Here is a 60,948-nt window from a genome sequence, read left to right on the forward strand (position 1 = left end):
GTAACTACACTTCAGCCTCTGACTGGTTGCAGGCCAACTAATTGGACTGATTGTGGGCCACTACTTCATTTACATAGGGTGCACACCAAGTGGCCAATGGGAAACCTCTAAAGGGTATTTAAACCCCGGGACATTTTTTAATGGGGCTCTTGAGCCTCTATGTTGAGCCCGAAAGTGGAGGCCCAGCTTCTGAGCCCTTTCACCGTAATGGCAATGGGCCCTCCTAGACTGAGGCCATCAGCTGCAGCCTCGGCACAGCTTAGTCCTTTGGGAGGAGGTGTTTACTGGGGTTGGGGTTCCTGCTCTCCCCTTGCCCTGAGATGGACCCCTTGAGCTTCGTGTGCTCAGGGGAGAAGATTGATGCTCCACTTTCGGGGACAGGAACATCAGGCCTTTGAGACCACTGGCTCCCAACCCAGACCCTTGGCCTTTCCTGGGGTACAGGGCTGCTGCGCCATCCATTGCTCAGTGGCAAAGCCAGGCCTTTGGAGGCCCCAGCTGGGGAGCAAGTCAGAGGAGCTAGTGAGGCGGAAAGGAGGGGAGGCAAGAACTGTCCAGGAGGCCTTGGCTTCATGCTCATTAACCAGCACCACAGGTGCTATGAATGGAGCCTGGTGACCAGGGGGTGTTTATAGGCTGTTGCAAATGGTTATTTTATGGCTGGGGGTGCAGGCAGGAAATTGGGGTTTTATGGCTGACTAAACATAAATAGCAATTAAGCTCAGTTAGAGACTCCACTGCCCTCCATAGGCCCAAAGCACTAAACAAATATTAGGTAAGAAAGTCATCCATTTCACCTGCCTCCCAGAGATGTGCCTCCATCACACGCTCTGACCTAAGTCCCTTCCTAATGGCAGGAGTGGCAAGGCCTAAGTTAGGTTCATTTGGTTTTGTTAGTTTTTGCTTTCCAAGGAAATGAGGATTTAGTGATTCTTTTGCTCAGGAAAAAAAGATGAGGAAAGCTATGCCCCATTAAAGGGGTTAAATAAAAGAATGGATCATTACATTATCCATTGCTTAAATTTTATAGGTATATGGGAAGGGATTTATTAGGGGAATTGGCTCATATGATTCTGGAGACTGAGAAGACCCACGACAGGCCACTTGCAAGCTGGAGAACCAGGGAAGGGAGAAAGGTGGTTCTGTCCAAGTCCAAAGGCCTCAGAACCAGGGACACCAATGGATGTGGGGCCAGAGTCAGGCAGTTGCTGGAATTTGCTGATGTGGACCTTCCCTTTCTCAAAATTGCAGAAATGCTGAGACTGGGACATAGCATTTTCTAGGGCAGGGGATGATCATCTTAAAAAATGAGATGCAAGGGAATTGCATTATTGGCCCTGAAATAACAATTATTTTGTTGTCAACAGACTCTCAAAGAATTTACTCTAAGTGCTTTGCAGCCCCCACCAAAACGACTCAAAATTGCTGATGGCAAACTATCTTGGCTGAGGACTCCCAGATACCTGTGGTCCAGAGGGTTCCCATGGTCTCTGCCTCCAAGAGACATTGAGGGGAGTATCCACCCTTGACGGCCGCTGGCCGAGTTTTCTGATTGCTTTCCTGGAATGGTACGACTGGTGTGTACTGCATGATCCTGCAATCCACCATCCAGCCCCCAGAGAGGCCCTGCATCCTGGATCTCACCCAGCCTTGGGACCCTCTCTCCAAGGTTCAGTGATTCTTCAGGGAGGGAATCAGGTCCGCAGCCAAACCCTGTGCTCACCCAGCTCCACAGATGTCTCTGCCTTCGGAGAATCTTAATTATCACTCATTCATGTCAATCACTCATTCATTCAGCAAGTATTTCTTGAGGACCAAGCACTCTGCTGTGGTCTGGGGACACAGCAATGAACAAAAGAAAAGCGGACACTGCTCTCATGGAGCTTCTTTTCTAACCAGAGTAGACTGTCTTAACCTTGGCACTATTGACATGTGGGGCTGAATGATTCTTTGCTGCTTTGAAGACGCTGTCTTGTGCACTGTAGAATGTTTAGCAGCGTCTCTGTCCTTTGCCAACTAGATGCCAGTGATAACTCTCCCTCTCTTAGTTGTGGCAATCAAAATTGTTTCCAGATGTTGCCAAATGTCCCCTGGAAAGCAACATTATCCTTAGGTGAGAACCTCTGAACTGGGAGACACACGCATGCATGCACACACCCCTTAACGTGCAGTTAACAGGGAGCTCACCAAAGGGAGTGCCTTGGACAAGCTCTGGGCTCCTGTGTTTGCCATCAGGACCCCACTTAACTAGGGCTAATATTATTTGGTTGCCAGGCAAGTTAGATGACCTAACTTATTCCTTATAACATAGCTATTCCCTTCTGCCCCCCTCCCATAGTACAGATGAGGAAACTGAGACTTAAAAGAAATCCAGCAACGTGCCATGGCTATTAAGTGGAGTGGCTGGCATTAGAACCCAGGCAGTCTGAAGCCAGAGTCAGCCCTATTAGCAACAATGTGTGCTGTAACTCTGTAGGTGTGTTTGCCTCTCCTGTGCCTCCAGACTGCCAATCAAGAAGCTGAAATGAGATGCTTGATCTGGAAGCACGGAGAGCTATCTAGAGGGATATGCAATTTACAGCTGAGCATCTCAAACAGGGGTGCTGGGCCTGCAATAGGAACCTGAGAAACAAACCTAGGACCAATTTTTGTTTTTCCTCCTTGTGTGACTTCAAACACTTTATTTCAGGGCTGATAAAATCTATGGTAGAGGCGGGGCGCAGTGGCTCACGCCTGTAATCCCAGCACTTTGGGAGGCTGAGGCGGGTGGATCACGAAGTCAAGAGATCAAGACCATCCTGGCCAACATGGTGAAACCCCGTCTCTATTAAAAATACAAAAATTAGAATTAGAAGGACTATTAAATAATGACAAGTGCTAAGGGTTTGAAAAAGTAAGGTGATGGGGAATAGGGAGTGATGGGACAATGGGTGGAGAGCTGGTAATTTTACATAAAGGGCAAAGAAGGCCTCATAGGGAGGTCTGGGAGTCAGCCAGCCATGGTGGCTCGTGCCTGTAATCCCAGCAGTTTGGGAGGCCAAGGTGGGTGGATCACCTGAGGTCAGGAGTTCAAGGGCAACCTGGCCAATATGGTGAAACCCTGTCTCTACTAAAATTACAAAATTAGCTGGGGGTGGTGGTGGGCACCTGTAATTCCAGCTACTCAGGAGGCTGAAGCAGGAGGTTTGCTTGAACCTGGGAGGCGGAGGTTGCAGTGAGCCGAGATCGAGCCACTGCACTCCAGCCTGGCGACAGAGGGAGACTCCGTTCCAAAAAAAGAAGAAAAAAAATCTATGGTGGAGTAGAATACAAAATCAGACTCATTTTGTTAAAATGCTAAAACTATAGAGACCTGCAAGAAAGTGCATGTTCACCACTATCACTTCATGCCCTCAGGCCCTTACTGGATATGGTGGGAAAGGCAGAAAAACTCTGATTAACAACAACAATAACAACGAATATTCATAGGCCCTTTCACGTGCAATGGCTGCTGTTCTAAGCACTTTGCCTGTGTTAACTCAATCCTTACAAAAGCCGTGTGGGGTTACTTAAGGCAATTAGGGGTCCCTAGAGGGGAAGTAACTTTGCTGAGGTCCCATGGGAGGTTTGTTTGCAGAGCCAGGGCTGGTTCAGACTCACCTGCACACCACATAGCCACAGAGTTCAGTGGGGGGAGTTTTTGCAGGGCAGGTATGTGTTGCTAGAAAGTTGGTTTGGGGGGAAACAAAAAGAAAACTCAAGGCCCTACTCTCCTCCTGAGGCACAGCCAAAGTATTGATGCTTCTCAGACAGTGCTCCATGGCCCATCCACACCAGCAGCACGTGGGGAGTTTGCTGAAAAACATCCATCTCCCATCTTAATTTAAAGACAAAACAAACAAATAAGCAAACAAACAAAAAATCTTTTCATTTATTTTTTAAAATAAGAAGTCTAACAGAGCCAAAGACTTTTCTCCCTGATCATGTATGTGAAAGAAGAGAGTCCAATAGTCCTGTCCTGATCTGACAGAGCATCTTACTATATATATATTTTTTATGAGACGGAGTTTTGCTCTTGTAGTCTGGGCTGGAGTGCAATGGCATGATCTCAGCTCACGGCAACCTCCTGCCTCCCGGGTTCAAGTGATTCTCCTGACTCAGCCTCCTGAGTAGCTGGGAGTACAGGTGCCTGCCACCATGCCCGACTAATTTTTGCATTTTTAGTAGAGACTGGGTTTCACCACGTTGGCCAGACTGGTCTTGAACTCCTGACCTCAGGTGATCCACCCACCTCAGTCTCCCAAAGTGCTGGGGTTACAGATGTGAGCCACCACGCCCATCCAATATTTATACTTTTTAAGAATACCAAGATGTCCTTCATAGCATTATTGCCAGGGAAACGGCTGGTCAGAATTGCAGGTTTTTCTTTGAGAGGTATTTTCACAGGACATGGCAATAATCTCTAAAGTCTTAGGAATTTTATAAGACCCTTTCATTTAGATTATTTTCCTGCAGATAGATTTATATCAACAGAAGACAGACTAAACTGGCAAAAGGGACATAAATATTGACACATTTTGGTAATGGATTGATGTGTTGATTGTCTCAAAACTTAGTGGTTTACAACAATAATGTATAATTACTTCATGATTTTGAGGATTGACTGGGCTCATCCAGGCAGTTTTCATTTGGAGTCTCTCAGACAGTTGTATTCAAATAGTGTCAGGGGTTGGTGTCATCTGAAGGCTAGAGTGGGCTGTATGTACCAGATGGCTCATTCATAAGGCAGTTAGTGGGGGCTGTTGGCTAGAAGTTCGGCTGAGGCTGTCATCTGAAGCTTCTATACATGACCTAACCGTGTGCTTGGCCTTCTCAGAACATAGAAGCTGAGTTCCTGCAATCAACAAAATGAAGAGACAACCCACAGAATGGGAGAAGATATTTGCAAACTACACATCTGACAATGGGTTAATAACCAGAATATATAAGGAGCTCAAACAACTCTGTAGGAAAAAAAAAAAAGCCTAATAATCTGATCAAATAATGGGCAAAAATTTGAATAGACATTTCAGAAATTTTTCAAAAGAAGGCATACAAATGGCATACAGGCATATGAAAAGGCACTCAACATCACTGATCATCAGAGAAATGCAAATCAAAACTACAATGGAATATCATCTCACCCCAGTTACAATGGCTTATATCCAAAAGACAGGCAATAAAAAATGCTGGTGAGGATGTGGAGAAAGGGAACACTTCTACACTGTTGATGGGGATGTAAATTGGTACAACCACTATGGAGAACAGTTTGGAGGTTTCTCAAAAAACTAAAAATTGAGCTACTATATGATCCAGCAGTCCCACTGCTGGGTATATATCCAAAAGAAAGGAAATGAATATATGGAAGAAATATCTGCACTCCTATGTTTGTTGCAGCACTATTCACAACACTAAGATTTGGAAGCAACCTAAGGATCCAGCAACAGGTGAATGGATAAAGAAAATGTGGTACATATACACAATGCAGTACTATTCAGCCATAAAAAAGATGAGATCCTGTCATTGACGACAACAACATGAATGGAACTGGAGATCGTTATGGTTAAGGGAAATAAGCCAGGCACAGAAAGACAATCATGGCATGTTTTCACTTATTTGTAAACAATTGAACTGATGGAAATAGAGTAGAAGGATGGTTACCAGAGGCTGGGAAGGGTAGTAGGGGATTGAGGAGGAGATGGGGATGGTTAATGGGTACATAAAAAATACAAAGAATGAATAAGACCTACTATTTGATAGCACAATAGGGTGAGCATAGTGAATAACAACTTAATAGTACGTAATAACTTATGGAACATAATTGGATTGTTTGTAACTCAAAGGATAAATGCTTGATGGGATGAATACCCCATTCTCCAGGATGTTCTTATTTCATATTGCATGCTTGTATTATATCAAAACATCTTATTTACCCCACAAATATATACACCTAATATTTACCCACAAAAAATAAAAATAAAAATTTAGAAAAAGAAGCTGAATTCTGAGAATGAACACCGGAGTGAGGGTGCCAGTGGAGGCAGGCAGGCAGAAGCTGAGAGGCTTCCTATGAACTAGTTTAGAAAGTTTCAGAACGTCACTTCTACCACACTCTGTTAGCCAAGCAAATCACCAAGGCCAGTTGACACTGAAGGTGAGGGAAATTGGAATCCACCCCTCCATGTAAAGGGAGTGAAGGAATTCACGGTCATCCCTGAAGACAATCAGCCACATCCCACATGTCTCTATCTCGCACAGAAACTGAGATGGATGTTCTCACAAATGATCTCAGTTTTATGCTGCATCTAATCAGATTGTTTGCAAAAATCAAAAATGAAAAGACCTTACTCTCACTGTAGCTGTCAAAGAGAGGGAATGTTGCCTTTGTTCATTCCTGAGACGCTTATGTTAATTATGAACACTTGAAAGTTTGAGGCCAAGACTTGAAACGTAGTTAGTGTTATAAGCAATAAATAAATAACTCAGTTTTATGACAGAACTGGAGCAAAGGATGAAGGTTCAGATTTTATTAATTTTCAACACTAGGCCCATGGGTGATCCCTGAATCAGCATCTCTTGAGGTGGGGCCCAGAAATCAGCATTTTGCAGACTACACCAGATACTTTTTATTCATGGTGTTGAATCGCCTCTTAATTAGAATTACTTCCAGGCCTGTTGATTAACATAAAGCATAATGATTATATGGATTACAATAAACGTCTTGTCATTTATCTAGCACTTAAGCAATCTTCAAAGTACTTTTCACTGATTATTTGATTCTGTTTTCACAATAATTCCCCAACTCCCTCTGGCGTCTGCTCCATGACACCACATTGGCCCTGGCTTTGCCTAAAAGTTCGGCAAATTCACCAATTTGATTTTGGCTGCGAGATTCCTTCTCCAACATGCTATTAAGTCTTTGTCAAAAGTCTCCCAAATTCCTCCTGCTCCATCTGGAAGCCCACCCTGATCTGAGTAAGGTAAAAGGACCTCACTTTCCCCTTGGGGCCTTCACTAACCAGCTAAGAAATAAAACCGTGAATGGCTTAGGAAGTAGCAGAGAGCCTGAAATGAAGCCTAGACGGAGAGTCAGGAGGCCTGGGAGCCAGCCCAGCAATCTCCTCTCTTGACCTTGGTGTTCCCATCTGTAAAACAAGGCTGGAGATCACCGTCGGTGGTCTCAGAGTGCTTTGGGGGTGGCTCTGACGGTCCCTAGAGGTGGACGGTGTGTACAGTGGGGAGGAGGACTCAGGGATGCAGTGATCCCAGAGGATTCTTTATCCCACCTTCTTTCCACCACAGCACCTTGTCTTTTATTCTGAATTCCCACATAAAACTATGGCAGAATTTTCAAATAACAATGAAAAGTGCTTCTCCTGGACCATAGGACCTTGAGGTTTCCTTTCAGTCCTAACCCTTCAAAATAGTGGTAATCATTTCCAATAGTCGAGTGCTAACCACATGCCAGGCACTGGGTGAAGCACATGGTGCCCATTGTATCACTTCATTCTCTCCATTTAATAGATAGCAAAACTGAGCCTCACCAAGATAAAGTGCTTTGTGAGAGGCCACCCAGCTGGTTCCTTTGTGGAACTCGAATTCACTGGAGAGTAGACTGGTCTGGCTTAACCATGACACAGGGAGACTTTCCAGCTTGCCTGCCACTAGCACAGGCTATGACACAAGCTAGAGTGGTCAGGGGCTCTGGCCATGGCTCCTCCTATTTCAGCCCTGGAGCAGTTTACACAGTGCCAGGCATTTCTGGACTCTCCTTTTGGCTCTCCCCACAAGGTATGGGGAGAAGGGGAGCAGTGGTGTGAGCTTCAAAGGGGCTGTGCGTGAAGGTGCAGTGAAGCCTCAGGGCTTGGGTTAAGGCCCACAGGGCAGGGCTGTGGGTCAGGGACAGGGCTCCTGTCTGTCCACTTGACATACATATTGAAGTGCTGTGATGTGCCAGGGCTGGAGACACACCGCTGGACAACTCAGACCCTACACCTGCCTTCCTAGGGCCTCTATTCCAGAAGAGGAACTCAGACCATCAGCAAGATAAATTAGACAGGTAAGGAGAATTAGAAGGAATATTAAATAATGCAAGTGCTAAGGGTTTGAAAAAGTAAGGCGATGGGGAATGGGGAGTGATGGGACAGTGGGTGGAGAGCTGGTAATTTTACATAAAAGGCAAAGGACACATAGGGAGAGGTAAAGGTCTGGGAGTCGGCCAGTCATGGTGGCTCATGCCTGTAATCCCAGCAGTTTGGGAAGCCAAGGTGGGTGGATCACCTGAGGTCAGGAGTTCAAGGTCAACCTGGCCAATATGGTGAAACCCTGTCTCTACTAAAAATACAAAAGTAGCTGGGGGTGGTGGTGGGCACCTGTAATCCTAGCTACTTGGGAGGCTGAGGCAGGAGGTTTGCTTGAACTCGGGAGGTGGAGCTTGCAGTGAGCCGAGATTGTGCCACCGCACTCATTCCAGCCTAGGCAATACAGCCAGACTCCATCTCAAAAAAAAAAAAAAAAAAAAAAAAAGGACTGGGAGTCAAGACCTAGGGGAGGGTTCATTTCCCCCCAACATCCTCCAGGTGGCAGCATCTTCCAATTCGTGGGGCAGTGCTGGTGGTTCCTCTTCCCCGCCATAGAATATTCTTGTTCAGTCCATCTAAAAATGCCTTAAAATGGGGGAATCCTAGAAACAAAACATGGAGAGTTTAGGGGATGTGAGTAGTATTATATTTTTTGATCTAGGCGCTGGATAAACAGATGAGTTCGCATTGTGAAAATCCACCATGCTGTGCTTATGACCTATGCACTTTTCATCTGTAGTTTATACTTCTATAAGTTCAAAATGACACACACTTTAAACATTGTATTTTAATCTAAATCATAGTTTGCATTAATTTTCCCAAATTTTGATGATTAAACTCTGTGCCAAAACGTTTTAAATTTCTAAATACATTAGTACAGACAAAATGCTCAGAGCCAAGCCTGATGAGTAGGAAGCACTTAATAAATGTTAGCACTGTTACCTCCTGTGCATACCCACCATGCCTCGTTTATAATTTCCAGACCTGCATTCTCTGCAGTGGAGGAAGAACTTGGAGACACTTTCCCGGCGATCTGATGGCAGAGTCCTTCGAGAATTTTGTGAGTTGTCCCAACCTTTTACAGATAACTTGCTCATATATATTTTAACAGCAGTTCTAAAAGCAACTTACCCTAATGGGTCTTTGCAAAGCACTCACCTTAGTTCTCACAGAACTAACTTTCCTTTATACTTCTATGTAATTAGTTTACATATCAGTTAATTAAAGTTTTAAATGAATAATGAGATCAACTGGCATAAAAAGATTCTGAGACAAACACAACTAACTGTGAGTGAGTAGACGACTCCATTGGAGGGGGAAAAAGAGCAATGAGAGAACAGGCTGTGGGCATCAGGCAGCATTCTCCAGAAGGAGTGGCGAATAGCTTGGGTCAATCTAGAAAGTTGATTGAGTGGAGGTTGGTTCAGAGAACTAATATTGTACCCTTCTCAAGTGTTGGAGTCTATAAGATTGATTCTTGTACAATTGTTATTGAGCTGGTGTATCTATCAGGTGTTGCTGGAAGTGCTTGGTAACACTGCCTTTGGGAACCAGGAATGATAATCCAAGCCATTTGTTGTGCAGCTTCCATGTGCCAGGTCCTATGTGTACAAAAATTAGCATTACGTATTTTCACAGCAATCCTGTCGAGGAGACTATCATCTCCCCATTTGTATCAACTCTTGATACATAACGCTCTCAAATTTAGTGGCTTAAAATGACTTATAATTTTAATTTAGCTCATTATTCTGTGGGTTAGCTCTTTGGCTGGGCTCAGTGGAGTGGCTTTTCTAGTTTTATCTGGATTCAGTCATGAGCTCTGATTCTGGTAATTGGCTTGCGTTGGGGTCATGGGAATAACAAGCTCACTTAATCTCTCACCCTTCTACAAGATAGACTGGGCTTCTTCACATGGTGGCTGGGCAGGATTCTATGATGGAGAATGGAATCTTCCAGGATCTCTCAAGACCTAGGCTTAGAATTTGGCACAATGTAACTTCCACCACAGTCAATTAGCCAAAACAAATCACAAGGCCAGCCCAGATTAAGAAGTGGATCAATAGACTCAACCTCTTTGCAAAGTCACATTGCAAAAGGGTATGGACACAGGAAAGGGAATAATTGCAACCACATTTCCAAATCATTTATCACCCATTTTCTCCAAATAAAGAAATGAAAGTTTAATCAGTTTAAGCTAATTTGTCCATCCTGGGACTCCCAGCTAATAAGCAATAGAGCTAGAATAACACATACCTGTGGGACTTCAATATCCACTATTTTCACTAAGCCAAGCTGCCTTATTAAGAAATTAGAGGGTCAAGAACAAATGAGATCATTTGAATTTTAAAATTAACATTAATCAAGAATCCTGTCTTATTTGTACAGCACTATGCTTTAGGCCATCCTCACAACATCCCTGTAAAGTAGAGATGATTGCCCCTATTTTACCAATAAGAAAACTAAGGCTTCAAAATATCAAGGTTACTTGCCAATGAATCACACAGCTTAGTGCACACAAAGACAAAGGATTTGAACCCATTTCTTCTTATTTCAAGTCCACTCTTCTTTCAACCACACTAGAGACTCCTAATCTGCGGGGTTCAAGGCATTATATGATCCTTGAACAATTTAGAGTTACATACCAAACCAAATTTTTTTTATTTTTTATATATATATATAAAACATTCAGACATTTTTCTGGAAAAGAAAATTGCTTTTATTATATTCGCATGAACCCCAAAAAGTTAAGCACCTCATTTCTGAAAAAAATGGGAACCTTGCTTCTGATATGGCAGGCAAAATCCTTCAGATGATGTCTTGTAATTGTTGTACACTCCGGAACCCTAGAACCAACTGGAGCCTTTAGATTAGCTTCAGAATAAATGGAAGGGAATCAAGGAGCCATGCCCATTACCACTAGAATGTGTGGCTTTATCTTGTGCTGAGATGGAATTAGGATTTGAAAGAATCCTGCATTGTTGAAAAGGCCATGCCAGGGCAGCCGTTTACCTAGTGGTTAATACAGTAACACTGTAATTTGCTCCAACACCGGAAGAGTTTCTTACTATTCAAAGACTTGGATTTCTGGATCAGAACCCCCAGTCCCTTTCTCCCCTTTCTCCTTTGTGCCTTAAGATACAGCCCAGAATTGCTCCGAGTCAGCAACAGGAGTCCTGGGAGTGGACCTCGCACCTGGGTCTGGACTGTGCTACTTACTGTCCTCACTGTTAGTGTCTCAGTTCTCCTGGGCTCTGCAAGACCCTGCTGTGGGGCTTAGAATTTCCACCCTTATCCCAGGCAAATTCCTCCTGCACATCTCACCTTTGGCAAGGGACTTGGGCTTGGGGAACACCCAGTCAGTCATGGTCCAGCTTGGAGAACCTGCAAAGTCACCAAATGAGAGAGCTAGCCGCACAGAGCTGAAAACTGGGGGCCAGAGAGGAAAAGTGACTTGCCCACATGTACCTGCCCTCTCCTTGTGCTGTCAACAACTTCAGCCTGCAATGAACTTTTCATTTCTGAAGGGAAGCACGGCCTCTCTCCCTGGGTGCCTACTATGCCTTCCTCTTTAGTCCACCAGCACCCACTTTGTCACTTTGTTCCTCCCCATTCCCTCCAACACTTTAGCCAGAGGAATTTTCTTTCTTTCTTTCTTTCTTTCTTTCTTTCTTTTTTTTTAGAGACAGGGTTTCCCCATGTTACCCAGGGTGGTACTGAACTCCTGGACTCAAGCAATCTGCCTGCCTCAGCCTCCCAAAGTGCTGGGATTATAGACGTGAGCCACTACACCTGGCTAGGAATCTTTTAAAAACACAAATCTGATTATGTCATGCTCCTCTGCCTAAAAACATGCTATGGCTTTCCACTGTGGCCTCTGAGCCCTGTTGTCTGGCCCCTATTTCTTCCTTCAGGCTCAGTCACACTCTCCTAGTTGTGTGCTGAAACTGGCTCCTCCAAGCTCACAAGAGCCAATGGGAAATATTCAGGAATTTGTTGGTAGCTGGAAATCGACCACGGTGGGGTTACTTTACACCAGAAAAATCAACAAATGCTAAAAATCCTGGTTTTTTTTTTTTTTCCTCTGGAGAGCTGATTGGTCAGTCCACCGCTGCTCCGTCCCCACTATGCTGTTCCATCACAGGACCGCTGAACATGCTGTTGTTCTGCCTGACATGCTCTCTCCTCCTTCTTTGTTGAGTTAACTCTATTCTTTGACACCTCAGTTCAATTCTCACTTCTTCCAGGAAGCCTTCTGTGATATTTCTGAACAAGTCAAGTCTCTACCCTTCACCTTTTCTTCTTAGCCTATATCACATTTGTAATTTGACAAGTGTGATGAATGATGAGCATCCGTCTTCCCCATGGGAATGTAAACTCTCCATGGCAAGAAAGACCAGGCCTGGTTTTACTCACTCTCTTTGCTGTATCACCCGGCACAGTACCTGGACGTAGAAACTCACAACATCTGCTGAATGAGTGAATAAATTAGAGAAATAAGTACTAGACAAGGCTCTGGCTTCTGTGGCAGGAGTACTTTTGATCACAAATCTCCACATTCTCCTCTGCATTTCCCAGCCGCTCTTGCTGTTATGTTTGTCCTGTTACCAAATTCTGGCCAGTGGAATGGGGTGCTCTGTGTCGTTCATTTCCAGGCATGTCCTCTAGAATGCCACAAGTAGTCCTCAAGGCTCTTTCTCTTCCCTGCATGGCTGGAAGTGAAGGAGTCACAAGACAGAAGCAGCCCGGATTCCCGAGTCACCAGTTGGAGAAGAACTACCCAAATGAGTCATCTGACCCTCATTCAATCGAGAAAAGAGGGAGATGTATACTTTTATTGAGCTAATCTCTGAGATTTTGAGTTATTTGTTACTGCAGCAGAATCTAGTTTACCCTGACCTAAAACACCATCCCGGTTGTCATTAACTCCCACCCTTTGGGCAAGTCACAATGTCTCTGAATCTCAGTTTCCTTATTGGTAAAATAAAAGGATTCCACAGGTTATATCTGAAAGACTTGCAATGTTACAATTCAGTTATTCTGCTGGTATATTTTTCTCCCTCCTGCATAGCACCATATATAGACACCACAGATGTTTGCTAAATAAGAGAACCTCCTATGTTTGAAATCCTTTTCTCCAGATAAAAGCATTTTAGTACCTTAGAAATTCAGAGTAATTACTCAGAATATTTAAACATCTAACATGTACAATATTGATCAAAATAACAATGGGACATTTCATCCAGAGGCTGGGGAGCCTTCAGAGATCTATCCCTCAGCCTCGTAGATACCTCCTAAGCATCTTGCTCTGTCTGCTGTTAGAAATGTGGCCTCAGCACTTCCAATTATTTGCGAGTCCCAGCCTCAGACTGTCTTAACTGATCCACTCTGCTGACTCTGTTAACTGCATTTCCCAATATGCATACTCTCATTTTTCAAAGGAACCTAGTGAGGCCTTTTTTAGTGGATTGTCATTAAAAGCCACTGTCTGCATATCATTAACCAAGAAGCAAACGTCATATCTTTGATGAGATGTATGAGGGTGACTGGTTGGGTAGCAAAGGTAGCCCAGAGTCCTGATGACTCAACTGGGCTTCAAATCCCCTAGGGTCTATTCTTAGCTCTGCCATAGGTTCATTGTGTGTGAAAGAGGCACAAGGCAAGCTCTTCTTCTTGGGCTGGGGTCCCTCTTCCTGTTATAAATGAAGGCTACTGCAGCTGCTGTCATCCCAGTAACCATAGTAACAATGCATCACATGACAGGTGTCTGATCCCCATCAGACATTTTCTGATATTAAGTATTCTTCATTCTTCCCCTTTAACCCCACCCCAGATCCTGTTATGAGTAGTGGCAGCCGTTTGAGCATGGGAGACCTGGAGCTGACAGCATTAATTAAACCTCTATTTCCACAAAACATTTTGCATTGCCAGGCCCCAGAGCCAAGAAAACCTCCCAGGGCAGCTCTTATGTGAGAGATTGCTAAGGCTGTCACCAGGGACTGCAGTGCTTCAGCTCTACAGTTTGCAGCAAATAGGGATCAGTAGGAAAATGTGCCTGGCATACAGCAGGCACACAATAAATACTTGTGGAAAAGTCAGTTTACTAAAATGGAGTTCATATCACAAACGGGATTCCTTCAAATCACTGGAAATTCTGCATAAGATGATCATATGAATTATTCCACAGTTACTGAGTGCCTGCTGTATGCACCCATGGGTGATGACATGGAGACTCTAAAGATGCTAGCTTGTTGAAGGAATCCCAAGTCTGTGGGGTGGCTGAGGCTCAGGGGCACATTGGGAAGCGTGTAGAGAGGAGTCTGGAGGGCTTAGCAGGGACCACATCACAAAGGGATTTGGATAAAGGTTGAGTCTCTTGGGTTTATTCTTGGAGAACCTTTGAGAGCTGTTACTCGTGTGAGTGACATGATCAGCTTTGTATTTTGGACACCTCCCTTTTGATGTCACTGAAGGCAAGAACTAGAGGGAGACTATTGTTTTGATCAAATAGTGAGTGTTCTAGAACTTCTGAACCCAGGCCTTAAGACAACTGGCAGCTTCTGTTTCATTCCTCTTAGAACCCAGCTAGCATGCTGTGAGCAGCTGCAGCACCATGGAGAGGTGACATAGAGGAGAACCAAAATGCACCAGTTGACAGCCCCATTGTGATCCCAGTGGCAGCCAGCACCTACTGCTCACCACAGGAGTTCACCATTGCACTATCTGCAATAGTGTCTGGAGAGCTGGTGTTCCAGTCCAACTGAACCCCTAGATGACTGCAGTCCCAGAAGACAACATGTTGAGCAGGAAAACCACCCAACTGAGCCCAGCCAACCCACGAAATCATGACAAGTAACAAAATAACTGGTCTAAGCCAGTAAGTCATGAGTGGGTTTTTATGCAAGTGTAGATAGCTGAAAAACTGGAGGATGGGTGGGTTCCCAGGTGGTGGTCACAGCTACAGCTCAGAAGAAAAGGTCTGGCTGGAGAGGCTATAGATTTAGGAGACATTGGCTAATAGAATGTGAAAGCTCTATTGTGGATGAAATCACCTACAACCCTTTTCACACATGCCCAGCATGCCTAGAGCACAGCCAACCCACAGCAGATATCTGCTGAGTTAAATTCAACACTCCATATAATGAAAAGCACTAAAAAGTCACGGTTTTCTTGAGGTAAGACAGTCCTTAGGCCTGGAATTCTAATTTCCCCTTGTTCTAAGCATACTTTTATGCTCACCCTCTCTGAATCAAGTGTGTACTCCGAGCTGCTGCATTTTATCTTCTTTATCCTCCTAAGACAAATCCTTTTGAGTGTGGACTTGGAATCTGCAAACATAAACCTGGGTTCAGGGTGATGATTTTTCTACCTGTGCACCTCCCTTCTGAGCCTCAGCTTCCTCATCTATATATAAAGATGAGAATACCTGCTGATTAAATTAGGTAATAAAGGTGAACTCTTGGGCAGCCCTAAGGGGATGCAGCTGTATTATCCATCTTCAGCAGGTCACAGGTACAGCCTCAACCCAGACATCCCATTGGTTCCCTCTATCTGTGGCCTGTTCCTTTTCCCTGTAAGAACCATCTCCCAGGTTGGGGAGCTGGGAAATATCCAGCTTTGTGTTTGAAAAAACTCTGGGAGGACCCAATTTTACAGCCAGCTTGGCCAGCCGCTCGGATAGAAGGGTGAGCAAGGAGCTAGTAGTCTGGGAAAGTGACTCCTAGAGTGGCAGATATGGTTGGAGCCCAGGTTTGTCCACTAACACAGTGTGACCTCCACAGGCTCCAACACATCTTGGGCCCAGTTGTCCCCTGTTGTACACAAAGCATTAAGAATGGCCTGAAACAACCCCAAGGCTCCTTCCACCTGGAAGGCTCCGGCTCCTGTAGGGGTGGGGGTTCGGTCACGTGTTGGCGAGAAGGGGGGTGCCGGTTGACGTGGCTCCGGGTCCAGCCTCCTCTGACGTCCTCGCAGCCGTCCTCCCTCCCTCCGTCCCCGCCCCTCTGGCGGCGGGAGAGCTGCTGGCTCGCCCGGATCCCGGGAGCTGCCTGGAGGCGGGCCCGGCCCGGGGAAGGTGCGCGGCGGCGGGACCCAGCCCAGCTGGGGGAGCGGGCACCATGGTGCTGTCGGTGCCTGTGATCGCGCTGGGCGCCACGCTGGGCACGGCCACCAGCATCCTCGCGCTGTGCGGGGTCACTTGCTTGTGTCGGCACATGCACCCCAAGAAGGGGCTGCTGCCGCGGGACCAGGACCCCGACCCGGAGAAGGCGAAGCCCAGCTTGCTCCGGTCTGCACAACAGGTGAGCAGGGGCGGCGCGCCGGCCCTCCAGGGGAGAGGTGGGGTCGCCGGGCAGCTGCAGAGGGGGAAATGGGGTGGGGGACGGTCGTGGATCTTTGCGCGACAAAGCTTGGCAGGGAGAGGGGACAGCAAACGCGCTGGAGGACAGGTCAAGGAGTCAAAAAGGCAGGGGGATGGGGGAGGCTGGGGGATGGGGGAGAGGTGAAGGAGAATTAGGAAGGGGGGGTAGGGGGGCTTGTGGGGACTGAGAGAAGAATGGGGGCCAGCAGCGAGAGCTAAAGGGAGGGGACAGGAAAGGGGACCTGGATAAGAATTAGGGCTGGGAAGGGTAAGAAGAGAGGGAGGCTGGGAGGGGAATCGCCAGGGTTAGGGAAGACCCTGAGAGGAACCGGAGAATGAGGAACTTGCAGAATGGGGACGAAGACTGGGGTCTGTGAGAGGGAGGGGGATGGTGGTTGTGGAGCCAGAGTAGGGCAAGCCCTGCCAGAGCTGAGAAGAGGTAATGCCTGGAAAGCCAGACGGGAGGTGGCTGGGGTCCCGCAGGAGCTGAGGAGCTAGAGGGGTCTGGAGAGCTGAATCCCCGAGGAGCCTGAAGGACTCTTCCCCACCCTCTAGCAGCTCTGAGCTCCTCAGAGGTCAGTCAGAGGGGATTGCTATGGCCTCCCCCAAGATGATGTCTCTGCAGATGTCCCTGGAGACAGGAGGGCTTTTATCCCATGCATTTGCTCATGGCCAGAGCTCCTTTGTGCAGGAAATAGCCCGTGCTCCCATTGTAAAGAGCAACAGAAGGGGTCTGGGGAAGCGGTTTGGAAGGATTTCCCTGCATAGGCTGTGACCTCCAGGATGCATTTCCAAAGTGCAGAGTGCAGAATGTTCTCTGGAGAACCAGGAGGCAAAGAGTCTTGCTAGAGTGATTTGAAGAAGGATGGCCCTGGGGCAGGGGCATGACTTGAAGGACCTCCTAAAGACACTCTAGATCCCTCTAGGTTCCAGGAGTGGCATTAAAATGCTGTGACTCCATCTTCCTTTTTCCAATCAATAATTCAAAAGCTCAGAGGACCCAGTTGTGTGGGGCCTGTGTCAGTCACTGTACAGTGAGAGTGGAAAGGAAATGGCTGCTGTCCTTGAGGCACTTATAATCCAAGAATAGTGACATTGACAGTGGCTAAATAGGAGCCGGCTGCACAGCAGAATGTGGGACTTGGGGCGATCTGGAAATGGGAATAGTGGGCTTTCCACTGGCCAGGGGTTGGGAGCCCTTCTCCAGAAGTCATGGCCAGCCGCCTCTCAACCTCCTTTCCTGCCCAACACACTTGAGGAACTACCACTCTTCTGCCTTTCAGTGACGTCTCTCCAGGCACCGTCCCCTCCCCTTCCCAGAGAGAACCACTGGGAAAGTAGTTGGTGTAAATGACCTCTAGGGTCTCTTCCAATGCCTTGTCTTATTGATGACCAGTAGCCCACAGAACAGCTGATCATCTGTTAAAGACAAACCAGGTTGTGTCTCTCCCCTGCTTCAAATCCTCCACAAGTTCTCACTGAGCTTGGAAGAGGTCATAGCAAACCATGACATAGCATACACTCTGTGCCAGGCGCACTGTTCAGAGTGCTTTACACTAATTAGTGCGTTTCTTGACCCAGTGAGGGAGCCATAGAATTATCCTAACTTAAAGATGAGGAAACTGAGGCTTAGAGAAGGTAACCGACTTGCCTAGAACTGCACAGCTAGAGAAGTTTTAGAGCCAGACTCCAGCTGAGCTTGTCTGATTCTGGAGGCCACGCTATTAGCCACTCCTCTCCACCTACTCACCTGTTTTGACATGGAAGGTGCCTGCCTCTCCAGCCAAGCTCAGGCCAGTTTCTTTCTTCATCAGCAGTCTTGGTCTCCCTGGATTTATGATTATTCTTTTAAAACTCCAAGCCCTTTTCTGCCCCTTCATTTTTCTCTGGCCTTTCATATAAATGACTCCTTCTCATTCTTCAGGTCTTTTTCCATTTAAAGTCTTAGGGAGGATTTTGCCCACTGACACATGAAACAAAACACCCCCTTCCTGTTATCCTCTCCTATACTGTTCTTTCCAAATCCTTTTATGGCATTCTTTACACTAGGATGCAGTCTTTCATATTCACTTATTGGTGTAATATTTATTCCCAGCACCCACTCAGTGCCTGGAAACTAGTAGGTGTCCAATAAGAAATTGTGAATGAATAAAGTCATCTCATAGACCATCCAGTGGGGATTCTCATCTTCAAATATGGATGCACTCACCATGTCTTTGTAACCGAGTGTGAGCTCAGTAGGGGCACAGTAAATATTTGTTGATACATGATACCTGCCCATCCACATTCCCTTATCTGGTTCCCTCTGTGACAAAGATGTGGGCAACTTGGGGCTGAATTTATGGGTGTGAATGTGTTGAACCTGAGATCTCACAATGACTTGGTTGCCATTCTTCTCAGATTCATTCAGCCACTGGCCCAGATGCAGTAAATTGAGAAAAGACAACCAATTGACATTTCAAAGCAAGTAAAGAAGGTGGCGTTAGGGGTGGCAGATTACAGGAGGGTGATGTTCTTGGCACCTGTTGACGAGGAGGGCAAGAGTCAGGGAAGCTCTCTGAGGATGTTCCTTGAGGAAAGAAGATATGGGGGCTGGAAAATAGGGGTCTAGATTACTTTAATCCCAACAGAGGTGTCCAAGGTCTAATAACCAGTGTCTCTGTAACTTGTAAGTTGTGGCTGCTGGAAAAATTCTTTGGGTTTGGAGGCCATTCCTAGAAATCTGATTTCTGACCCTGAATGCCTGGATGAAGTTGAAAGTTTGTAGTGATTTTGAAAAGAAATTGGGAGTTTTCCCAGGGGTTTTGTTTATTTTTTCCATGGGGTCTGACTCCATTACCCAGGCTGGAGTGCAGTGGTGTGATCAAGGCTCACTGAAGTCTCAACTTCCTGGGCTCAGGTGATCCTCCCACCTCAGCCTCCCATGTAGCTGGGAATACAGGCATTTGCCACTACGCCTGGCTAATTTTTTTGTACATTTTGTAGAGACAAGGTCTCACCATGTTGCCTAGGCTGGTCTCAAATTCCTGGGTTCAAGCAATTTGCCTGCCTCAGCCTCTCAAACTATTAGGGTTACAGGCGTGAAGCACTGTGCTTGGCCCCCGGGGGTTCTTATTCTGGGTCCACAAACCTCAGTCTGTAGATAGCATTAAAAGGTTCATGGTCTTGGATAGGAAAAACAATGACATCATTATTTTCACTTACCTCTAACTGAAATAGTATTTTCTGTAAGTAGAAATAGCAGCGAAAACCATAGTGTATCATCCATACCTGTGACTTTGTCCCCAAGGGAAATCACAGATACCTTGGTTGTACATTACAGCTGTTGCAGATGGTTCACATTAGATTTACGCTCATCTCTCATTCTAAATTATGGTACTTATTAAATCTCCTGCTAGACTCTGTTATTTAATGAATTAATAAAGAAGCAAACATATAGCTACTTCACAATTTGGTTTTATTAGGCAGTCCTTTGCAGCCCCGTGTCTTTATTTTCTGCTTTTTCCAGCAATTCAGAGGAAGTGTCCCTAGGCAGCCTTCGGCCATGCATTTCCTCTCATGCTTCCAGCTGGTTTCAAGTCACAGTTCTTTGCTTTTCTGAAATACACACTCTGGACCCTTTATCCTGCCTTCTTAGACAGTGCCTCACTCTCACTCATGTGCTACCCTTCCGGGCATGCAAGGAATTCAGTTTTACTATGCCACCCACTCCTGGCCTGGCAGGTCACCTGGGACCTCTCTGTCATCAGCCTAGCTCTAGAGGCTTGATCATTAGGCAGTGACCTGGCAGCTTGAGCAGGGAGACAGAGCCGGGGGGCAAAGCGAGAATATTGGTTTCTCCTTCACCATTACTTCTGAATCTATTAGTGAGCAGCGGCCAAACCCATGGGTTCCTGCCTCTGAATTTCCTCATCACCCTTGTCCACACAGGCTGCCACTCAGCCCACTTCTGGGTCCTTTCATAGGAAGTCCTCCTTTCACCCAACCTAAAGAACTTGGGAGCAAGCAAGGAGAACTGCTCTTTTCCCCTTGCCCCATGGCTCAGTCCTGTACCCCTACCACTTGGCAGGCACACGCGTCCTGTTTTCGGGAAGCCTTCCTTTTCGTGGCCTAGTTTTCTCCCAACATGGTGCCTACCTTGCTGTGCACTTAAGTGAATCTTTTCAAATGCCAGAGAGGTCCCCTGGGTGACCCCAGTGCTGTCCCTTTGAAGCTAACACGTAGCCAAAGGCTTTATTGAAATTGCTTGGCCCTCAGCAGGAGTTCCCACACCTTTTTTTTTTTTTTTTTTTTTTTTTTTGAGACGGAGTCTCACTCTGTCACCCAGGCTGGAGTACAGTGGCATGATCTCGGCTCACTGCAACCTTCACCTCCTGGGCTCAAGCGATTCTCCTGCCTCAGCCTCCTGAGCAGCTGAGATTATAGGTGTGCGCCACAATGCCTGGCAAATTTTTTGTATTTTTAGTAGAGGCGAGGCTTTGCCATGTTGGTTAGGCTGGTCTCGAATTCCTGAGCTCATGTAATTTGCCCACCTCGGCCTCCCAAAGTGCTGGGGTTACAGGTGTAAGCCACTGCGTCTCATCCCCAGGTCCCTTCTATCCATGTCCCCAGTCACCCACTGTCACATGTGACCAAACTCTACAATTCCATCCTCTTTCCAGCAGAGTCAGGATCACTGAAGTGGCTTTCAGTGGAACCCTAGTAGACTAGTTCTAAGGTTTTACAAAATAATATAAATAAGTGTTGACTTTCTTTCTTTTCTTTTCTTTCTTTCTTTCTTTCTTTCTTTCTTTCTTTCTTTCTTTCTTTCTTTCTTTCTTTCTTTTCTTTCTTTCTTTCTTTCTTTCTTTCTTTGTTCCTTTCTTTCTTTTCTTTTCTTTTCTTTTCTTTTTTTCTTTTTGAGACAGAGTCTTACTCTGTCGTCCAGAATGGAGTGCAATGGTGCAATCTTGGCTCACTGCAACCTCTGCCTCCTGGGTTCAACAATTCTCTTGCCTCAGCCTTCCAAGTTGCTGGGATTACAGGCGCCCACCACCACGCCTGGCTAATCTTTTGTATTTTTAGTAGAGATGGGGGTTTCACCATGTTGGCCAGGCTGGTCTCGAACTCCTGACCTCAGGTGATCCACCCACCTCGGCCTCTCAAAGTGCTAGGGTTACAGGCGTGAGCCACCACTCCCAACCTGAATTTCTGTCAAACAATATATGTGTGGTGGAGTCTTCTCCTTAAGATCAGATAATTTTTCCTTAATTTTCCTTGTATTCTTGACAATGTCTGGTATGATGCTGAGCACATGGCAGTGTTTTGAATTAAATCATTATCTTGTAACCTAACACTGAATAAGAGAGGGAAGACACAAAGGAGTGCATACTGTTAGGGCTCCATTGACACAGGATTTGAAGCCAGCACAGTTTATTTATGGTGTTACCCTGGGGCACAGGAAATGACTGCAGCTGGGTGGGAGAGCTTCTGGGCTTTTGTTCATGCTCTGCCTCTTGACGTGGGTCCTGGTTACAGAGGTGTGTTTACTTTGTGAAGATGCATCCAGCTCTACATTTATGATTTATGTACTTTTCTGCCTGCAGTTATACATCAGTAAGGTTTTTATTAAAAAGTGTCATATTGTGACATGTTTGTGAACATTAATTGAGTACCAGGCCAGTATTTTTATTGCCAGGAGGACTTTGGGGCCATAGTCAAGAGACATGAGCCTCCTTTTTGTGTTTTTTTTTTATAAACTGCTTCTTCAGCCCTGTTTGCTTTCTGCTGTTTCTCCCATGGCCACCTCCTGTGTGCTGCATAAAGGATTCCCCCTTGGGATTGGGACCTTAAGACCATCAGTGTAGCCCTATTAGGCCTCCCACCTCTTCTCCTCTTCCTTAGTCCTCTAAAGCAACACCTTCTCTGATTGGTTGTTTCAATTCACACATATAAGAGTGACGTGACGATTGACAGATGCTGCATTTCATTAGTTAAATAGTTCATTCATCAAAGATTAATGAGCACATGCTAGGCCTTGGGATATGGCAATGGAAAGACAGATATATGCTCTTCTAGATAAATGGGGAGACAGACTATAAAACAAGCAATTGCCACGATCGGGGAAGCACAAGGTGCCATGGGAAACCCGGGGTGGGGGGTATTATTCCCCCCTTCAGCCTAAAATAGAGCTTTCTGCAGTGCAGGTTGGTTGTTCTTCTGAACTCTCCCCTGTACCTTAATGATGCTAGGATGCCCCATGTCTTGCTAACCCCACTCCTGGAACTGATTCAACTCTGGAAGGCTGTAAGGTCTGACCTCCATGGATTCTCAGACTTTTAAAGGACTCATTTTCTAGCTTACTATTAGCTGATCTCTTGCCTGGTGAACTCACCCATTCGTATAAACCACCACCACCACAACAAAGTATTTCCATAGAGTAATAAATAACAATGATAGAATAACTAACATTTATCAAGTTCTTTATATGTGCCAGTCACTGTTCTAAGCATTTTAACCACATTAAAATGTTTTTTGAGACAGAGTCTCACTTTGCCACCCAGACTGGAGTGCAGTGGCATGGTCATGGCTCACTGCTGCTTTGATCTTCTGAGCTCAAGTGATCTTCCCACCTCAGCCTCCCAAGTAGCTGGGAATACAGTCATGTGCCACCATACCTGGCTAATTTCTTTTAAATTTATTTTTTTAGAGAGGGTTTCTCACTATGTTGCCCAGGCTGTTCTTGCACTCCTGGGCTCAGGCCATCCTCCTGACTTGGACTCCTAAAGTGCTAGAATTACAGGTGCGATCCACTGCACCTGGCCATAACCATATTAATTTTAATTATCACAATAACCCTATGAAATATACATAAGTTTTATTTTTCATTTTAGAGAAGAAAAGTAAAACACAGAAAGCTTAAGTACGTATTCACTGGGAGAGCTGGGAATCAAATTTACAAAATTTGGCTTCAGCGTGCACACTTTTGACTACTAGGCTGGATATTAGCAGAAAAAAAGCAGTCAAAATTTTATTCGAGCCATTGTGTTTCCCCAGATATGGCATAAAAGTGTCTATAAATACGCATCTTTGAGGGTCAACTTCAGAAACCTTTCCCAGTGCTTTGGATTGCTTTGCTGCCGCCATCACACTTCAGGCATTGGGCGCAGCCCAGGGCCCTCCACATAGATTTTACACAGTAAACATGTTTGGGCTGGTTGCTTAGCAACGTGGAAGACAGTATGAATTTTTCATCAAGAAATTAGCATAGATTCTTTCAGGGAGAAGAGCACAGACCCGCTGGAAATACTCTTCAAAGCACTCACATGTGGACCCCTAAGGCTGTGTCCCTCAGTCTTTTTTCCAGTGACAGATCTGACCTGTCCCATCTCCCTTCCTCCCCTAGTTCCTTGTTTGGGTACAGTTTGTAGATAATTCAGATACATGGCTCTTCTCTTCATGGAACTGACAATTCACTAGCACCTTTTGTTAATTCCAGGAGAAAACAGTGCTGCATCCTTTCCAGATTTTCAGATACTAGCCAAGTTATGAGGAGGTACCTGGGGCATAGGAGGCATAGGAGGAGGGATAGAGAGGCCTTTGGATCATGATGAAGGAAACACCTGAAAGACAAACCAAAAGGGGTCCAAGCAAAGGCAGAAGGAAGAGAAGAGACCAGCAGGAGAGGGAAGCATCAGACCCAGAAGATAAAGAGGAGAAAAAATAAGACACAACCATTCCAGGATCAAAGACCTACGAGAGCAATCTGAGTATGTGGAGACAGTCCCTTTGTTGTCCACACTGACCTACAATCTCCCAATAACCAGCAGCAGTTCACCTCCTGCTTCCACCTTCTTCTTACTGTATTCAGTACTCCCAGAGCTTATTTCTTGCTAAGAAACAATGGGAAAGTCTGCTCTGAGGATGGAGAACAGCTTCATAGAAACAAGTTTTAAGAACTAAGAGATTCTATACGTCTGTATCAGAATCAACACACATGTACACAAAGGGCCCCCTATAACTTATTTGATAAGAAATAATGGAACTAATACAGTTATAAAGGAAAACAGGCGAAAAAGGTGTGTTCCTCCCTCTTTTTCTTCCTTGGTTGTGTTTATTAAGCAACTATGTGCCAGGTGCTGTGCTGGGAGGTGAGAATACAGTGGTAACTCCCCTCTTCCCAATGACACAGTGACCCATCTTCGGCCCTCACAAAACTTATGGTATAATGGGTAAAACCAGAGTTTACAGAAGAAGAGGGAAAATAAATGAAAATGTGTGCTGGTGGTAGATGACCTCAACAGAAGGTTCTGGTGCTTTGTAAGTGTAAGATGAAGAGCTTTTACGAGAGCACCTTACAAGATTAAAGCTTTCCTAGAGAGTGATGACCAAACTGAGAGCTAGAGTGGGAGAAGATCTTAACCAGGGCAAAAGGGAAGGATGTTGAGGGCTCCACACAGAGAAATGAGCCTGTGCAAAGGTCCTGTGGCAAGAGGAAGCCTAACATTTACGAGAGCCTGGGGAAAAGCCAGTGTGGCTGAAGAGCAGAGAGCAAGGGAGATCCTAGTGAACAATGAAGCTGGGGAAATAGGCAGGGGCCTGGATGAGCAGGGCATTGGAGACCATGGGCAGATTCATTTATTCATGAATTCGTTCATGCATGCATAAATCAAACATTTATTAATGTCTCCAGGAGGGGTATTGAGCTATGTACTGATAATGTGAAGGTTACCATGATTTTCAAAGCTTTTTTTATTCAGGTGAAATTCACACGATATTAATCACTTTAAAGTGTAGGATCAATGCCATTTAGTACATTCACATTGTTGTGCAGCCACTACCTCCACCTAGTTCTAAAACATTTTCCTCACCTCAGAAGAAAACCCCTCATCCTTTAAATAATCACTATTCCTCCCTCCTCCAATCTGTTTTCTGTCTTTATGGATTTGCTCATTCTGGACACTTCATATAAATAAAATCATATGATATGTGATCTTTTGTGACTGGCTTCTTTCACTTAGCATCATGTTTTCAAGGTTCATCCATATCATAGCATGTATTAGTACTTTATTTCTTTTTGTGGCCGAAAAATATTCCGTTGTGTGGACACACGTAATTTTGTTTATCCATTCACCCACTGATGGACATTTGGATTGATTCTACCTTTTGGCCATTGTGAATAGTGCTGCTGAGTACATTCCTGTACAAGTATTTCAGTACCTGTTTTCAATTCTTTCAAGTATATACCTAGGAGTGGGATTGCTGGGTCATGTGGTAATTCTATATTTAACATTTTAAGGAACCGCTAAACTGCTTTCCACAACAACTGCACCATTTTAATCTCCACCAGCAATGTATGACAGTTCTCATTTCTCCACCTCCTTGCCAGCAGTTGGTATTCTTTATTTATTTTATTTGTTTATTTTTTAAAGTCATCCTAGTGGGTGCTAAGTAGTATCTCTTTGTGATATTTTCTGAGCTTTTAACATCTAAAAGAAAAACCCAAATTCTCACTTTTACAATATTCATCAGTAGCTGGCAAGTGTTTTTTAAAAAAATTGTATTATACTTTAAGTTCTGGGATACATATGCAGAACGTGCAGGTTTGTTACATAGATATACATGCGCCGTGATGGTTTGCTGCACCCATCAGCCTGTCATCTACATTGGGTATTTCTCCTAACGCTATCCCTCCCCTAGCCCCCCACCCTTCTGACAGGCTTCGGTGTATAATGTTCCCCTTCTTGTGTCCATGTATTTTCATTGTTCAACTCCCACTTATGAGAGAGAACATGTGGTATTTGGTTTTCTGTTCCTGTGTTAGTTTGCTGAGAATGATGGTTTCCAGCTTCATCCATGTCCCTGCAAAGGACATGAACTCATCCTTTTTTATGGCTGCATAGTATTCCATGGTGTATATGTGCCACATTTTCTTTATCCAGTCTATCATTGCTGGGCATTTGAGTTAGTTCCAAGTCTTTGCTATTGTGAACAGTGCTACAACAAATATACGTGTGCATGTGTCTTTATAGTAGAATGATTTATAATCCTTTGGGTATATATCCAAAATCACAGTAGCTGGCAAGTTTTTAACAAACATTTGCTGTCCGTATTGAGCGACCATTAAAATGAGTCCACATGGGCAACCCGTAAAAACATTTCATTGTTCATGAGTCTCGTGAGAAGAATAGAGTGTGTGTGCAGTAGTCCTGGCTGCCCTGTTCTTCCAGCAAGTTTGCACCTGCTGCTCTGTCTGTCAAATATGTTATTACTCTCATCTTTCCCATTCTGTTGTTCCCCCAAGCTTTAGTCCCTCATGGGTCTCACTCAAATTCACGCTGATACCTGGGCCCTGCAAACCCCGTCTAATTGAGGCAGTATTTAGTGTCTTTTAACATTTCCTTATGTATCAACACTGCCAGGCCAGTGCGATGCCTGGAGGAGCCTTGCCCCTCTCCAGGGCCAGTTGCTGCCCACACAACAAACCTTCAGGAGGCGTTCAGTGGGTCCCAATTCATTAGATGAAGGATGCTTTAATTGCCTTATGTTATAGAAAAATCCCGGGAGAATTTTACACACTGCTTAAGAATGGTACAGTGCTATTTGGGAAAGCTGATTGTGGTTTTGGGGTGGACCTGGAATGCGTTACAATTTTTCCCATTAAAATAATGGAGAACCAGTGCCTGCTTTCTGAAATCTGCTAATCAGCATGTTTTTAGGAACAGATCAGAGTCAAATAATGAGGAGGAGTTGCATATATGAATATGAATGAAAACAAGCATAAACGGGAGGGGGTCCTGTGAGAATTCTGTGAAATTGAGTCAGTCCATCTGGCATAGACCTTAGAGTATTTTGACATATTTCATTGATTCCTCTCCCTGCCCCCACCTCCACTCATTAAGTCAGAGACATGCTTTTCCCTCATGGAAAGTTGAGCAGGACTTAGCGTATAGCAAAGAGAAATGAGGAGACATGTTGAATGACTAAATACATTGATGAATGAATGGGTAGACAAATGAGAAGGCAAGGATCCATGGGGCTGACACCTCTGCTTGTAGCCAAAATAAAAACCACAGGCATAAAGAAGCAGGAGAGGATGCTGAGTTCACTGAAGGATCTCTGTGCTTGCCTTTCATGACATATCAAGATATCAATACTAGCAGGAGGCATGTGGCAGCTTCACTTTGTACAGGTTTCTCTCCCTTCAGGTCTCTGTTCATCTGGCTAACGTTAGAGAGAGTTTTTAAAATCTTCAGCTGCCAGGCTAATGAGGTAATACCCAGGGAGACGTTTTATTTGGAAGAGCATTATAAACCACACAGGTTGGACTTGCTGGTAAGAAGGGCACGAGGTAAAGGCTGTAGTTTATTGAGGCAGGATTGCAAAGACTTTGCTTTTCAAATAGAATTAAGAAGGATGTTTTGGAAAAGATGGTGTTTGAAGATGCAGATAAGGTTGGGTAGAAGCAGTTTGGTAGGGCAACTAGAAGAGTTGATTGAAACAGCTGCGCGTGTAGAATATCTTCTGTTAGCTTTAAGCTTATTCTACATTTCTGAATCCCCCCTGCACTCCACTTCTCAGAGCATATCGCCAAGCATCTTAAAATACACTTTCATTTCCAGCAGTCACTTCACGTAGAGGAAAGGGGAAGATATCAGAGAGAAATACAGTGAAGGCAGTGATGTGACATGAAGCGAAAATATTCGCATGATTTGGAGGGCTTCTTTGCACATTCTTTGCAAGTGCGTCATCTAATGATCTCGTCTCTTACTAACAAATGGAGCAGATTCTTTAAGTGGCAACATGACTATCACCCTTTGCACAACAGCCTCCATACAAAACACGTAGAGACAAAGAACAGAAAGGAATGAACGCGAGGTTAGGTGCCTAGCCCAATCCCACCATGTTGTAGCCTTGCATTTGATTTTGGGTACCCACTGGAATTAATTTTAGGTAACAATCTTTGAGACCACTCAAAAGAATAAATTAACTCAGAATGAAAATGTTCATTTTTATAATCAAGATGCTGAGCTAAAATAGGAATCAAATGAGACTCAAAAACCTGAATTTGAATTCAGACTCCACCATTTCCTAGCCAAATCACCACGGCCATTCTGAATCCCACTTTACTCATTCATGAAACAGGGATTCTACAAGGTTATCTAAGGTCATATGGAAGAATGAATAAGATGACATATATGAAAGCACCCAACGGATTCAGCACCTGCCGTTGCTCAAAGGATATTTTTAAGAATCTGTGAATTATTTTCTTATTTATCCTTTACCAAAGCAATGATGTGTCTACTCACCATGCGGGAAAGGAAAAATTCATCAAGAGTATTCCAGATGTGATAAATGAAATGTGTCTGTTAGAATGAAAAGGGGAACATGAACATTCCATTTCTAGGATGATTATTCATTCAACAACTATGTCTTGCATACCTGCTATGTGCAAGGGACTGAGTTAGCCCTTGGGACAGTGCAGTGACAAGGCAGAACCCATCCCTGACCTCATGCAGTTAATATTCTAGAGGGAGAGATGTTCATCACACAGTCATAACAGAACATAGTGAGTGCTGGGCTGGAAGTTATTTCCTTGTGCCTCCAGAACCCTCTGAATGCTCCCCTCTCAACCCCAAACCTACTTCTTCCCCACCCCCTGCTCCAAGCCTATCCCTGTTTTCTCCCCCTCCACACCCTGGCCCCAGGAGGCCCCCACCTATTGGCTGCATTGACCAACTCCTCTGCCTTTTGGCATCAGGTGGAGTTGGCCCAAAGGAGATCTGAGGACAAGAGGAGTGTGAGGGGCCTTCATCACCCCTGCCCCCTCCCTGCTAGGTGCCCAGGGGGTGGCTACATCCTCAGCTGAAGAGTTCAGATCCTGCGAGGCCGCTGTTTCCCTTCAGCACCTTGTCCTGTTTCCAGTGACCTCTCCTGATTCTTGCCCCTTCAGGCCTAGGGATGTTAACAGTGCCCAGCTCTCCCAGCCCCTGCATACCCACCACTCCTTGTTGCTTTCCTTAACCCTCCATACATTTGTAAATATCTGCTTTATGAAAATCTCCTCAATTACCCAGTTATAATGTGCCATCTGTTCCTGCAAAAACCCTTATTGATAGCATACTCAAACCATGTTAGCTATTATTACCAACCCTAATGATTAATAGTAATAAAGGAAGAGTCTGTGAGGCAGAGGAAGTATGCCAATGAAATTGGCAAAACTCAGGACCAACAGTGATAACACCCTTTATTTGCACAAGGTTCTATTGTTTAGAAGCCACTTTCATTTTCCCATTTGGTTCAGCGTCTAGCCTGGTGCTTTGTACATCTTGAAGCCTTTAATACATGCTTGCCAAACAGACACACCTGCGGGTAGGAAGCTTTGGAGCTATTATTCTCATTTCAGAAAGCTTGGAGTGAGCTGAGGAAAAAATAGTTCTCATTTATAGTAATTTGGAGCCAGGTACTCTGATGTCACTGACCTTCCACGATCAGATCATATTTTGGGACATTTTGTAGACTGTTTGATTGTCAGCTCTTGTAATACAGAAGGAAATCTATTAGGTTTGCATCTCATTTAAAAGAAGGAAGAACTAGATCTATGGATGATACTGACTGGCTTTGAATCCGCCAAAATGTCAGCTGCTGGAAGAATGTTAGAAGCAGCACATTAATGGCCATCCCTTGAAATGCACCTCCTGACTAGTCATGAAATTCACACAGAAGAATCAATTTGTTACCCAAACATGGCAGAGACTGCGGACATCCAGTGACACATAGGGGTTCTGCTTCTTTCTTTTCTTTTCTTTCTTTCCTTCCTTCCTTCCTTCCTTCCTTCCTTCCTTCCTTCCTTCCTTCCTTCCTTCCTTCCTTCCTTCCTTCCTTCCTTCCTTCCTTTCTTTCTTTCTTTCTTTCTTTCTTTCTTTCTTTCTTTCTTTCTTGCTTTCTTTCTTTCTTTCTTTCTTTCTTTCTTTCTTTTTCTTGTTATACTTTAAGTTCTGGGATACATGTGCAGGACATGCAGGTTTGTTACATAGGTATACACATACCACAGTGGTTTGCTGCACCCATCAACCCATCATCTGCATTAGATATTTCTCCTAATGCTGTCCCTCCCCAACCACCCCACTCCCAACAGGCCCTGGTGTGTTCCCCTCCCTGTGTCTATGTGTTCTCAATTGTTCAACTTCCACTTATGGGTGAGAACATACAGTGTTTGGTTTTCTTTTGTTGTGTTAGTTTGCTGAGAATGATGGTTCTCAGCTTCATCCATGTCCCCGCAAAGGACATGATCTCATTCCTTCTTTATGGCTGCATAGTATTCCATGGTGTACATGTGCCACATATTCTTTATTCAGTCTGTCATTCATGGGCATTCAGGTTGGTTCCAAGTCTTTGCTATTGTGAACAGCACTGCAATAAACATACATGTACATGTGTCTTTTTTGGAAAGGGAGGCCTGAGAAGTTATAGTTGAAGTGTATTTTTCTTGGGGCAGCTCTCACTTTTGGATTCCTCCCTTTCCCCAGCACACGGTTCCCCCAAACTGGGTTACCTTCACTGTGTCTCTGTGTCTCCAGGCTGGTTTTCTCACTTAGTTTCCTCCGTGTCTGTCCATCCCTTCTTATGTACCTGCTGGTTTGATTTACTGAAAACACGGTTTTGCTCATGTCATTCTCCTACTCACAAACTGTCGAAGGTTCTCCATTGTTTACAAGATATTCAAGATCTTTTGCTTGGCATTCAAGACCCTTTATGACCTGGCCTCACCATTGCTTTCCAACTCCATTTCTCCAACCCCAGCCTTCCTCTCCAGCTGACTCACCATGTCCTAAGCATGCTCCCCTTTGGATGCACGCTGCTGCTGTCCTCCCTATTTCAGAAGCCTCTCTCTCTCTCTTTCATTGTTAGTCATCCCTGAATGCTGCATTGAAGCCCCTCCTCCAGGAAGCCATCTCTGATCACATCAACAATGAAGAGTTTCTCCTTAGGTCTTATGTAGCCTACAGTCCAGGTATTTAGCTTTTTAAGACTGCCTTCTATTTTTATCTATCTTTTCATAAGTTTGAATGAGGAATAGCAAATGTCTTTCATCTTCCATATCAATTCCTATTAATGGATAGTAGCTTCCTGGAGCCTGAAGCTGAACAAACACCCTGTGTCTGAGCTCAGCAGGAAAGAATGCTTCCATCAATTAGCCGAATCTGCCATGAGCATAGGGTAGGAGAATTGTAGCATAAGCACCTCGTGTTTCCCCTTTATGGGATATCTCGTCTCTACCATGGGATGGTAAACTTTCTGAGGGCAGGGACTTATTCACTTACTCATGTATCTCCCATGGTATGTAGGGTGGGTGAACAGATGATTGGCAGGCAACAAGTGTGCTCTGATTTCTGTTTGACAGTAATATAATGTGGAGCGGTTTGACTTAAAACCAAAACATAAGGAGAATCTAGTTAAAACAGCTCTGTCTTGGTTTTGAAGTTGCACTTTACAACTTGGCTGTTTTTAAACTTCTGGATTAGAGATTGATGTGCTTTTCAAGTATCTGCATATAAGTGGATGGATGTCTTAGATTAGCGGTTCCCTGCACTTTTTTTCTACACTACATCACCTCTAATGGGTGATATTCACATGGGTTTGATGGTTCTGTAGATTTATCTCCTTTCTCTTCCACTAAGAAAAGCTTATCAGAATGCAAAAGTGTGAAAGAGGTCTTATTATAAGGATAACCTTGAATATATGTTAGTCAATTTTTAAATGGGTACAAACTCAAATTTTTGCACTTTATTATTTATAATATATATTGGTGCAATAACGGTTATGGCAGTTGCCCTAGTTAATGGTTTCATCAATTGTCTGAGCACCATAGAATCAAGTAATCCTGTAGCTGCTCTGAAAGAACACCCTAATTTCAATGCCAAGGAAACTGACATATAAACAAATTTTTCAGCCTTTAATACAAAAATGACTGTCTTGGGAAAAGAACATTAAATTAGAAACACAAATTAGAAACTAAGAAAAAAATGTCTAAAGGATTCAAATGAACCAATATTAAACAATTGTGTTCCTGACAGAAGTTTTCAGTTATGCAGTGCTGAGATCCTTCAATACATGGACTCAGTTTAACAGGAAAAATGTGAGTCCCTAGTAAACCAGTACAGTGGGACAGGAGAGGGGACAGAAGTGGAAATTTTGGAAAGCAAAGTCAAATTTTGGAAGACACAGGGACCGTGCTCTGAGGTGAAAGACGTTGCTGACAGCCTTGTTGTGGCCACTGGAGATGGGAAAATAAGGGCAGGGTGGCTGAAGTAAAAAGGCTGTGTTCAAGCCCAGATTACTGACCTTTTAAAATACAGTAGTTTATGATGAGTGTTGATGAGATTACAACATAGTCTTGACATTGCCTTTGTTCAGGGCACAAATGAAACACATTTCCTGCACAAAGAATGTCAAACCCAGATTCAGAACTGAGAACAATACCAAAGCTGATGCTTAAACATCCAGGCAGTTCATGAAAACAACCAGACCACTGGTGGGGGAAAGAGGGAGTGGATGGGGCCGCCAGCCTAATGATGTGGCACCTGCCGGAGAAGCGAAAGCAATGATTCGAACTTTTCCATTTTTAACTGTGTGGTTGGTATCCAGAGACACAGCCCCAAGAAACCACACACAGTGTAGTATACAGGTTAGTAGCACTGGCTTTGGGGTGGACATAAGTTCAAAGCCCAGTGTTTTCATATATTAGTTGTGTGACCTTGGGTATGTTTCAATCTCCCTGAGCCTCAGTTTCTTCCTCTGTAGTAAAAATAATTAGGTTATTTTTTTATCTGTTAATATTAGGGTATATCGAATAGAGAAAATATTAGGCACTTATCTATAGTTGTGTGAAGATTAAATACAGTAAAGTTTGTGTTGTGCATTGCAGAGCATCTGTTACACAGAAAGTTTACAGAGATGGTGGCCTAAAGGGCTTTGTGATGTGACTGCTGAAATAATGCAGGGGCCACCTACAAGAAGGAAATCTCTAGGTAGGATCTTGCCATTTTGCAGTTTCCAGTCCCATGGAGTTTTTTCTTTTTTTTTTTTTTTTAATTCTGTTTTTAAATTCAGTTTCCGCCAGAAATGTTGAGATTGCAGCAACATTCACCCCCCTGCTCTTACTGGGTTTTAGCTGTGTTGCACCCGCGGACTGACTGCACTCTGGGCACGGTGCAAACTTGCCCTCTGCTGTCTTGGCAGAATGCCCCTCTCTAATTTCTCTACCTGTCAGACTTCAGGGGCACCCAACCCAAAGTTGGTGTCTCTATGAATCCTCCTACAGCTCTCCCTTCTCCCCTTCCTGCGCCTACCACCCTCCCCTTCTCCAGGCAAAGCTTGGTTTGCTCCTACAGACTCTGCCTGGTGTTTTACTGTGCTTCATCATAGTTATTACTCTAATAATCCCCCCTCCTCCCCACTCCCCGCAACCAACACACATACAGACTATGCATCGGGGTAGCGATCAGTGTTGGCCATGCCTTTTATCATATAAAGGGCTCTCAGTGTTGAATGATGGTTGATGGAGTGAATGGCTAGGCTGGGAGGGTAGAGATGGGACATCCTCCAGCCCCACTGGCTTCTCCTTATATCTATCCAAGACCTGGGGATGACAACAGACTATTGTGTCTTCCCGGGAAGGGAAGGATGGGGCCAAGCTGGAAAGCCTGCGGGCTCCACAGTCGTGTGCCTGGGTTCAATTCCCAGCTCTGCATCTTATTAACCATGTGACTTCAGACTTAACCCTTCTGTGCCTCAGTTTCTTCCTCTAAGTGGGGATGACAATAATGCTTCCTCACGAGGCTGTGAAGTTGAAATGAAACCGAATGGGTAAAATGCTTAGACTTGTATCTGACACATCGTAAAACTACATATGATGGGTTTTCTTTTTCTTCAAATTTTAGCTCAGGGACCTTTCCCTGACCCTCAAATTCTTAGTAGAAACAACTCCCCCCACCCTGCCCCCACCGCAACCGACCTCATTACCATGTGTCCTGGTCTGGATAGCACTTATTCCTAAGGGAAACAGCTTTTGGGATCTCCTGGCTTCTTGCTCTCTACCCCACTGGAAATGTCCACTCCATAAGGACAGTGATCAGACAGTGTTGTTCGGGCAGCTGGCCATTGTTGGGAGGTTTAATCATTGTCGAATGAATGATGGAATGATGACAAATAGCAGATAAAAGGTTTACATTAGGGCTGGCTAGTATTCTCGTTGTGTCTCATCCTGGCCAGGTGGGGAGGGGCAGCTGCCAGCAGGGCTCACCCACCAACAAATCTCCAATCAAGTCATATCAAGTACCGGCTGGAGGCAGTGAGTGCCCTGGACCAACCACAAACGGGCTGTTTTAGATTTCAAAACGACCACAAGGAGAAAGGAGAAAGAATAGGAGGAGGTGAGCTCCGAGGGAGGCGGATTTGAGAAGGGATTGGGGGCACAGACTCGGAACAAACAGGAGAGGAGGTGTTGGAAGGGATAACAAAAGATGGTACAGGGGCAAGATTGCCATGGAAACACTGCGCCGCCTGGACCGGAAGCCAAACCTCCTCTTCAAGGTGGATTTCCACTTTGCAGCTTAAACTGTGTCACCACTCTCCCACTCCCGGAAATAACTGTGGATTTGCCCAAAGGCACATGGCTTCACAATTCTTGAAGCAAGCAAGAAGTAGAGGGCCCTGGCGCTGGCAGCTTCCTAGAAGACGGAGGCCTACCAGGCAAATCAGTGTTGCGGGGGCTGGGGAGCTGAGCGGACTCTGAGACAGGAGGCCGTGCCTGTGAGCAGCTTACCATGAAAGAGGGGGTGTCTACGTCTACCCTACCTGGATGTTTGGGGCTCCCCCAAATCAGAGTGTTCCCAAGTGAGGCGTCCCTAGGCTCCACCTAGAACTCATCAAGTCAAACCTCTGGGGGGCCTGGGAATCTTCATTCCCCAAATGAAGCTGATGCACGTCAAAGTAAGGGAACTGGCGCTGACAGTCCCGTTTCCGACTGAAGGGTATGCAGGGGCAGCGTAGTGGGTAGTGGGACCAGGCGGCGTCCTGGGCATCCGCCTTAGGGGCACAGAAACGTGGAGGAGTGGTCAAGGCTCACTAGAAATGGGAAGTGGTGGCTGAAGTGGCGGGAAGGCAGCCAGGCCTGGTGGTTCCGCAGGAGATTCTGGGGCGAGTCAGCCTGGGTCTGAATGCAGCCTCTACCGCCCCCTAGCGGGCCATGACTTTTGGCACAGAACTGAGCTCTACGGACTCAGTGTCCTCCTCTGTAAAATGGGGTTGACAATATTTGTACTTCCTATAAGGTTATTATATTTGAACGGTGCAGGGCACAGGTAAACAGGGACACAAGGTGGAAGAGGCTGGACACAAGGTGGAAGAGGCTGGGACCCTGAGTTTGAAAATAACCAGCCCTTTTCAGACTGTGAGAAATCAACTTTTATTGTGTTCAGCCTTGAGGTTTAGCAGTTGACCTTCCTTGATGAATACAAGTCTGTTAATAAGTGACTGACTAGCCACGAAGGTTCAGTTAGTTGTCGGTATCTGTGAGGACACAATCGGTTGGGTGTGCCTTCCTCTACAGAAGGAATGGGCAGAGGAGATCAAACCTTTGGATTGCTTAAGAGCTGCACCCCACATTTTCTCCAGGAAAATTTTCTCTGCAGTTGGAAGGGAAATTTTGATAAGCTTCTAAGCTATCTTCAAAGGATAGTGAGGCTGTTCCCACTTAGCCTGCAGGAGTTGGTCCTTCCCTGGAGGCAAAATGAGCAAAATGAGGATTTCTCTCAGTTTCTTCTAGCTTGATGTAACGGACTTAATGCTGCTTGTCCAGACATTAGGGAGTGTGTGTGTGTGTGTGTGTGTGTGTGTGTGTATTTGAGTGGGAGTGGAAGGAGTGTGGTACCAGACCTAGAAGTCATGAAATAAAGGAAAATTTTCCTTGCTGGTAGTAATTTAAAACATTTTAATACTAAAACAATCATATGGAATCAAATACAAAGACTCATATGAATCTGTAAGATAGAATTGGAGATTTGGAGAAAGATCCCCAATTGCTCCCAACTGCTTCCCCTTCCCTAGAGTCCGTGTCACCTTCTTCTGCCTCTGAGGCTATTTGGAAAGAAAATTTGAGAAATACTGGTCCACAGCCAAGTTCTGGGCCAGTTGTGTGCAGGAATCTCTCAGCAAATTTGCTGAACATACAGATTCTTCAACCACCCCAGAAAGCCCAATTCAGCATGTTACTCAGAGGTGCATGTGTGTGTACATGTATCTATCTCTATCTCTATTTTTATTGTGATATAATTTGCATACAGTGAAATATACACATCTTAAGTTTATAGCTTGATCAATTTTGACAAATATGTATCTCTCAGGCTGTAACCCACACCCCTCACGTGCCTCTTCCCAGTTCATTCTCCCCAAAAGCAGTCACTGTTCTGAAGTCTATTATCACTGATAAGTTCCACCTGTCACAGAACTTCATCTAAATCAGGGTTTCCCAACTTCAGCCCTAACGACATTTTGGGTTGATAATGCTTTGTTGTAGGGGAATTAGGGATTGAATGTGTGCCCTCAAATTCATATGTTGGAATTCTCACCCCTAATGCTATGATATTAAGAAGTGGGGCCTTTGAGGGGTGAACAGGTCATGAGGGTAAAGCCCTCGTGAATGGGATTAGTGCCCTTGAAGAAGACATGTGAGAGAGATGCTGTCTGCTCTCCACCATGTGAGGATGCAACAAAATGGCTCTTTGCAAACCAGGAAGTGGGTTTTCCCCACACACCAGATTCACCAGCTCCTCAACCTTGGACTTTCAGCCTCTAGAACTGTGAGAAATAAACATTTGTTGTTGAAGTTACCCAGTTTATGGTAATTTGTTATAGCTGTCCAAACCGAGATAGGGGTTGACATTGTGGCATGCTTAGCCGCATTCCTGGCCTCCAGTAACAGCTCCCAACCCCCATGGTGACTGTGGGTCAGTAGCAGCTCCACCGCCTCCATTTGTGGCAACCAAAAATGTCTCCAGACACTGCAGATGTCCCCTGAGGGGCCAAATTGTCTCTGGCTGAGATCCAGCTCTGTCAATGGAATCAGGCAGTATGTATTTGTAGACAGCTGCCTTCTTTTCGTCAGCATGTTTTGGTAATTCATCTCTGTTGCTAAGCGTACCTGAAACTCATTCCTTTTGTTTGTTGATGAATATTCCATTATAAGAATATGCCCCAACTGACTTCATTGTCCTGTTGGTGGACGGCAGGGCTGCTTTCAGTGTTTGGCTGGGATGAGTTACATTGCTGTCAGTAGCCATGTCTCAGTCTTCTTGCGGATTCATGTTTTCCTTTCTCTTGGATAAATACGTGGGAGTAGAACTGCTGAGTCATAGGATAGATTTATGTTTAACTTTTAAGAAACTTCCAGTTTTCCAACGTGACTTGCCATTTTCCCTTCCACCGGCGCTGGTGAGCATCCCAAATGTCTCACGTCCTTGTCAACACTGGTGTTGTCAGTCTTTTTAATTTTAGCCATTTTAGTGGGTGTGTAGTGGTGTGTTCATTTTTTTAACACCTTCTTGGGTAATTCTCACAAAGAGCTGTATTAGTTATCTATTGCTGTGTAACAAACTGCCCCAAAACACAATGGCTTAAAACAACAATGCTTATTATCTCAGTTTCTGTGGGGTCAGAAATCGGGTCATGGTTTACCTGGGTCCTTTGGCTCAAAATCTCTGCCAGGCTGTGGTCAAGGTGTCCTCTGGGGCTGTGCTTATCTCAGGGTTTGACTGGGGCAACCTCTACCTCCAAGCTCGCTCTTGTGGTTGTTGGCAGGATTCAGTTCTTCCTGCGGTGCCCTTGGGTCTTTGCACATGGGGCTCTCTATAGGAAAGCTCTCAACATTGCGGTGTGTTTTATCAGAGGGAGTGGGTGAGAGAGAGCAAGGAAAATGGAATGTCATTTTTTCGGTAATCTAATCTTAGCAATATTGTCTTCTCATATCTGCATATTCTGTTCATTCGAAGCAAGTTACTAGGTCCAGCCTATATTCAAGGACAGGGGATTATACAAGGGCTGGACACCAAGGGACAGGACCCTGAGAGGTATCATCACAGATGCACCTACCACGGTGGCTCTGGTGTGAGAATGCTTGGTCTAGACCAGAGCTTCTCCAACCACCTGTGAGACAGGTTGCAGTTTAGCTTAGTTTAGTTTTGTTGCAATGCTCACACTCAATTTCTATATTTATCACAAATTAGTAAAAAAGTAACAACAACAAAAAATAGTTCATCAACTGGTCTCTACACACAAACTCCACTTTTCGTAGCACCTGACTAGACCCTAGAGTCACATAAATATTGCCGACATTTGTCGAGGGTTGGCTGGGCTAGCCTCTGTCCTAAGAGCTCTGAATGGGTTATCCTATCTAAACCTCAATCCAGCCCCGGGAGATAGATGCTATTGTTAGCATCCCCATTTTACAGATGAAGAAACTGGGCACAGAGAAGTTAATTAATCAGACCCGAGGTCACACAGCAAGTAATTGACAGAGCCCAGACTCCAACTAAGCTGTCTTGTTTTAGAGCCTGAATACCTGATCAGCAGGATATATTTCATTATATACACGTTAGTGGGTATAATCGCCAATATTAGAGCCCAGAGCGACAGACTCTTGCAGGTCCCTCTGCCCTGGCCTCACTACCCCCTTAGCGGGGGCTTAGCTCTACTACAGACCTCAGTAGCAGCAGTGGCCCATGTTTGGCATCATCTGAATATTGGATTCTCAACTGGATGCTTCTTCTCTGCCCTCCCCTTTTTTAAAGTTCAAGTTTAAGGAGTAAAGATGTCCCCTTTTTCAGCTGGATCTGCTTCCTCCACCTGCAACCTCCTGGGTGGTGCAATGCTACTGTAAGAGGGATGTCCCAGCATGAAACCCCAAATTAATAAACAGCCTTAAGGTGAAAAATTAATCATGTCACAAAAGGGGTCACCTAGCATCTTTGGTAAGATGAAATGTTTGTTTACAGATCATTAACTACATAATTAATTTTTGGTTTTCCAACATAAGCCCCATAAGGGAAGGACAGCATCTGTCCTGTTTACTCCCATATTCCGAACACTTAGCATAGGACCTGGCTTGTAGTGGGGCTCAATAAATATTTGTTCATTAAATGAAGGTTCAGGTTCCACCCCCCATGCCATCTGTCTCTGCCTGGATTATTACCGGAGGCAGAGCTGGAGGCGTCTGTGCTGCCCTTCATGAGGAAGCAGGAGCCGGAGAACGGTGGGCAGGGCCTGGGAGGAGGAAGGACAAGCACAGGGGCATTACCGAGCCACTGCCACTTGGCATTCAGGGTGACTGCTGCATCTGCAGGGGTCATCTTCCAAAAGGCGACTGAAGGCACTTTTGGGAACAGTGAGGAGGAGGAAGGAGAATTCATTGCCTGTCTTCCTGCTCACAGGGGTCGGGTTCCTCCCATAGAGGTGTTTGATTTTGTTTTTGTTTTTGTTTTTTTTTTTCTCTCTCTCTCTTTTTTTTAAATTTATTATAGTAAAAGAACATAACATAAAATTTACCATCTTAACCATTTTTAAGTGTACAGTTCAATGGTGTGTGTGTGTGTGTGTGTGTGTGTGTGTGTGTGTGTGTGTGAGATAGAAGCTCCCTCTGTTGCCCAGGCTGGAGGGCAACAGTGCAATCTCGGCTCACTACAGCCTTCACCTCTGGGTTCAAGCGATCCTCCCACCTCAGCCCCCTGAGTAGCTGGGACTACAGGCGTGCACCACCATACCCAACTAATTTTTTTTTTTTTTTTAGAAATGGGGTCTCACTATGTTGTCCATGCTCATCTAGATCTCCTGGGCTCAAGCCATCCTCCTGCCTCAGCCTCCCAAAATGCTGAGAGTACAGGCATGAGCCACCATGCCCAGTCTCAGTTCAGTGGTATTAATTCATTCAGGATGTTTTACAAACATCACCACCATCCATGTCCGCAACACTTTTTGTGCTGTAAAACTAAAAATCTGTACCCCTTGAATAATAACTTCCCATTTTCCCCTCCCCCACCCTCTGGCATCTACCATTCTACTTTCTGTCTCTATGATTTTGAGGACTCTAAGACTTTCATTTGAGTGGAATCATACAATAGGTGTCTTTTTGTGACTGGTTGATTTCACTTGGCATCATGTCCTCAAGGTTCACCCATGTTGTAGTATGTGTCAGAATCTTCCTCCTTTCTAAGGCAGAATAACACTCCATTGTATAGATACACCACATTTTGTTTATTAATTCATCTGCTCATAGATATTTGGATCGCTTCACCTTTTAGCAATTATGAATAATGCTACAGTGAACATGGGTGTAAATATCTCTTCAAAGACCCTGCTTTCGATTATTTTGAGTATATACCCAGAAGTGGAATTGCTGGATCATACGGCAATTTTATTCTTAACTTTTTTCTTTTTTTTTTTTTGAGACAAGGTCTTGCTCTGTCACCCAGGCTGGAGTGCAGTGGCACGATCTTGGCTCACTGCAACCTCCGCCTCCCAGGTTCAAGCGATTCTCCTGCCTCAGCCTCCTGAGTAGCTGAGATTACAGGTGTGCACAACCAGGCCCAGGCGAATTTTTGTATTTTTGGTAGGCATGGGGTTTCCCCATGTTGGCCAGGCTGGTCTGGAACTCTTGACCTCAAGTGATTCACCCAATTCTGCCTCCCAAAGTGCTGGGATTATAGGCATGAGCCACCGTGCCTGGCTGTTTTTCATTTTTTAGGGAATTACTATACTGTTTTCCACAGCAGCTGTACATTTTACATTCCCACCAGCAGTGCACAGAATTCCAATTTCTTCACATCCTCACCAGTGCTTGTCATTTTCTGTTTTGTTGATAGTAGCCATTCTAATGGGTGTGGGGTGGTATCTCACTGCAGTTTTTATGGCATTTCTCTGGTGATTAGTGATGACGAGCATCTTTTCATGTGCTTATTGGCCATTTGCATATCTTCTTTAGAGAAGTGTCTATTTAAGTCCTTTGCTCATTTTTGAATCAGGTTGTTTGGGTTTTTGTTGCTGAGTTCCCCTGTGGAGCTTTAACTCTCTACACATCTGGGTTGCTTCTGAGTGGACAGAGTGTTCCTGGTGTCTCACACCTCAGCAGGCATGGAGAAGTCCCAGGGCGGAAGGCAAGAGAGGTATGGCTTAAGCCCAATGTGAGACCCTCTAGGGCTGTGCCCATGGACAGCTGGTTGGATGCAGTGGGAGGAGCAAGCAGCCAAAGGTCCCAGGGACAGGTGAGGCTAGGAAAATCTAAGGAGGTACATTTCAAGGGTCTGATGCACATCTGAGAGTGTGATTCTTCTATCCAGATGCATATGCAATGCCAAGCACAGCTATGCACCCATCCCCTAATTGTTGAATGCCTGTCTCCCCTGGAAATCTTACCTTATTCATCCTGCAGATATACTTCCCAGGCCCTATTCCTGGGCTTCAAGGGACACGTAGACAGAGAATATCTGCCCCTCCTGCACCCATGGTGGAAGGCTGGAGCAAGGTCTCTCTCTAGGGCCCTGCTACCCTGAGCACCTCCTTCCCCCAGACATTCTTGTTCCTCACCTAGAACCCTCTCCCAGGCTCCCTCTCTCAACCTCTGAACCTATTTTCTGTTTGTCTGGCACTGAAGTTTCAGCTATTTAAGTGCAAAGATAGATGCATTTGAAAGATGTGATGGAACCAAGTTTGAAATGCAATAAATAAGATTGCACAAGAGAAGGAGATAGGTAATGAGCTGCTGCTTTTGCTCCTTGAAGAGACTCATGTAGCTGTCATCAGACTCTGCTCTTGGCCTGGGCAAAGGCTGTAACAGCCATTTGCCACACCGGATAAAGTGGGAAAAGAATAAACAGCAAATGAGGATGCCTTGGGCTGGATGCAGAGATTCAAGAGGGGTTCTTTCTACCCCAGGCCCAGTTTCTCCACACCAGGGTCATGATCTCCTGTGATGCTTGTGAAAAAGGCAATGCATCAGTTTGGGATGCTCTGGGTTGCAAGGCACAAAAGTCCCAATTCAAACTGGCTTAAACAATAAGAACAGTACTACTCATGTAACTTGAAATGCAGAGGCAGGAAAGATTGCAGGACTGGTTGGCTGAGCAGCTTAATGCCATTGCCATCAAGGACACAGGTTCTTTCTGTCTCTCCACACTGCTGCCCCAAGGCTGACTCACCTTGCAGTCACAAGGCAGGGCCACCCGCTTCCTGTCCAGGGAGGAGGGGACTTCTACTACTGTGGAATCCAAGTCCCTCCCTTCCATCTGGGTTGGCTTCCCCAGGACGGGTGCCAACCCCTAGGAATCGGTCACCAAGATAATGCCAAGAAATGGAAAGATCTGACCTCTTCCTGGGAGCTGGGGATGGGATGGAACCTAGACAACCTGGTGATGTGGAGGGCAGGTGGAAGGGAGAGGGAATGGGTATTGGTAGACAGCCAAGAAATGCCCAATCTTTTGCTCTAGGAGTGCATTTTCAGCTCTGGTAACAAGCTCCTGAGGTTATCAGGGACACGCAAATGAGATCCACTGAGGAGGGAGGAAGGCAGAGCCAGACTCTGTCACGACTTGAGGCAACACAGAGTGAACTTCACTCAGAGCTGAGCCCAGTGATTATTTCCCCCTTGAAAATGCAAAATCATCCAAATTGCATCGAACTGGGAATGAAGCCCAGCCCTTTTCTCAGATGACTGAATTGGGATGAAACCAAATATAAACACAAAAAATGTTTCCCAGGCCACCCAAACACTCTTAGTTCTGGTCCCAACCAAGTGAGAGCAGAGGATGACGTGACTTTAAGTCAGGTGTGTGCTGAGGCCCAGCGGCCTCTGGGAGCACTTTTGTGCCGATGAATGGGAGGGAGTGGCAGCAGGTGGGCCCCTGAGATGCTGTGGTTGTCATTTAGAATCCAGTGGCAAGACCAACAGGGATTTTGCAGGAGGTGGCGAGGGGGTGGTGTTGAGAACCAGCTGCAGGACAATGGAAATGACGTGAATTTTGAAGTGAAAACATCTAGAGACTTTATGATACATACCACTTGTCAGTTGTATGATTGCGAGCTTCCCTGAGCCTCAATTTCCTCATTGTGAAACAGTAGGATGAAGGTAATACAGAGTTATATGAAATATTGAAGGTGGAGGCGACTTTGTATAGGACAGAAAGATGGCGACATTAGCCATTGCTCTGTGTCTCTTCCAAGGGCCCTGAGCATCTGGTGTCAGGAGCACAGAATTTTACTTCCCCAACCCCCGTCTTCACCCCTGCCTTCTAAATCACCCTCTCTTTCAAGGTCTCAGTCACGCCCTGGCTCCTCCCTGAAGGCCAGCTCAGCCTCCCGGGCATCTCTGATTGTGCCCTGCATGTACTGTGCACTGGCTATCAGGTGTTATTTACACATATTGCCTCCCGTTCGCTTCTGTGTTGTGGTCCTGAGTGGCCAAATACACTTATTTATTTCACCTGTTTGTGATCATCTCCAACTCACCTATACCTGAAAATAAAGCAATGGTGTCTCTCACCTCTTTGCAGCCTAAAAAAGCAACTCAGAATGTGGAGTGGGATAGCCTGCAAATCACCTATCACTTAAGGTGATGGCCCAGAGAAGTGGAATTACCTGCCCAAAGTGATCCAGCTCCAGCGGTAGGGTTGGTACTGGAAGCCAGCCTCCTTGGTGCCAGTGACACTCTCAGTGGGGTGGAGGTACAAAGGGGGCCTGATTTTGCAAATCATACATGTCCCTCCCAGGGTGACTGGTGGCTGTGTGTAACAAGATAATGATAAATGTTTCCGATGGGGACTGCTGTGCTGGGGAAAGATTCGGAGGCAGGCAAAGTGTCAAGAACCCTGGGGGCAGTGGGCTTTGGGCCAGGCTGATCTAGGCTTACTCTGCTGCTGCCCTCACCAGCTGCATGATTCCAAGTGACTTCACTCCACCGTAGTCAGAAATGCTTTTAGAGCCCATGTGTGCCAGGCACACTCAGTGGTGATCAGGATACAATCAGGTCCTCGCTTGGGTTACATTATAATCTACTGTGCAGTGTTTCTGAAAGAAGAACTGAGGGTTTCTTAAATCTCCTCCGAGACTCAGTTTCCTTATCTGTACAAGAAGGATAATCTCTACCTTTTAGGGAAGTTCAGAAGAAAACATGTGAAAATGCAGGGGCAGCAGCAGGATAGGGGGCCCAGCAGGAAGAGGTTGTCCAAGAGGTCACCGAGAGGCCAGCCCCTGTTTCCTGCCCCTTTGGGCCCTGTTGCAGCTTCTTATATCCAATGAATGAAACTAATTAAGGAATGCCCCTATCACCTAGGTCCAGCCTCCTTCGGGAATGGTTGGGGACAGAGTCTCAACCGGGGCAGAATGTCCAGGATGCATCATGGGATAATTAAAGAGGGTACAAAAATTAGAAACACAACTTTTTGAAATAGTGCAAACTGTTAAGTGCCTCTCTTTCCAGACCACGTCCAGTTCCACCCCTACACAGTGCAGGGTCACTCCTGCCACTGGGCAGGGCAGCCTGAGTCCTGCTGCCAGCCATTTGCACCCACTACCCGCTTCAGCCACAGAGATGGGAGGGCCAGGAGGGCCAGCAGGGCCAGCATGCAGGGCAGGAGGCTTCTTGGGAGACTCAGTCTTCAGATCTGCCTGTCTAACCTGAGGCCCCTTTTGTGGGCTGCCCACCCAGGCGCCAGCAATTTAAGCTCTAGACCTGGTCTTCAATCCTGAGGACCGGGAAGGCTCCTCTTACTACCTGTCATATAACTTTGAGTCTCTCAAATAGGAGGGAGAGGCAGAAGATCCCACTTCTCTGTGTGAGGAGCCCCATGTACTTAAGGGTTGACAAGCAGGTGGATCTTTTCGAAAAGAAAGATTCCCCTTTTTTCCGAGCGAACAGGGCCTAGCCTAGAGCACACAACTGGACAAGTGGTACACAGGCTGCATTTTGGCTTCTACTCTGTCCTCATCCAGAGACTTTTGTGCAGTGCACAAACCATACAACATGGCAGCCCTAGTCACAGGTATTTATTGCATACTCCCTGTGAGCTGGCACCATGCTAGGCACAAGGGACACAGCAACTTGATGCCCAGTGACACTCTCAGTGTGGGTGGAGGTGCAAAGGGAAATTGGTTTTGCAAGTCATGCCTGTCTGTCCCAGGGTGACTAGTTGCTGTGTGTAACACGATAATGATAAATGTTTCTGATGGGGACTGCTCTGCTAGGAAAAGACTTGAAAACAGGACAAACATCGAGAGCCATGGGGGCAGTGGGCTTTGGACCAGGCTGATCTAGGCAGGAGCAAGACAAGACATAATTCCTGTGCTAATAGATCTCACATGCTAGTGGGAGATACTTACTACAAACAGGCCAGCCTATGACCAAAACAGTATAGGGTGAGATCAATGCTGTGAAGCAAAAAAGTGGGATGTGGTGATAGGGAGGGACAGGCTTGGGGGAGGGATTTAATTTAGATTGGAAGGTTAGAGATGGACTCCTTGGTCAGACTTCAGGTGTGAGTTGGAGCCACCCATGCAAAAAGCAGGTGGAGGTGGGGGTGGGTGGTTTGGGAGGAAAAGTTAGGGGCTGGAAGCTGGACCAAGGAAAGAGCCCAAGCTGTTTGAGAAGCAGGAAGCTCAGTGACTGCAGGTGAGCAAAGGAAGGATTGGGGGCAATATCAGACAGATGAGCATCATCAAGCTAGGCAAGCTGCAGGGAGTCCAGATTTTGCTCCAAGTGTGGTGGGAGCCACTGGCATTTCTGAACCATTAGGTGGAGAAGAGGAGGGAGGAAGGGAGAAGGGAGAATGAAGAGGCAAGGGAGCAGATGAGAGCAGCAGAGGGGGAACCACCTGCAGCAGGTCCAGGCAATACCCATGGGCACAGCCATAGGATGGATGGGCTGATGGATGGAGGAGGGATAGAGGAACAGGGCCACATCTCAGTGGATTGCGGATTCGAGTGAGTTTGATAGGTTGTGCTCTTTGAAGCAGAATGGAACCACGCCTCTCCCTCTGCCTCCTACAACAGGTCAGTTCATCGCTTCTCCCTTCCATGGGGGTAAACAGACAGGAGTGCGCCTTTGTGGACTAATCAGAGTAATTTGTGTTTGCAGTTCAATGTTAAAAAATCCACGGAACCTGTTCAGCCCCGTGCGCTCCTCAAGTTCCCAGACATCTATGGACCCAGGCCAGCTGTGACGGCTCCAGAGGTCATCAACTATGCAGACTACTCACTGAGGTCCACGGAGGAGCCCACTGCACCTGCCAGCCCCCAACCCCCGAATGACAGTCGCCTCAAGAGGCAGGTCACAGAGGAGCTGTTCATCCTCCCTCAGAATGGTAGGGGTCTCCTGCCCCCTGCACTTCCATGGGCAGCACTCCAGTGGGGCTTGTCAATGTCTCTGTAGATGCTGTGTGTGACCTGATGAGGAGGCTGAGTGCCCCAGCATTTGGCGCTGGTCAAGCAGGTGGGCACTAGGCCTCGGAATCACAATCCTTCCTTCCTGACAACGTGTTGCCATAGCACTTCTCCCCCAGGCTGCCAACTTTCCACGGGAAATGGAGTCCCTTTCAAGTCATATGTGTGCAACTGTAAGAGAGGATAAAGAGCCATGGTTAAAACCATGGGCTTCAGAGTCATGGGTTTAATTTCCTGCCCTTCCATATACTTGCTGTGTGGCATGGGTCATGCTGTAACTCCATGAACCTCAGTTTCCTCATCTATAAAATGGGACTAGACTATTATCTGTCTGGTAGGGGAGTTGTAAAGTGTAGATAAAATAACGCACATAAAATGCTTAATTCAGGGCCTGGCACAAAAGAGGTTAAAAAAAAAAAAAACATATTGGATTTTTTGTTGTTTTTTGAGTTAAGGTCCCAAGCAATTTTTTTTTGAGTTGGGGTCTTGCTTTGTCTCCCAGACTGGAATTCAGTGGCATGATCATGGGCCATTGCAGGCTCAATCTCCCAGGCTCCAGTGATCCTCTCACCTCGGCCTCCTGAGTAGCTAGGACTACAGGTGCATGCCACCACGCCCAGATAATTTTTGCTTATTTTTTGTAGACATGAGATCTCACTATGTGGCCCAGGATGGTCTCAAATTCCTGGGCTCAAGTGGTCTTCTTGCCTTGGCCTCTCAAAGTGCTGGGGTTACAGGCATGAGCCATTACACCCAGCCAAAACATATTGCTACTATTTCTACTCTCCTTTTCATCAGCATCAACATCAAGAGTGCAGAACCTTTAGGTGTACCATGCTGCTGCTGGGCACTGGGGAAGATATGGGAAGAAGAGACACAGTTGTCCCTGACCCAAAGAATATGTAGGCCTTTTAGAAAGACAAAACATAAAGCAGGGAGAATGGGTTGTTGTGTAGTCTCTGTTTTGTTTCGTGTGGTTGGTGAGGGAGCCAGTGGACACAGATGCCGCCTAATGGACTGTGACATTGACCCCATGTGTTGTCTTGGTGTGGCCACTGTGATTCTGCACACAGTTGGGAAGACTTGGATTTGGGTTTCTGGCATAGGTGATAGAGATGGGAAAGGTGTAATCAGGAAAGCAGAATCCCAGTGTGGGTGGCAGTGACGATTTTGCCTTTCTTAACAGGTGTGGTGGAGGATGTCTGTGTCATGGAGACCTGGAACCCAGAAAAGGCTGCCAGTTGGAACCAGGCCCCCAAACTCCACTACTGCCTGGACTATGACCGTCAGAAGGCTGAATTGTTTGTGACTCGCCTGGAAGGTATTGCTCTTATTTGACTCTCGTGGGCTTCTGTGTGTCTGTCTCCCCTGGAGGAGCTGTGCAGACAGGATAGATCATCCACAGCTGGAGGGAGCACAGGATTAGGACTCTAACAACCAGACCCTGGAACACATGGAGCTTAGACACAAAGATTTCCTACATCCCCAACCCCAACAGTCCAAAGTGGGGATTCCTGGTTAACAAACATTTTTTCTCCAAATAGTGATTCAAGGACCAGGCTCCTTCCAGCTGTGGCTCCATAACCCCCTCTTTGTCATCTGTATCCTTGCCATCTGTATCTGGCAGATGGAAGGAGAAAGAGAAGGAGAGGGCATGATCATTCCTTAACAGCTTTTACCTGGACTTGGTGGACATCACTTCCGCTTGCATCCCATTGGCTATAACTCAGTCACATGAGCACACCCAACTGCAAAGCAGGCTGGGAAATGTGGGTTGGCAGGTGCCCAGGAAGGAAAGGCAATGAGTTTGGGGTGAAGAGCTAGCCATCTCTGCCATAGATGAATTTGAAATTGGACAGGGCTTTGTGCTGTACACAGAGGGTGTTCCGAATGGTCAGAAAAATTTCTACAATCTAAGAGCCAAGCAGCCTAAGGGTGGCAGGATGTCCTTGGTTTCTCTACCCTGACAGTTCACTTTAAGGACAGTAAATAAAGCTAAGACTTTGCAAAGAAATCAGGGCTAGCAATGGGGTCAGATAAATTGGAATTTTATATATAATTCTATTTTCTTTTTCCTTGTGTTATCTTATTATTATTAAAATCTTTTTCCTTGTATTATCTTTTAAGATTTTAAAGCACCTTCCTCCTATACTTTATTGTGTTTGGTCTTCACACTAGTGCATTTTACAGATTAGGAAACTGAGGTCTGGCAAGTCATATGACTTGTCAAAGATCACTGCATCTAACTGGTGACAGAGCCAGGACTAAGTAGTCCCTTGAAGTTCAGTGGAAAGCTCTTGCTATTAAGACATATAGCCTCAGTTCTTCATCTTCTCTTCCTGTGAAATGTCAGCTACCACTTTCCAAATGATCACTGAAGAGCCAGTCAGAAAAGCACCACAGGTGTAAATTTCTGGGCAGATCCACACATTGTGAAGCTTTGAAAACACCAAGGTTCAGAACATAAAGCCACACTCACTCATGAGGTAAGAGCCAAGTGATTCGCATGGAAAATGGTTACATGGTGACTATTTAAAGTTCAGAACAAACAGTTATGTGTCAGCAGCACCAGTAGTAAAGGCCCCCAGCAGCAAGTCCTGGCACCTTGGCAAAATTTCAGAATCCGGAGTTCAGGGGGCTCCAGGAAATGCCAAGTCTTGTCCCTGTTCTCCAAGAAAGGGAATCAGCATGTGCTGAGGCCAGCCTCCTCAAATGATCTATTTCTAAATGTCTCAGTGAAAGGCGATTCCCTGGTGCCTGGCATGGTCAGCCTTTCAGACACCCAAGGTCACATCATTAAGTTGGATTCCACAGCCCTAAGCAAGGCATGCTTCTGCCCGCTCCACTTGTCCTCAGGAAGTCCCATGCCTGTGTTGTTCTCCTTGCCTGCAGCTGTGACCAGCAACCACGATGGAGGCTGTGACTGCTACGTCCAAGGGAGTGTGGCCAATAGGACTGGCTCTGTGGAAGCGCAGACAGCCCTAAAGAAGCGGCAGCTGCACACCACCTGGGAGGAGGGCCTGGTGCTCCCCCTGGCGGAGGAGGAGCTCCCCACAGCCACCCTGACGCTGACCTTGAGGACCTGCGACCGCTTCTCCCGCCACAGTGTAGCCGGGGAGCTCTGCCTGGGCCTGGACGGGACATCTGTGCCTCTAGGGGCTGCCCAGTGGGGTGAGCTGAAGACTTCAGCGAAGGTAGGGTTACCCCTGGGTTAGAAAGGTAAAACTTGCCAGTGCAGCTTGAGATGGCAGAACCCGGTGTCCTCCTAGCAACTCTAGGCCAAGTCTTAGGGAACAAGCCTCAGAGACCTCCTTGGCTTGGGGCTGGAAGGGAGGGTGGAGTCTTGAATGGAGCAGAGGGCTAGAGGAGACCCATGGCCCAGGATCTGGGATCCCTAGTGTCTGCTCCTAGTCTTGGCTCTAACTTGCCATGCAAAGACTCTCTCTGCCATCGTGGAAAATGCCATGCTGCGTGTATTACCTTTACTGCTATGAAGTATTGTCCCCATTTCAATCCAGTTATACTCTGTGCGCTCCTACTATGTGCCAGACACTGCAGGGCATTCTACCTTCCTTCCTTTGTGCAGGTGAGCATGAAGTGGGGAAGGGTGGAGCTCCGCCACTCAGGAGTGTACAGACTAGGGGACAAACTGGCACAGACAAATGATGATGATATCTGACATGTTCCACTCTGAGCCATGGAAGAGCGACCTAACCAATGTGCTCTGATAAAGAATTCTAGAAGACCCTGTGTGTTGGGCTCTGAAGGAGCAATCAGGGCTGGGGGCAGGCCCAGAGCCCGGTGATCCACGCAATCCCCAGACTGAGGATGATTTCCCCATATCTGCTGTTGAGGGGCCACGAGTGGGAAAGAAGGGTCTTCTGAGATGCCGCAGCCCTCAAGATTGGGGACCCTTGGGGAGCAAATCATTGTTCCCCATGGGCCAAGACAGCAAGGGGGTCTGGGAAGGTCAGGGCTACAAGACGGTATGTAGTTGCTTAGGCCCCTGGGTCAAAGCCTCATGTAAGGGCCTGCACTGTGGTGCCTTGAGGGAACCTTCTGGGTGACTAGTCTCTCAGCCAGATGGGCAGTGCTAAACTGATCTAAAGACTGTATAAGCTGCATAGCCCCAAATAGGTATTATTAGGCACTTTCCAGAAAATGTTTGCCATCCCTCGTGCTAAAGCAAAGAGAAAAATACTGATTAGGGCACTATTTTTTTTTTTTTTTTTTTTTTTTGAGACAGAGTCTCGCTTTGTTGCCAGGCTGGAGTGCAGTGGTGTGATCTCAGCTCACTGCAACCTCTGCCGCCTGGGTTCAAGTGATTCTCGTGCCTCAGCCTCCCGAGTAGTTGGGATTACAGGCACAAGCCACTACACCCAGCTAATTTTTGTATTTTTAGTAGAGACAGGGTTTCACCATGTTGACCAGGATGGTCTTGATCTCCTGACCTTGTGATCTACCCACCTCGGCCTCTCAAAGTCCTAGGATTACAGGTGTGAGCCACCGCGCCAGGCCAAGGGCACTATTTTTTAATGCTCACCGTGTATCAGTTGCTATGCTTAGGACTCTACCTGAGTGCTGCCACTCCCCAAATCAACCAGATGAGAGAGACACCATGACTATCCACCTTACAGGTGAGGAAACTGATGGTCATAGTAGTTCAGGAATCCACACAGGGTCCCACAGCCAGGAAACGGCAGACCTTGAGGCTGAGTTGGTCTGACTCGAAATCCTGTGCTATCTCATTACTTGCCATGAAAGCTACCTGACAAGTATGAGGTGTGGCCAGCAGGCACCTTTCCTAATAGACACCCAGACTGCAGGAGGGAAGAGTACATTTCACCCACTGCCTGCTCCTCTTTTTGCTATGATTTCCTCCTTGCTCCATTTTTTCCTCTTTCCCAGGCTCAGAAAATTGACAGAAAAATCACAGCCACTCTCAGATGGAACTCAGCTGTTCCAAAGTCCACTCTCTAGTTAGTGTGTGATTTGGGACTTCTGTGGAATCACAGATGGGGATCCTGGGAGAAGGAATCAATACTTAGGATTATTAAACTAGTAAACTAGCTTTCTCTCGAGATGCAGAGACTCCCCTGCTGGGCTCTGAGACTTGGTACAGCCCCCAAAGAACAGAAATCCAGCCAATCTAGGAAGAAGTCTCAGGCACCTAGCAGCTTCTCTCACTGCCCCCTAGAAGAGCAGCCATCATTCACTCATTCGTTCATTCTGCAAATACCTTGCCCAGTTTCTACCATGTGCCAGGCACTGTGCCAAGAACTAGGGACACAGCAACAGTAATTAAGATGAAGTCCTGACCTCATAGCTCATCCTAATAATTATCATACTTTCTGTAGCTGTCTCTGTTCTGCAAATACATACTCACAACTGCTTTGATCACTGACCTGTTTACTACAAATGTGAACAACCTCAGAGGGTGGCATGGAGTTAGAAGTAGGAGGTGAACTTCTGGGTGTATAGGGCAGGAGAAAGCTGGAAGTCCAGGCCAGGGATCCCCTCGCCCCAGCTAGAGGGTGTGGGCTGATGGGCTGATTTGAACAAGGTGAGTGGAGCCCTCAGTCATTGCAGCCCAGATGTTTTTCTTCTCTAGGCCAGAATGGGTTAACAGACATGCCCACAGTGCCCAGTTCTAGCTGGAATATACTCAGCCAAAAGTGCCATGTGCATCAAGAGGGACTCACAGGGCAACCCACTCCAAGGGCAGTCTTTTAAAATTATTATTATACTTTAAGTTCTAGGATACATGTGCAGAACGTGTAGGTTTGATACATAGGTATACATATGCCATGTTGGTTTGCTGCACTCATCAACTAGTCATCTATATTATGTATTTCTCCTAACACTATCCCTCCCCCAGCCCCCCACCACCTGACATGCCCTGGCATGTGATGTTCCCTGCCCTGTGTCCAAGTGATCTCATTGTTCAATTCCCACCTAAGAGTGAGAACATGCGGTGTTTGGTTTTCTGTCCTTGTGATACTTTGCTGAGAATGATGGTTTACAGCTTCATCCATGTGCCTGCAAAGGACATGAACTCATCCTTTTTCATGGCTGCATAGTATTCCATGGTGTATATGTGCCACGTTTTCTCTGTGCAGTCTATCATTGATGGACATTTGGGTTGGTTCCAAGTCTGCTATTGTGAATAGTGCTGCAATTAACATATGTGTGCATGTGTCTTTATGGTAGCATGATTTATAATCCTTTGGGTATATACCCAGTAATAGGATCACTGGGTCAAATGGTATTTCTAGTTCTAGATCCTTGAGGAATCGCCACACTGTCTTCCACAATGGTTGAACTAGTTTACACTCCCACCAACCGTGTAAAAGCGTTCCTATTTCTCCACATCGTCTCCAGCCTCTGTTGTTTCCTGACTTTAATGATCGCCATTCTAACTGGTGTGAGATGGTCTCTCTTTGTGGTTTTGATTTGTATTTCTCTGATAACCAGTGATGATGAGCATTTTTTCATATGTCTGTTGGCTACATAAATGTCTTCTTTTGAGAAGTGTCTGTTCATATCCTTTGCCCACTTTTTGATGGGATTGTTTTGGTTTTTTTTTCTTGTAAATTTGTTTACGTTCTTTGTAGATTCTGGATATTAACCTCCAAGGGCAGTCTTGCATGGTTCACTGAGACCTGAGAGAAAGAAAACCAGGGAAAACCAGGGAAAGGAAGAAGAAAGAAAGGATTACTGTAGTCCGCAAGTATTTTCAGCAGCAGTGCCCAGGGAGCAGGTGCTGTTGAAATTGCCTGGCTATGTGCAGCTGGTTAGGCTAGTAAACCTCACCCTATGCAAAAGTGAAGATCCCTGCAGAGGCCAACAGGTGCTGACTCCTCTCACTTGGTCTGCAGGGAGCAGAGGACTCAAGTCTGGTCACCCTGTGGCTATAGCCCGGGCTACCTGTGGCCCTCTAATAATCGACCATGAGCCAGGAGGCTGGTGCCCATCCCAACTCTATGGACATCTCTCTGGGTGCCTGGTACAAGTCCCTGGGCCTCAGTTCCTTCACTGTGAAATGAGAGGGTTGGGAAGGGCTGTCAACTGAGAAAGCTGGAGAGCCATGGATTCAGGAGTTAGGTTTTGCTATCAGACTGGACCTCCTTTCCAAGGCTTGGTTTTGCCACTTCCTGCCTATGTGACCTCTGGCAACGATGTTTCCTTTCTGAATCTCAGGTTCTTATGTTAAAATGGGAACAAAATCAGTAGCCCTCTCGGGGTTGTCGTCAAGATTATAAATGGGATGTGCTACCCTTTTTTCACAAATGTTTATTGTGTGCCCACTGTGTCCCAGGTGCTGGGGTTGCATAGTGTGAACAGAGGCCACAGTGGGGCTTACTTTCTAGTGGGATGGACAATGTAATTGCATCTCACACACAATGTTTAGTAAGTGTTAGCTGCTATCATTCATTTCATCACCAAGATCCTTTGAGGCTCCCAAATCATTTCTTCATATGACCAGTCCCTCAAAACTTGTGGAATCATTGGGGTCATGCAGAAATGGAGGCTTAGAAAAGTTAAGTAACTTACCCAAGATCACAATGGTAGGATTGGAACTTGGACCCAGTTAATCTGGTCTAGAGTCTATGCTCGCAGCATTACTCCTGTTCTGGATTATTAATAATTGTTTTGACTGTTGTCATTAGAATTGTAATTTATGACCTTTACTAAGAGCTTGCTATATGCATTTTCTCACTTCATCCTCTGATATCTATATTTCTTCATAGCATTTAATGCTGCCCAATGTTACATATTTAATCACTTCCTGTCTGTCTTCCCCACGTGACTGCAAGCTTCCTTGAGGCTGATTGTGTTGAGTTCATGACTTTAATTACGGCGTCTGGAATACAGTAGGTGCATTACATATGCTTGCTGAATGATTGAATCCAGAGAGGTCACAGTGAGCAAAGAAAAACTGATTTCAGCCCTTCTGAGTGCCTGGTCCAGGATGGATGAACAGACATCCTGGGTGTGACAGGAGGGGAGGAAGCTTAGGAAGCCATGGTGGCTGTTAGCCAGGGCCCCAGCCTGGTACCAGACCTCACTGAATTACCCTCATTGCACAGCTGGGAAAGAGGGACAAACCTGGAGGGAAGGGGCACAGGACTGAAAGCTGTGACATCTGGAGGGACAAGCTTCCATGGGCCCTTCCCCCACTCCCACTCCCCACTCTCCATCTTGGCACAGCAGGCCACACATCTGCCTCTTCCTTGGAATTTCGAGGGAAGGGCATCTTCTTCCTGTTCAACAGAGGAGACTTCTGACCTTCAGCTGATCCCTGCCCACACACTCCCTTCTCTTTCCTGCCAGGTCTCCCCAGAGCTTGGATTGCAACCAAACACCCACCTCCTGGGAGGTGTCTTTTGGTGGTTCTTGTCCCTTGATGGATTTGTTGAAATTCCAAACAAACTCTTGTAGGAATTTCAGGAGAATTACTCTAAAGCTGCATGCAGGGATAGATGTGTTTGTTTGGATGTCTCACAGGGCATCACCTCCTTCGAGGTGTGGTTATTGCCAGTTGCCTCTGGGCATGATCTACCGTCATATGCCCCAGCACTTCATTGACATTACTGGTCCCTCTGTTGATGAAGCAACCCCCTGGAGCTGGAAAGAACTATCTTTTCAAACAAAGTAATGAATTATAACTCTCCCCCTGCCCCAGGAACCTGATGGGCCCATGCAGGGATTCTGAAACTGTTCTCTGAGGCCCTGGAGGACAGAGGTGTCCCAGGAGCTTGGGGGTGGTGGAAGGTGAAGGGTAATGGGGAATTCTGGCCTCCTTCCTCCTGCTGCATTCTGAGTAGCATTTCTTTGCTCTGTTTTGTATGTTGGATTTGACTATATGGTATGTGAAAAATCACATGTGGAGGCAAACAAAGAAATTGCTATTGAAGCGCATGCCACATAGAATTCCTCTGTGCCTTGCTCTCTTCTGCAAGGGCAGAGACCCCAGAATTGATGGGTAAATGGTTTCGAGGATGCCTGTTGGATGCAAATCCAGCATGATCCCAGCTTCAGCATTTGTTGCTGGGTCAGAAGCCGTCCCCAGGTGAGACTCCCCTCCTGTGTCTCCTGTTCTGTTTCAGGAGCCATCTGCAGGAGCTGGAGAAGTCCTTCTATCCATCAGCTACCTCCCAGCTGCCAACCGCCTCCTGGTGGTGCTGATTAAAGCCAAGAACCTCCACTCTAACCAGTCCAAGGAGCTCCTGGGGAAGGGTGAGTGAGACGTGAGAGGATGGCTGAGGCCCCTCCAGTTACCGGGAGTGTGTGCTGAGGGAGGTGGTGCCTGGGAGGAAATGGTCACAGGTAAGCAGGGAGGTGGAATATGAGCACATCTACAGAGCCATACTCAGCTGTGTTCTTCACCCTAAGTTCACAAACTGATTTTCAAGGACACACTCACTTCTTCGAGTTCACATCCGTTTACTCTTGGGCCAATCCCATCCATTAGGACCCAAGTGTGAGCCACCTGGGGCTCCCTACCTTGGAGATCCACTATGAGAACCATCAGCCCTAACCACAGAGCACAAGAAGCCAAGGGTCAGACTATAGCCGTGGAGTGAAGGGCCTGGGCTGTTGGGAAAACTTGGCCCAGCCTTTGTCACCCACATCTGGCTGGACCCACCTTTCAGGCAGCTGTCAGGAAGCCCAGGTTCTTCCCCTCCTGTCTGAACTCACCACCACTGCACTCCCCCCACCCACCCCAGTCTCTTCTCTCTTCTCAGCCTTTTGCCAACTGCCACCCTCATACCAGCTGAGTGTGGGTGATGGCAGAAGGTGTGTGGGTACGTGGGCTGAGGCCTGAGGTTTCAGGCATCTGTGCCCCATATACCCAAATAAGCTTTTCTTCAATACCCCGGAAGCCTCAGTTTTTCCTTATGGATACCCCAGCCCAGGTTCAGCATCTTGGAGACCAAAGCAAGCTCTCCAATATGAGCAGGAAAGCATCCTCGGCTAGCCAGATAATACCTGGACTGGCAGCCAAATGCTCCTAGCAAGATATAAATAAGTCTCTATTTATAGCAGGGTACAAATAAAGAATTGCCACTGCATTCTGAATTTCAAGCAAAAGACTTGGGGCTAATGAAATCAGAAGAGTTGGTCTTGCTGGCAGTTTCCTGAGTCAAAGGTCAAAGTTCAATGCTTTTATTCTCATTCCCTTTAGACAATTCTTTGCTTCTTGCTTTCTTTTATAGCTCCTGTCAGGACAATTACAGTACAACACTTCCTCTCTCAACTATCTCTGCAGAAATAACAAACTAACCTCCCAGGGGTGATAATTACAGCATTAAATACAAAGTAACAATTATTCTCACATTAGCTTTGGAAACCCTAAGTAATCCAGTCCAGCCTTGTGATGTGACATGAAAGATCACCTGGTGACCTGTTTGTGGATTTCCTCGGGGCCAGCTCTCTTGGTGCAGGGTCCTGAGTTTGGAGGAGCGTGCAGTAACAGGCAGTCTGCCTTCATCCCTCTTCCATAGGAAGTTGGGGGTCTTCAAATAAAACTTTAAAAAGTACGGATCAGAAGAATTCAACCAACCAGCAGGGGATCTCCTATTTTAATAACAGACAAAATTGCTTAGACCAAGAATCAAGGGGATGAAGACTTGGGGGCTGGCTTCATTTTTCTGGTCTGAGTTTAAAATCCAGCTGCAGGACCCCTGAGCTATTGTCATGGACCTGGTTTGATGTGGGGATATGAAGTCATGTAGCAAAGGGTGGTTCCCTCTTGGTACTCTAACATGCCCCAGTCACAGGCCACCCAGTGGTCAGCCTTATATATTGTGGTATTGGCTGTTTCCTACACTTTAGTGCAAGTTCTATAGAGGCAAGAACTTCTGCTGTATCCCCACGTCTAGACCAGTGCCTGCCATAGGGTAGGCACTTAATATTTGTTGAATGAATGCATGGCCCAGTGGGGGAGCAGAGAATAATCTCCAAGGCAAGGAAGTGAAAGTATCCTGGATCGACTCCTAGAATTACAGATTGTCCAGATGGGATGCTTTCCTGCTGTTATAGCAGAGCCTTCTATGGTCACATAGACTTGGGACCTGTGTTGGGGTATCCAGAAGGAAAAACTGAGCCCTCTAGGATGTTGGGTATATGGGGCACAGATGTCCAAACTCTTGAGTTAGAGATATCATCTTTCTAGCACCAGGAGGGAGCTTTGTCCTGGGCCCTGCCAGATCCCAGAAACTCACTCTTGGCCCTTCTCTCTGTCTCTTTTTCCCCTCTGCCCCTCCCCAGATGTCTCTGTCAAGGTGACCTTGAAGCACCAGGCTCGGAAGCTGAAGAAGAAGCAGACTAAACGAGCCAAGCACAAGATCAACCCCGTGTGGAACGAGATGATCATGTTTGAGCTGCCTGACGACCTGCTGCAGGCCTCCAGTGTGGAGCTGGAAGTGCTAGGCCAGGACGAGTCAGGGCAAAGCTGTGCGCTTGGCCACTGCAGCCTGGGCCTGCACACTTCAGGCTCTGAGCGCAGCCACTGGGAGGAGATGCTCAAAAACCCTCGCCGGCAGATTGCCATGTGGCACCAGCTGCACCTGTAAACAGCTGCCCGGCCGCCTCCCTTCTTGGACAGCCCTGACCCGTCCTCTGCAACCTGCTCTCTGTGCCCCTTCCTCATTCTGACACCCAGAAGACAGTGACAGATGTGTTTGCAAGGCTAGGATGGCTCTCTCATCATACTCCTGTTTCTAAGAAATAAGCAAGACAGAGCAGGACAGTGTGTGGAAATGGAATATGCGGGTCATACTGAGGAATGCATTTTGCTCATCTGTGTTATTGAAAGAGATGCTTATCAAATACAGTTCCTATGCCTGTTTTATAGGTGGGGTTAGGCCAGATGCAGAGAAAGCTAAATGTGGGAATCATGGATGCAAAGAAGAATTTGGCTTTTCGAAAAACAAGCATTTCAAAAATGATGAAGGAAGTGAAAGTATCCTGGATCAACTCCTAGAGTTAGAGGTTGCCCAGGTGGAAACAAATCTTAGCCAGCGTTCAATCAAGCTCACCACGCAGGGCAGTCACCCGGCAGTTCTCAAACTTTAGCATGTGAAGAGTCACCAGCAGATTCCTGGGCTCACCTGGAGACATTCCTAGTGGGTATTCCTGGTCGAAGCCCAGGAGCCTTCATTTTTAGCAAGCTGATGTAGAGGGTGGAGCACTGTACTTGGAGAAATTCCTTCTACAACATTCCACACAGGTTTTCGGCCACAGTCCTTGATGGAGTCCCAAAACCATGGTGCAGCCAGTTCCAATGCTGGACACCTCAACCATCAGTGTGACATCTGGGGCCTCGGCTTTTTTATTTAATTATTTTAATTCTTAATACTTTAATTTGTGCATTTCATAAGGCCCCTGCTCTTGGACTGAATTTTGTGCTTTTTATTGAAGAATTTTATTGTTTTTATCTTAAAATCAGTTTCTATTATCCTTGGGGAGACCATCCCTAACAAAGTACAGGTGGGATCTCCTGTGAATCATTGGCTGGGTTCTGATTGCTAGGTGTCATACCCACCAGCATCACCAAAGTGACTCTCTGAGATAGACCGGTCCCTTCTCAGTGTTCCAGTCACTTCAGGAGGAATTTAGTTATTGACTTAGTCTATGACATCTGGCTACATGTAGGCAGAGAAGAAAGACAATTTTAAAAAGGAAATCAGGTCTTTTGCAACTATGCCTCCCTCTGTTTTCACTTGAGTGGGTAAATGTGTTTTCACTTGAGTGGGTAAATAACCAGCAGCTAGGTTTTGAATTCCTACCTTGTTATTCTAAACAGATGTCCACGTTGTTAATTAAATCTAAATTATGAGCCTTGCTGAGTGGATACAGTACTTACCCCTGAACCAGGATTCCTGGGTTCTGTTGTTGACATTGCCCTTCAGAACCTGTTTGGCCAGCTGTATAAGATAGGACTAATGACTAGGAAGCCTACCCCAATGAATGATATAATAGATGAAATAGTGTTCAAAACCTGTAGGCACTCCCTGGCTAAAAACAAACTCTGAGGCCACCAGCAGATCATCTTTAAGCTAAGTTACTATTTTTTTTTTTTTTTTTTTTAAGATGGAGTTTTGTTCTTTGTTGCCCAGGCTGGAGTGCAGTGGCACGATCTCGGCTCACTGCAACCTCTGCCTTCCAGGTTCAAGTGATTCTCCTGTCTCAGCCTCCCGGGTAGCTGGGATTACAGGCGCCCACCAACATGCCCGGCTAATTTTTGTACTTTTAGTAGAGACGGGGTTTCACCATGTTGGCCAGGCTGGTCTTCAACTCCAGACCTCAGGTGATCTACCTGCTTCGGCCTCCCAAAGTACTGGGATTATAAGTGTGAGCCACCATGCCCAGCCCACTTTTCACTTTAATTTGACAGCTGAGAATGCCCAGAAAGTGCCGGAAGCATCGTGGTATTTCCAGAACCATGGATTCTGCCTTTGGACCCTTCTCTATTAACATTAAAACTCTGGGCTTTCAGATGTCACCCTAATCCACTGCCCTAAGACACAATTCCTAGACAAGATGGGTAAGGGCTTCATTCCTTCAACAAGTCAAGTTATACTTGGCCTCTCCCTGAGAATCTGAGCAGGAACCTTATAACCTATGGTCATTATTTTTTCTTTCTGTACAGACATAGAAAAGCATTAGAAATAACTTCTACCCATCCTCTGAAAAAAAAAAAAAACAGAAAAAATATCGAATCCCTCTTTCATGGGAAGTCTTTTGGATAATTGGAAACCTTCATCATGAGGTTGACCAGCACCTGCCAAGTGTTGTTTAGGAAAGCACTTGTTAGTGGTTTTCTATAACATGTTTTAGAGATCTCTTCACCATACTGGTTTCTTCTCTTTGGTTGGTATGGCTAAGAGAAAACAAAACATTTCCTACAAGCTGAAAGCTGACGAGCATTCTCTTCTTGGTAACATCTACTACTCCAATCTAGAAAAGTTGGATTCTAGACTAAAAATCAGGAAATATGGCTCCTTATAAATCTATGCAGCTGCGTTA

General features: G+C 46.0%; 1 protein-coding gene across 1 annotated transcript; it reads left to right on the forward strand.

Moving 5' to 3' along the window:
* The first annotated feature begins 16,071 nt into the window (after positions 1-16,071).
* On the forward strand, positions 16,072-60,600 carry SYT13 (synaptotagmin 13). The gene is made up of 6 exons (XM_037999473.2): positions 16,072-16,396; positions 46,610-46,835; positions 48,101-48,235; positions 49,807-50,108; positions 56,025-56,154; positions 58,189-60,600. Exons 1-6 carry the CDS (start codon positions 16,214-16,216, stop codon positions 58,491-58,493), a joined length of 1,281 nt encoding a protein of 426 aa, XP_037855401.1. The 5' UTR covers positions 16,072-16,213; the 3' UTR covers positions 58,494-60,600.
* The last annotated feature ends 348 nt before the right edge of the window (positions 60,601-60,948 follow it).

This window comes from Chlorocebus sabaeus, chromosome 1 (genome assembly GCF_047675955.1).
Source record: "Chlorocebus sabaeus isolate Y175 chromosome 1, mChlSab1.0.hap1, whole genome shotgun sequence".
Classification (NCBI taxonomy): Eukaryota; Metazoa; Chordata; class Mammalia; order Primates; family Cercopithecidae; genus Chlorocebus; species Chlorocebus sabaeus.

Excerpts from the sequence above, each read along its gene's own strand:
- SYT13 (XM_037999473.2), top strand. The coding sequence starts at position 16,214 with ATGGTGCTGTCGGTGCCTGTGATCGCGCTGGGCGCCACGCTGGGCACG. Across the intron at positions 46,836-48,100 it reads GTTCATCCTCCCTCAGAATG|GTGTGGTGGAGGATGTCTGT; the intron begins GTAGGGGTCTCC and ends CTTTCTTAACAG. Across the intron at positions 48,236-49,806 it reads GTTTGTGACTCGCCTGGAAG|CTGTGACCAGCAACCACGAT; the intron begins GTATTGCTCTTA and ends CCTTGCCTGCAG.